Genomic DNA, 72,089 nt, shown 5'->3' on the forward strand with positions numbered 1-72,089 from the left:
CCCTAGACAACTCCGCACTAGCCACATCTTTCCTCTTGTCCCTGACACCACCATCCATCTATTCAGCTGAATCCCTTATAAAACTCACCGACTGTCTGCCACGACTCCTCACATGATCCTTTTTCTTGTCCATCTTCTCACGCGCAACAATCGACCCCCGCTCGTCAAAATAGTCAACAATCACCGGCAACAAACATTTTTTTTCCTCCCTTCCCAAGCTAGCGAAACCCTCTATCTTGCCACACCGCTGTGATGATGGCACTGTAAACTTTAGAATCTCTGCAGAACATATAAACACATATCAGAAACCCTCGAACCCAAAACACAAACATGCACGAACATCAACCCCACCTACTCTTAGCTTCATTATTACACCGATAATGGTTCAAACCACTACCTGCTTCGCAAAACAAACTTGTAATAAGAACCAGATGCTCCCACCACGCTTCCCGGTTCGGTAAATCCATCAACTCTGACACACCTACCCTCAAGCTCAAGGCACACGTTAGCATTGTCCTATCCTTCAACCAATTCCCCTTGACATACATATACTCCAAAACATCCTTCAGAGTAATTCCCCTTGACATACATATACTCCAAAACATCCCATAACCTTGCATCTCATTCAACAAATAAAAAACCCTCAAATAGTTATTACTAGTAAACTGGTAGGGACTCTTCTTACAAAAATTCAAACGCTTGACTATTAGCTTTGTGAAAGGAATCCTCAACTCAGCCACCATCTGCCCAGTACTCACCACTACTGTCTGCATGGGCAGCTCGTACTCAGGATGCCTACAAGCCGGATAATCCTTTCGCAGGTCAACAATCACCCTAAGCTTCAACTTTTTCATCATCTCTCTCGATGTTTGCTCCAGCGACTCCACAATACACAAGCCACGTGGACTTTCCCAGCAGGTGACGTCCCAATGACTCCCTGGGTACCACTCGCATGACTGCCTGATTCAGTTCTATCCTCCCTACTCCCACTACTCGGCCTCCTCTTGGGTCGACGACGATTGTTATATATCCAACAAATTTTTCGTACACACACTACCCCCAAACTTTACCAACAACAACACTTCCTCCAAACAAACACTTCTTTCCTCACTCAACACCTCTTCTTCTCCTACATAAGTAACATCAGAGCAGTCACTATTACTACTCAAATCACATCCAAAAATCTACCAATAACTACCTACCATCTTACCAATCTCTACAACAAAAAGGACCTATCTTTTTCATCACCAATTCAGTAACATATTCTTACCCTCCCCAACAGAAACAAAATAAGCAAACCAAAGTAAAGTTGAGAACATACCTGACACCATACATATCAAAATGCTCGCCAAAGGTACTCCTGCTAAATCTTTAGTACAATCCTCTACACCGATAGTCGAAATTTTTCTTTTTTCTTCTTTACCAAACAGCAAACAAGACTTCTATCCACCAACTCTTTCCTCTTATATACCACAACTAGGCACTCCCCATCCTTTTGATCCCCAAACCGCTATAACCTATTAACACTCCAGATAACGCGACCTTTCACCTACTCAACGGTTCGCACAATTTTCATCCAACGATCCTCCGTTATTATGGAAGATACAACATTTACCCCATGTTTCGTCTATCACGTACCCACATTGAGCTCCACAACTGTCTCTTCATGTGCAAAATAATCATAACCGCAGTAGTTATTATTTCATACCAACCCACTTCATTTTTCTTAACCGATGCATCACGTGCCTTCAGGTATTTATACCTTTTCTTTTTTCTTTTTCTCGTCAACACGTCCTTTTCAAGAACGTGCTAATGAGATAGGGCTCTATAAAGGGCATCCCATCAATCACGTGATGCGCACACACAACGACTCCCCCAGCATAACATGACCCCTAAATACACGAACACCAGCAACACTTGCACACTCAGCAACACTCGCACACTCAACGACATTCGCATACTCAGTAGATCGGTGACTCGTCACTCGACTTCATCTCATGACATCATCACTTGATACTATCATCATTACTAGCTTATCTTTAAGCCCCCTTCCCGCCGTAATATATGCACCATTACAGCCATACACCATCATTACATCCTATGCCAACTCAGATAGATCTACAACTACTATCCATTCGCCTCTCATAGGCACATGTCATCTATCTCGACCGCACATTTGTACTCATCAGTACACATGTCATACCCGATGCTCATCCTCAATGACTATAAAAGCCACCCTTTAGAGCTATGTATGGCTTGATTCTAGACTCACTGACACAGTGCTGGATACGTACGTAGGCATCTTCTTACCTATAAAGAGCAGCCATTAGCACTACTCCAAACCACCCCAACTTGATTATCTATATATAATAGCTAATAATTAATTCATAATCCTTGATGTAAATTTAGACATTTACACCTTGCTAATGAAGACATGATATGATAAAAAGAGCTAAATTTTTTGCACAATGTGATGAAGATGATACACAATTTTGAGCAGCTGAGTCAAATGATTCCCCACGATCTATAGAGGAATTTGATTACCCTAACTAGTGATAAGAGCCCAAAACTGTAGTTTTAACCCCCTTAATAATAATACTTTTAGACCAATTATGTGAGTAATAAATAAGAGTTAATGCTGATTACGTAATTTTATGTATTTCAGGCATTGAAGTCAATTATGTGCAGAAATGTGCCACTTTGGCGAGATAAAGGAGCAAGGGTTGGTTGCTAAGGAGTTTTGTGATTAAAGACTACGATTCAAAGAGAAAAAGTCTTTATAAAGCCCGATCAAAAGCTAAAAATTCAAAGTCAACGCGGGCAGAAACAGCACACAAAAGTCAGCAGAACTTCCGAAGACCATATCTTTGGACTCAGGCCTCGGAATTGGGTTTACCTTATGTCAAAACGACCGACTCGGAAAGAGCTTTCCAATGGTCTAAACCTTAACCCAATCAGAGGAGCAAAAGTGGACGAAAAGCCTACTGAAGTCAGATCTAGCTGAAAAGGGCCTTGTGGACTGAAGAGATAGGGTTTTGGGCTCGATTTTCCGGCCCAAAATATGGCTCATCAACCCATGCACGAAAATGTGGATCTGGTCTCCTCCATTTCCACACACAAGACTTAGCTCTTAAATATACTTAGTTTAGGTAGCAAGTAGCCATTATAGATAGGAATTCTAGATCTAGTTTTGAGTTTTGATTTCCATTAATTAGTTTGCATACCTTGTTTTAATTTAGATTATTGAATCATTGTTATTCCTTTGTTAGAGTAATAAAAATAGTTAGTTCTTCATACCTTTGTTAGTTTTTCATACCTTGTTTTAATTTAGTTAATTGAATCATTGTTTTATTATTCATTAGATTAATAAAATAGTTAGTTCTTCTTAATTTCGGTTTTGATTTATTAAAGTACTTAGTTCTAAATTAAATTACTTAGTTGTTAATCAATTCTTAGTTGTTAATTTAGATTTGAATTATTGAATTGAAGGTTTATATTAGTAAAGTTAGAATCTTTATATGATGTCTTGTTCAATTTCATTGGGAAATGATAGTTTTATGAATCAAGGTTAAACATCTATTAGAGGGGTTTGATGAAGTCTTGATGAAAACTTGATTGTGTAGTGTAGAATCGTTGTAAGAGTCTATTCCACTTTAGAATGTAGTTGATTCGCAATGAGAATGGGTAGAACTTCCTCACATGCTAGTCATTAGTTGGTAGAGATTGCCATGAATGATTAGGGATTAGAACAACCAATTCTTATCGTAAGAACGTAAGAATTTGATTACAACAATCTATGCTAGTTTATTAAGTTGGATTCAAGGTTGAATCAAATTCCCCTAATTCTTTATCTAGATTCAAACCTTAGTATTTCCGTCATTTCGTTATCGTATCTTGTTTAGTATTTGAATTTGCATCGTAGTATAAATTCTCACCATTACTCTCATTAACATTGGCTAGGACTGATAATATATAGAAAGTTTTGAATGCTAAAGAACTAGGAGTGGAACGAATCTTTTACTCCACTCTATTTCGATAGATTCGAGAGTATAATAATCTTTGATAAATTAGTCTTCGTAAAGTTTTAGTTTTACTTACGTTTGAATTTCATCATTTATTCGTAGGTAGAAATATCATTTTTACGTTTATCAAATGGCGCCGCTGCCATCTTAGTTCCCTTTAGTATTGTTTTCTTTAGAATTGTTAGTCTTCCAAAGTCCCAAAACCTACCCACCCTTATTTGATTCTAACTGTGGTTGTCCGTTTCAGCATTGAAATTTTCCTCGCAGAATTACACGGAGCGCGACTCGCGCCCTAGGCAGCCTAAATTGGAGCGCCACTCGTGCCCAAATGCCTGGAACTCCAGTTTTTAGCTGAGCGCGACCCACGCCTTGCCAAAACAAAACTCGAGCGCCCTCCGCGCTGAAGCGCCTGGACCTTGAGTTTTTCCCTTAGCGAGACCCACGCCCTACTAAGGCTAAGTTCAAGCACCCCCCCGTGCCCTACCAAGGTTGAGCGCACCCCGCGCCCTGACCCCCGTGGGCACGAAAAATTCTAATTTTTTGTGGGTTATTCCAGGATTGTTGCAGCTGTTCTAGAGAGTAGTTTTGTGATGACTTCTCCTATAGTGATACCGGAGTAGTTGTCACACCCCGAATTTCGACAGAATTCAGAAAAAACATTATTTGTTCCCGACTCTTCGATCTCTGAGGTGTGACGCACTCTCAACTCCCAAAACCCATAAACAGTTTAAATATGCGGATAATTTAAAAACCAATAAAAATTTCAAATTAACAAAAGTCCTTTTCATTACAAAAATTAACAAATAAAAATGCAAATAACCTTATCTCAACTGAAAATCTATATCACCTCAAAGGAAAACAAAACCTATCTTGAAATGCGACGCTAACGCTAACCTCAAGCAGCAACCAACCTTCTTCAACGTGAAACCTGTCAAGACTTATCAACTGTGTTCATTTAATGAACACACCCGATAAGCACACATACAAATCGGGTCAGCATTATAAAAATGCTAGTGTGAGTAGCTCTAAAACACAACGTATTCTTATACAAATATATACACAATCCATAAGGCCGTTAGTTCCTCCACCGAGGCGCCTTAACTTTCAACGACTAATACAACATCCTTAAGTACAATAATTAAGGCAGGTAGTTCCTCCACTGAGGCACCTTAACTTCCCACTAACCACACAACAAACTATACGCATCATAAATAAAGCATGTAGTTTTTCCATCGAGGCGCCTTAGGTTCTAACTAAACAAATAACCAACCAAACATATTATATCCGTATTGCATTTCATGCTCAATAACGAAGTGGGTCGTCTCTGCCCAAGTAATTAGTTTGACCCACCCTTCTGCAAAACCATATACAATCATCTATCTAAAGATATATCATTAACCAACCTATTACCATAATTATATTAATTAAGGCTTTCTTTGTGTGTCCCTAAAATCACGTCGTATCTATGTCTTACCTAGTTTCCCTGGCTACCACAATCGCTATCCAACGCCGAGCATGTACATCCACATGCCTCCCCTTACATAATGTACCACTCCGTGCGTAACTACCCTGAGCGGGATGCCGCACATCAGGTAACCCTCACACGAAAGCCATTATGTAAGTACTGCCACTATTCGGCATAAAATATCGCGCGTCTCGTTCTATTTTGCGAACGGAATAATCAAGCCACCATTCGGCTACGATTGCCCAACACATAGGTCAATCAACACCTTATATATACACCCTACACAAGGGCCAATCATATCACATAATGTAAGGGGCCATTCAAATTCAATCAAAGCGCCCGGAATCAATTGGCAATCAAATTACACACCGCGGGCGATCACATGAGTTGTGGTAGCTAGGTTTTAGGATTTTCGTTACGTAATTTATTCAGGTGTCATACATTTATGACTCATAATAATTCCACTATATCACATGCAGGTCAAATACCTTATTGCACTAAGCCACAATATTTAGAAATATCTCAATTATATCTCATAACCACTTTCATTCTTTCACGTGCCAATATATTATTGCACTAGGCCACAATCCCGTGGGAAATATCCACAAATACTCTACTAGCATCTCACAGATAAAATAATGGAGTGTTTATACATTTATTTCTCCAAAACTATTGCATTCAATATATATATCCCAACATATTATATAATGTCACAATATCAACATCAAATCTTAATTAGATAATGACAACCAAATTTATACAAGCTTCCACAGCATTTTAGCATTTGATTTGTCCATACAATTTACAACATACAACGTAGCACAATTAAACAGTCAAAAGCCCACCATCAAAGCCCAATACTCAAGTCCATAAATCTAAGTCCGTATATAATTTAATACTCGTAACAACATATATATCAAATTCTTATTATCAGAATTCTCCTCTAGTTACGTGCCAATATTATATTGCACTACACACTACTCATGTCAAATCTTAATTAGATAATGACCAACCAAGTTATACAATTTTTGACAATATTTTATTACTATATTTGTCCATATAATCAAATGTGTGAAAAACTGGAAAAAGTCAACATTTCATAGTCAACGGTCAAAGGTCAAAGTCAATAGTCAACGGTCAAAGTCAACACGTCATTGTCAAAGTCAAACTGTCATTTCCATGTTCGACAGGTTCAGGGTCATAGCCATGGTTCATAGCTAAGGGCAATGTGCATGGCTCATGGGCTCATAACCAAGGTAATGGTTCGGACCCAACTGGCCAAGCCCAAACCTTAAAACCCGGCCCCGAAAGTCTACACCAACTTATTATTCAACCTGACCCAATTGGGGTCATAAGGACCAACCCACATAAAATTAGAAACCGGCCCAAAGAAAACTAATTAAACTGGTCCAAAACACAAATGGGTTCGGCCCAACGAATTGAACTGAAACCGACCCAATCAAAACAAAATAGAATCGGGCCCAACAACAAATGAAACTGGCCCATAGACTAAGCCAAATTGGTCTGGCCCAAACAAAACAAGGTAGGGCCCAAGAACTGAAACCAACCAAGGCCCAAGCTCAAGCCGTCATCTTCTCCAACTGCCACCACTGGATCGACCACCGTCGCCCTCCACTCGACCACCCATTCCAAGCCCACGGTTTTGATCCCCACGACAACCCCTACCACTTTACTAAAAGCTAAAACCCCAACTCTTAAACCCCCATATTCTCCAAAACTAGATATGGAAATAATTTCGGGCCGCTATTAATGGTTCTTCAAGCTCCACTCGACAGCCCCCACCCAATCCAACTTCAAACCAAGCAATACAAAGTCATAGCACAAGAGTTCAACCACCAAAATCGACCAAACATAGTTCAAACTATATTACTGTAGTGTTTGGGCAAGCCACCATTAATGGACAGTGCAAGCTTTAACAGCACCCCTTAACACCCATCGAAACACTCAATCACCCAATCAAAAACAAAAAAACCCAACATACAACATCAAGATCCAAAATCATAGACTGGCGATTTTATTTGGGCCGCCATTAACGCCCTCTAAAAGCTTCGACAGCACCCATGACAACCTCCAACCACCACCAACAGTTTAACCAACACTTCATAACAAAAGGAGTTTAAAAACCCCAACCAACAAAACGTTAAAACTATGCCGCACGATTTCTGCGGGGCTGACGCCATTTGTGCCTGTTCAAAGCTTGAACAGAGCTTCCACAGCCCAAGCCGCAACAGTTCAATAAAAAATATATGGACACCCCCCACACAGTATCACAGTATTTCAACCGAAAAGAAATCGATAGTAACGAGACTTTAATAAAAAAAATTCTATAAAATATCTACTCACAATAATGAACAGCTCGACGAAATTCCTCCGAGTCCGAGTCATCGCGCTCCACGCTCTAGCAAACGAGTTTCTAGCTCTGCCTCCATTTTTATTATTTTTTTATTCTCTAAAACCCTATTTTCTAGAATAATGTGATTATATACTTGGGTCTGAAACCCAAGCCCAAAACAGACTCGGGCCCAAAAAAATCAGGCCCGCGTATCCCAAATCCAATCCAGCCGATTTTTAAATAAATAATTTAATTAATTAATAAATAGAAAAAATACGTATTTTAAATACAGACGTTACAACAGTCTTTCGAACACTTGTTGGGAAGCGAGACTTATGGACATTGGTTCTGCGAAAGGATCTTGCAGTTAGGATGGAGGCATCTACTGGTAAGTGAAGACGACTCATATTCACCTAAGCTTACTGAATATTTTTACAATAATGTTAAGTTCTATTGTAACCAGAATGGAGAACAAGAATTCTCCATCACGGTTGATGACACGCCACTAGAATTCAATAAGTATGTGGTAGCGTTAGTTTCGGGAATACCAATACCTGATCCTATTCACACGTGGGGATATATGACCAATAATGCATACCTCTATGACTATACATATTTCCATGAGTATTATGGAGAAGGGGTATTTCGTATAATGGACCAAGGGCATTACAACATATCCCTTGGTAGCCTATCCCTAAATGTAGGCACCACCATGTTATTCATCTTGATGAATATCTTAGGGGATTGGCAGTTTACCTCTGCAAATAGTACCACTGGTGACGTTTTCCTTGCTTTAGCTGAGGGACGTCGCCGATATGACATTCCCCGAGTATTAGTGGCTAGTCTTAAGAGAGCCCAAAGCATGAGGCATAAGTATTTTCTTATGTCTGTTTTGGTTTTTCCGCATCATGCTCAGTTGTCTACCTGAATTATGTACCTAGTTCACGGATTGGAAAAGGGTTGAAGTCATGAGACCCACCAATTGGGTGGTTCGCTCATTTCAAGTAATGACTTGGCCGGGATGGCAGGTGCAACCTCATTTGGTTGCTCCTTACACCCCATCAGACATAGTAACACTCGACAGGTTAGCACAAGTTGAGGACACACGGCGATGGGCTTGGCAAGTTATCATGGCATGGCAGGATGCGAAGGAGCCTCAGTTCTTTATAAATAAGGATGAGGAGGATGACGCTTAAATGAGAGTTAAGGTTAGTTTTTATTTCAGTTAGTGTCTGCTTATGTCCTAAGCAATTTGATTCTTCTTAACCCCATAATGGGTGGAACTCATATCGAGTTGCGTCAGTTTTTATTTTCTATATTAGTATATTTTAACCTTGTTTTGCATATGTTCCAGAATTTCACGCGTTTCCATGGTATTTCTCTACCCTTTTTATTTAAATACTTTAAAGACAAAGCATGTTTCTTGTTTTGGGGGGGGGGGGCATAGAAACACGTGTAATTAAGGCATCTGTTAATATATAGATATGTATAATATGCACTTGTTTTCTAGTTAAAAATTCAAAAATTTTAAAAAATATATTAATAAAAAGTTTATGTTGTACACTTAGGAATATTGGTATTGTTTTCCTTCTCTAGGCCCTTGATAATCTATAAATCTCACGTAGCTTTTGCATTAGAATAGTTTTAGAAACTTAGGTTAATGTGTAGGTAATAATCCTTGCATCTATCTATAAATATGTTACATGAGTAGCTATGATTGTTTGGCAGTAAGTTTCTGAAAGCTAGGCTAGAGTACTTATTCTACAATTCCTGTGAGAATATAGCCTAAAGCCTTATATGAGTGAAACATTTGATAAATGACACAAGGGATAAGTAAAATCCGGATAGAGAAATCACACGTCCACTTGCTTGATCACTATACCATATTCTAAGCGAGAATTTAGGGCCTCTTTGGATCGATATAGCCAAAAATTCAACCCTATGAAATTATTTTTCCGCTAGTCGCCCCTCTGAGCTCTTCTTTAGCCTTTCATAAACCACAGTTCCTTTACCCTATTACAAAAACAAAATAATATATATATATATATGCCTACCCATTCTTTGAATAAGTCTGAGAATAGAGATGAAGAATAGAAAAGAGAAAGACCTTTGAAATCAAAAATTTGTTAGTCGCTTCAGATAAGAAAAGAAAGTTTCCATCCAAATAAAAAATAATAATAAAAAAATTAAAAAAATTAAAGAGTTAGAACTCCAAAAATAGAATCAAATGAGTCAAAAGCCAAAGAAAAAGAAAAATATGGCTAAGGATGGAAACAAAGTGTAGAAGCAAAAGTAAATAATAAGGTTTTCTCTAGTTACATAATATGAAGACTCTATTATCTCAGACTTGTCCTGTTTGAATATCCATTTTCTTCCTTCTTAATCCGACTCCTAATCCCCGCAACACCTAATAAAGACTTCTAGCTCAATTAGGAAAAATGTTAGTGTGATAGTAAGTGGCAGATGTGTTTGATCGACTCTGACTTTCTTGTGTGTCATTGAGATTGTAAGGTAAAGTGTGCCCACTACACACTGGAGTAGCGAAACTTGAACGGAAAAATCATAGTGGTTTTTGTCTTCACATTTATGTGAGGACCTATTTAAGGACGCTATTCCGAGTTTTTAGAAACAGACCTGCTAGTGCATTTCATAGTATTACTCATTGTATATATGTTTATTCGTAGATGATTAATTATTATGTATATATTAGCTTAGATTTCGACTTGATTATTCTTTATTCATTGCTAGTGAGATATATAGATAATTGGGAGCATAAATAAGGAAACAATAGTTTTATTTCTTAGTCGTTGTAGTATAGATGATGTTTGTGAGTACCTTCACTGGAAAACTCTCACGAGACTATAACTCGTCCACTAGGGAATTCCTAGTGGTTTAAGGTCTTGTTGCATATGGTCAATGCAATCGCACTCGACGAAACGAGATTAGTTAGAACTCCATTTTTGGTCAGTTATGCTAATTTCTCATATTTGCTTGAGGACAAGCAAAATGCTGTTTGGGGGTGGTTTGATAAGAGCCCAAAACTGTAGTTTTAACCCCTTAGCAATAATACTTTTAGACCAATTATGCGAGTAATAAATAAGAGTTAATGCTGATTATATGTTTTTATGTATTTAAGGCATTGAAGTCAATTATGTGCAGAAATGTGCCACTTTGGCGAGATAAAGGAGCAAGGGTTGGTTGCTAAGGAGTTCTGTGATTAAAGGCCAAGATTCAAGGAGAAAAAGCCTTTGTAAACCCCAGTCAAAAGCTGAAAAGTCAAAGTCAACGTGGGCAGAAACAACACACAAAAGTCAACAGAACTTCCGAAGACTGTATCTTTGGACTCATGCCTTGGAATTGGGCCTACCTTATGTCAAAACGACCGGCTCAAAAAGAACTTTCCAATGGTCTAAACCTTGACCCAATCAGAGGAGTAAAAGTGGACAAAAGCCTGCTGAAGTCAGATCTAGCTGAAAAGGGCCCTGTGGACTGAAGAGATTAGGTTTTAGGCTCGATTTTCCGACCCAAAACATGGCTCCTCAGCCCATGCACGAAAATGTGGATCTAGTCTCCTCCATTTTCACACACAAGACTTAGCTCTTAAATATACTTAGCTTAGGTAGTAAGTAGCCATTAGAGATAGGAATTCTAGATCTAGTTTTGAGTTTTGATTTCCATTAATTAGTTTTCATACCTTGTTTTAATTTAGATTATTGAATCATTGTTATTCCTTTGTTAGAGTAATAAAAATAGTTAGTTCTTCATACCTTTGTTAGTTTTTCATACCTTGTTTTAATTTAGTTAATTGAATCATTGTTTTATTATTCATTAGATCAATAAAATAGTTAGTTCTTCATAATTTGGGTTTTGATTTATTAAATTACTTAGCTCTAAATTAAATTACTTAGTTGTTAATCAATTCTTAGTTGTTAATTTAGATTTGAATTATTGAATTGAAGGTTTATATTAGTAAAGTTAGAATCTTTATATGATGTCTTGTTCAATTTCATTGGGAAATGATAATTTTATGAATCAAGGCTAAACCTCCATTAGAGGGGTTTGATGAAAACTTGATTGTGTAGTCTAGAATCGTTGTAAGAGTCTATTCCACTTTAGAATATAGTTGATTCGCCATGAGAATGAATAGAACTTCCTCACATGCTAGTCATTAGTTGGTAGAGATTGTCATGAATGATTAGGGATTAGAACAACCAATTCTTATCGTAAGAACGTAAGAATTTGATTACAACAATCTATACTAGTTTATTAAGTTGGATTCAAGGTGGAATCAAATTCTCCTAATTCTTTATCTAGATTCAAACTTTAGTATTTCCGTCATTTCGTTATCGTATCTTGTTTAGTATTTGAATTTGCATCGTAGTATAAATTCCCACCATTACTCTCATTAACTTTGGCTAGGACTGATAATATATAGAAAACTTTGAATGCTAAAGAACTAGGAGTGGAACGAATCTTTCACTCCACTCTATTTCGATAGATTTGAGAGTATAATAATCTTTGATAAATTAGTCTTCGTAAAGTTTTAGTTTTACTTACATTTAAATTTCATCATTTATTCGTAAGTAAAATTATCATTTTTACATTTATCAACTAGCAACGGAACCTCTATGTTGAACAAAGAAGCAGCCACCCAGTAGTCAAACTTAAGTTAAGCAAATATGCATACTTTGTTGCTTTCATATTTCTTTTTGCCATCAGGTTATTTGGGAACCTAGTTGTCACATTATAGAAGTGTAACTTTTGTATTGGAAATAGTATGGCCCTAATAATTTAAATGATCAATAGAAGATAATATTAAAGTTAAAATATGAAGAGTAGTGAAACAATGTGCTTAGAAAAAAAATTTAAATGATTTTGCTATTTTCTGTTATCAACAATTTGAAAGAAATGTGTATTTATAGATGTGAGACTTCGGATATAAGGAAAACTTCCGTGTCTGAATAATAAGTAGAATGGTAAGTGTACCCGGCCAATGGGCAATGGCAAAATTGAAAACTAGACTATTAGTAAGGGAAGTGAATATAAAGACATATATAAAGTTTAACGTCAATAAAAGTAATCTGAATTAATAAATATATGTCAAGTAAACTAGCATATAAATTGGGACTTAAAAAGGTTAACATTAAAGAATATGCTCTTTAAAAACTAGCTTGTAAATTTGCAAGAAATGGGCCTGAGCCCCTTGGTTCTACTATGGTTATGTGTAAATATCCTCCCATCAGTCCATGCGACAAAACCTCCATGTTTTATACATCTCATCAAATAACCTCCCCATTTTTTAAGGAGAATGAATTTGTGGACAGGTTTGCCTACAAACATCAACTTTTCATTGGTTCAATCAACTTTTGGGTAGAAAAACACATTTGTCGGGCAGCTAAATAGTTTTTTCAGGCAGCAAAACCACCAATCAACACTTGATGTTTTGTGGACAGCAAACAGTTGCATGTCCACAAATTTGTTATGTTTTTTTAAGTTGGAGAAAAAATCACGGTCTGTTTTTTTTTCCCAATTTTTTTGCTTCCTTTTTTACCCTTTTGGATAAAGTACTAAATTCATCGTCACTTCAACAAAAAAGAATGATGATTTAGCTTCAATAACATGATTCAATATGGAAATTAAAGGAATAAGGTTAGACAATAAGGAAATAAGGTTTGATGATGAAAACATTTTTCAACAATGATGAAACAAAGTTTCATGATGAAGAAATAAAATATTACGATGAAGAATCACTTACTCGGTCCCTCAATTATTGCTTTTAATCATCTGTGGTCTTTGTTGTATTTATTTCTTCTTCTTCTTCTATTTTGAACAAAAAAGGTTTCCATCACCATGTAAATTTGTTTTTGCATAGAAATTCTACTATGCAAATTTAACTTTACATAATGATTTTTCTATATGAATTTATTTTAACATAGTGAATTTGAAAATAATGATTTTTCTATGAAAGTTTATTTTTACATAGTGATTTTTTATTTGTCCATTATTTTTTTTTTTTCATTTGTCTTTATCATTTTTAGGGTTCCTTTTAGTGTTTTTTCTTTTTCTTTTTCTATGTTTAAAATAGAGTTTTTTTGTGCAAATTTATTTTTACATAAAAATTATAGTATACAAATTTATTTTATCATAGAATTTCTAATATGTAAATTTATTTTTGCATACGAATTCTTCTATGTAAATTTATTTTAACATAGAAATTATACTATGCAAATTTATTTTTGCATAGCAATTCTAGTATGTAAATTTATTTTTGCATACAAATGTTATGTAAATTTATATTTGCATACAAATTTTACTGTGTAAATTTCCTTTTGCATAATATTCTAATATGAAAAGTTATTTTGCATTCATTTTTTTTTTCAAAAGGTGACTCTTGGCCAGTGTTTTTTTGTTTGCAAAATTATTGTTTTCCCAAAAAATTTAGAGATTTTCCAATGGGTTGTGGTTTATATATGTTTTTTTAAAGAACCATATTTATTGTTTTGATTATGGTAGTGTTTTATAACAAAGAAATTGATATTTCATATTTGAATAGTGAGATGTTTCTACACTAATTCAAAAATGAAGAATTTCTGAATCTAAAATAGAGAACAAAAGGTGGGGTGGAGATGACGAGGATATTCAGGTCATTATCAGTTTTATTTTCTTATTTCGAAAAATAGGGAGGGTTTGTGGGTTAGTCCGCAAGCGAGGGTGTTTTAAGTAACTGAATCAAGCCGAAGGAGATTTATCCCAAAACCTGTGTAAATTTATATAACTTTTAATTTTCTAGCAAATTGTCAAACCGAAGCTATGTATCCACCCCGCTCCTCAAATTGAATGATAAACTATTTATAATTTATGTTGTGAGAGGTATTGTTCTAAGTATGTAGATATATTTCTAATGAAATTAACTATTTTTGTTTGAATGATGTAAATAACATGTAAAGAGATAAGTGATTGCAAAACTATCAATATAGACAATTTTTTGTTGCACTCTCAATATTTTTGGTAAATAAAAGAATAACTTCTAATTCATTCTAGAAAAACATTAATTAGCTTTGTTTGGCATAAGAAGAATTTGTAGTAGATAACCTCACTTATGAAAACTAATACATTAGATGTATAAACAACACAAAATTAGTATGGAAGCTATTTGGTCTTACTTCTGTTAAAAAAACATAGTTTTGAAGGAAACTTAATACAGATCCAAAATTGTGCCCATGTTTTAACAATCAACAATCAATCGTCTCACAAAAGTAAACAACATCTCCATTCTCTTCTCATATATTCTCTCAATACATCATAAAACTGATTCATAAAGTATGAAATTCTTCTTCAAACCCATAAACACAAAAGCCCCAATATTACATTAACCCAAAATGATTTTGATTGATTCCAATAGATTAGAAAAGTGTTTGAAGAGGATAGTAGACTACTTGGGGTGGAGGGATCTTCATTTTGATTTTGATTTTATTTTGTCTTTGATTGGAAAAAAAAGATGAGGTAGAGGCGGCTGGGGAGGAGAGCTTACTTGGTAGTGGGATGGAGGCTGGAGAGAAGTTTGATACTCATCATGGGAGATTGGGAGATTGGGAGATTGGGAGAAGAGGAGACTAATTTTTAGTGAATGAAGACAAAGCTTTTTTCTTTTTTCTTTTTTCCTCTTTCATCAATATCTGTTTTATTATTTTTGTCTTTGAGTTTTCTAACTAAACAAGTAGGTCGTAATCCCATGTTCCCACATGGATACCAATATCCACCTTTTTGTGGTTTCGCCAACAACTATATTAACAGGTGCGCTATGCATATTTCAGATTGACCAAACAGAAAAACATGGATAGTGTGCCCTAACCCATGAGTAGGGTCCGCTATTCATGCTACGAAACAGAGTCTAAGAGAAGTTAGAAAATAATTTAGTTGAAGGAGGTGTTTCTATATTTTGGATAAAATAGATAATCAATTGGTGATTGACCAAGACACCAAGTAGGTGATTCTAATTTTTCAAAACGAGCAGGGGTGTGGTTGTAAAATATGATTATATGGAGATAGAATTTAACTTGTTCCGTAAGTTAGGGGTGGGGCAAAAGTCCGACAATCTTACCCTTTTACTAATGTGCTTTTGAAGTCTCTTGACAATGATCTTAGACGCGATACTAGACTTCAGTTAGTGATATTGTTTGTTGTTGTTACGTAGTCATCGAGTGATACATTTATTGAGCTCGTATAACATTTTAAGAGCCAAAGGTTAAGATTTTCAAAATTAGTTTTTTTCAATCATCTTCCATATATGTGACTTGTGAGAATGCCAATGATATGCTTCCCTGTAGGGCCGGCCCTGCGCCTATGCTGTCTAAGCCCTTGCATAGGGCCCCCAAATTAAACCGAAACTAAAGGCCCCATTAAGCTTACAAAGCCCACTATGATATTAAAGCCCCAAACAATAGCCCAAAAAAAGTAAACAAATAGGCCCCACGTTGCGGACTTTGCATTGGGCCTTTGGAAACTTAGGGCCGACCCTGCTTCCCTGAGCAAAGAATTAAAGAAAACCTAGAACAAAACCTCGAAGCAATAGTGTGGTGAGTGGTGACATCATGTTATTCTTGGAGGCACCAACATTAATTATTGAAAAGAATACTTCTAGATTAATGCACAAAAAGGTTGGGCAAGCACAATGATTATACACATACTCTATTGGGTTGCAAACTTTGTAAATTGTTAGAGGTTCCGAGGACCTCCCTGAACATAACATCACGCCTGAGGAATGCCTACATAAAACAGGAATGTCTCAGGCATAGTACAAATTTCGTGATATATATCCAGATTTCAGCAAAGAATATGAATATATCAAGGATACGCATTCGGTATTTTCTAGTGTAAAAAATTGGAAATATTCTCGATATATTATCAAACATCGTGGTATAAATTGATAATTTTGTAAATATCGTGAATATCTCATCTTCTTTTTTTTTATATAGAGGACCCATGAACAAATCATGGGCACCTTATTTATTCCTTACTTAAAAACTGGTTTAAGAAATTATTACAGACATCTAGCACAGATAAATACTCCCTCGAACTTGCCCATTTTGCCAGTTTGTGAGCTGACGTATTGCATGTTCGAGGAGTGAATCTAAATAACATGGAATTAAAACTACTAGATCTCATAGAAATATTGCACAGAGCTTGGTTCCATGTCCATGAAGACGGTGAAATCATGTCTACACATGCTAAGATGACTGATTTAGCATCTCCTTCTACAATGACCTCTCTCCAATGTTGCTGGACTGCATAATTTACTGCCAGTTTTGCTGCTAATGCTTCTGCTTCTCCAGGTGAATTGGCTTTTACTCTGCTAACTTGTTCATCCCAAGAATTCTCCTCGACTATCCCTGCCAATCACAGCTATATTTACATAATAACAACCCTGATGAAAACTAGCATCAAAATTCAGTTTTACCCAACCAGGAGAAGGATTAATCCAACTGGATTCTGGTGGGATTGAGTGGCTATCATTCTCGAGTTGTTCATCCGTAACCTCTACATCATTAGTAAAAGCTCTATTCCAATCCTGCAATATATTATATGCATGTTGAAGGGTTGATTGCTGGTTAAATTGAGAGCCTTGAAAATTTTTATTATTCCGAGCTTGCCATATCCCATCCATAATAGCACAGAAAAGGCAGGAGAGCACAGATCATTCATATCAATAGGTTTTTGGATATTTAGGCAAAAAGAGAGCCAGTTAGCCACATTAAAATTGGCCTCATCTGTTCTAAGGCAAAAGGGGAATTAAACCATACTCCTCTTGACCACGGACATAGAAAAAAAAATATGATAAAGATCCTCTAAAGTGTTGTCACAACATTGACAACACATGGGGTCAATATTTAGGTGGTGTTTGATAAGAACCTCACAAGTAGGAAGAATATTGTGAGAAGCCTTCCAAATGAAGTTTTGGACTTTGTAAGGGATTTTGAGTTGCCAGATTTGCAAATACAGTTTAGGATTAAAAGAACTGGTGGAGGCTTGGGGAGATATGGCTTTAAAAGATGCATCAACATGATATGCTGATTTGGCAGAGAAGTTACCATTTTTGGTGAATTGCCACACAAGCTTGTTAGGGATGTTGGCTCTGATAATGGTAGATGTAATAGCACTCCTAATAGGCATAGGCAGAGATCGTAAAAGAGGTTCGTTCCAGAACCCTCCAACTAAAAGGACATCCTGAACCATCACTATTGGAATGTCTTGTGCCTCCACCTAATGTCTCAGAGGCTTGTAAACCCTTAAGAAATACACCCATGGGTCATTCCAAAATTTTATCTTACTTCCATCACCAACTTGCCAGACCATCCCACAAGCCAGTGAAGCCACTACTGCCTTGGCCTTCATGATGCTTCTGAACATGAAAGAAGGATTTGAAGGGCTTTTATGGTTTTCTGACACAGGGTTAAGGAACTTCTCATATTTGGCTCTCATTAGTTGTGTCCATAAACATTCTTCTCCAATTAAAACTTTCCAATACAGCTTCGCTAGCATGGCTAAGTTAATCTCTTTAAAGAACCGTAGACCCAGACCACCATCTTCTTTCTTCTGACAGATTTTTTCCCATTTGCATGTGTGAATAGCTTTTGAATTAGGGGAGCCTTTCCACCAAAAGTCTCTACACAGCTTCTCTAACCTCTCAGTGATGGAAATAGGGATTGAGAATGATGACATACTATAGATTGGGATGCTTGGGCAACAGTCTTTATAAGAGTACTTCTACCTGCCTAGGACAGGAGACTAGCTTGCCAACCATTTATGGCTTTTGTAACTTTGTCAACAAGGAAAGAAAAATCTTGAACTTTAGACTTGGAGAACCCAAGTAAAAGTCTTTTAGGCCCACAGAATTGATACAAATAATGGATTTGATGAGTCTTTGTTGATGAATGTGGGTATTTGGGCTAAAAGAAACATTTGACTTGTCATAGTTAATAAGTTGCCCAGAAGCCTCACAGTATTCATCCAAAATATCACTGACAGCCTCTACATCCTTAGTACAAGTCTTGCAAAAAACTATGAAGTCATCTGCATACATCATGTGGGAAATACCAGGAGGACCTCTAGCGATCTTTAAGCTAGTTAAGAGATCAGATTGTTCAGCTTTGAAAAAAAAACCTTGACAAAGCTTCGGACACAACGATAAACAAATAGGGTGAGAGAGGGTCACCCTGTCTTATTCCTCTAGAGGGGATGATAGTTTTTAGAGGAATACCATTAACAAGAATGTTATATTGCACAGTGGAAAGACAAAAATTGACGAGCTTGATCCATTTAGGAGAGAAGCCTAAACTATGGAAAATCTTAGCAATAAAGGTCCATTCTGCCCTGTCATAGGCCTTAGCCATATCCAACTTGATAGAACACCAACCCTTCTTTTGTTTCTTCATGGATTTAATCTTGTGTAAGACTTCATGAACTACTCCTACATTATCACCAATGTCGCTTTTAGGTGCAAAAGCACCTTGATGTGGGGATATGAACAAAGATAGGAGAGGTTTGAGCCTATTTGCAAGGATCTTAGCAATAATTTTATAGATCACATTACACAAACTGATAGGTCTAAAGTTTGTTATTTTGATGGGATTGGATACTTTTGGGATAAGGGAAATGAAAGTTCTATTAAGGATGGTGCCAAAATGCTCATCTCTAAAGAAAGTCTGAATTACTTGAATGATATCCTCCTTAACAACATTCTAGAATTTTTTGTAAAAAATAGGCTGAAAACTATCAGGCCAGAGGACCTTTGAGGTAACTCATCTTTCTAAAAACTTTAAAGATCTCAGTTGCGGAAGGGATAGCAGAAATGGATTGATTTTGAGATTCTGAGATGCAAGGATTGTAAAGAGAGAGAATATTTTGATTGACCATAGGCTCAGAAGAGGTGAACAAAGTAGAATAGAACTCACTGATAGATTTTTCTATGACAAAAGCATCACTAGACCAAGTGCCATCCCCAATAACAGTCTATCAATAGAATTCTTACTTCGCCAATATGATGCATAAGTATGAAAAAACCGAATATTCTTATCACCACATTGAACCCTAGTGTTCCTAGAATTTTGTCTCCAGTAATGCTCCTCTCTTAACAAAAGTTCTTTTAGAGTGGCTCTTGTACTGATGATGGCTAACGTATTAGCCTTAGAAGGGTTTAGATCATTAAGAGAAGTCAGCTTAGTCTCACATATTCTTATTTGATGAAAATGTTACCAAATGTTTCTCTGTTCCAGTGGGAAAGAGATTTCTGAAGGTTTGATATTTTAGAATTGAGTATGAAAGAGGGAGAGCCTGTAACATGGAGATTCCAGGATTCTTTAATAACCTGAGCACAAGAGGATTCTCTAATCCACATCTCTTTAAATCTAAAAGGTTTTTTTGTTTCTTGGTATCTTTTAAAAACAGGTTAAGAAGTAAAATGAGGTGGTCTGAAGTTGCATTAGGCAGATGGTGAATTTTTGCTTGGGTAAAAAGATTGAACCAATCAGTGTTAGCAAGAGCACGATCCAATCTTTCCTTGATATTAGCTTGACCTTTCCGATAATTACACCAGGTAAATTTAGGACCAGTAAAACCTAGGTCAACAAGACTCAGGTCAGCTGTCAGGTCTTGAAACTCTTGGAGAGCTTTAAGATTAACCTTAGGGTACGTTTGGCAACTCTCGGAATTCTCACATTAACTAATTTTCGTGGGTATTACCATTCTCATGGGCTGTTTGGTAAAAATAACTGCATGAATTAGAATCCCCATGAGAATAGGACTACCACGTTAAATTGTATTTGAAGTCGCACCCAATTGCGTGAGAAACGGGAATAAGATTTTGGGGGAATTCTCGCAAAGTTAGTTGCCGAGAATAGTTGGGTTTGTTACACTCAAATCTATTTAACAACTCCACTCTCCAAGCTTCATCGCCTACCTCAAACATATTCTCTTTTCCAACAAGTTCAACAAGGTACAGTAAAGTCTTTTTTTTTTTCCTATGTCTTCTTCTTTGTTGATACACAAAGTCTTCTTCTTTAATTTTCATTGTTTTCTCTTCATTGATATGCAAAGTCTTCTTCTTGAAAATACTAAGTCTTGTGTTCAAAAATCGTTTTGTAGTAGCGGTGATACTCTTTGCGGTATTTTGTTTTGGTATTTTTTTTTCCTCTGTTTTCATGTTGGCATGCTTAGAATAAGTGTGGTGCTGATTATAATTGCAGTCATTATAAGAACGATCACTGTAATGGTAGTTTTCATATTTTTTTTTATTCATAATTGTTGTGATTTGGACTTGGTGGAAACTGCTCTTTTGTATTTGTGTTGGTTGTCCGAAGCCATTATCGTTGTTTCTTGTGAGGGCACCGAGCATGCACAAGGTTATTAGCAAGAATGTGGACATTTGTGTCATAATGTACTTGGCCATCTCCCCAACGCTTGAAACTTGGAGCCAGTTCTTGAGGGGAGAAAACATTTAGAGCCACCGAGATGATCAAGTGTCTTCCTAACTAACTGAAGCCCCTATATATAATGAAAGAAATCAAATAGGTTAGAAACAAAAGCACAAGATTTACACTCTTGAATTAGTGCTACCGATAGTGTTGTTTAAAATCTAAAAAAAGTATCTAAGCATATGGTATTGGAACCGCCAATCGTGTGACAGAGAGTCCTAGCTACTCGGTCGGTTTTGTTTGTCTTACTATACAATGGAGTTAAGTGGCACCTCCCATAACTTTTCAACAACCTTAAAACTTAGCAATGAGTTAAAACTTTACAAGATCAACATTTTGTTTTTGTATCCGCATTATCTTTTTCTTTGTGGTCCTTCTTTATCTGGGATTAGTATTTGGAATCGAAAGGGTAGTTTATAGCCACCCTTGTCTTCTCTACTCTGGGTTCTATATTCAATGAGTTGCGTTGCAACATAGGTACTTTTTAGTTAAACATCATTTAGACTGGATTCCAAAGATAAGAAACGTTCCTATAGATTAGCTTATTTACACTTAATTATTTCTTTCTCAAAGGATTAAGCTCATTTTTCAGAACAGTGCTGAAATGTGTGGGGTTGTTTTGAACTTTTGATATCTTGTCATATAGCCTATAATTGACTGAAGTTTAGGTTTAGCTTCAAATACTAAGGATCAGCTGGTTCCTGTAAGGCTGTAACAGAACAACTTGTTTCTCAATGATTCCTGGTATAATGTTTAGTTCTAATATGAGATCAGCTGGTTCTGAAAGAGAAGAACTTGTTTCTCAGTCCCCTTGTTGTAACATCCAAATATTAGATCATATGAAATATAAAGACACTTAAGACTTCTAAAGCTGGAACCTAAACAACCGGAATACTAGAAAAGTAATCTTGTAAACTTTGTCTTAGAACTATGGCTTTAAGCCTTTAACAGACATGCAAGATAGTGAAGACACCAAGAATTGAACAACTGCAGAAAAAATAAACATAGCTTACCTCAAATCACGATAAGCAAGGGTAATCAACCAATGAATGATCATAAGATATGAACATTGTTTCTACTGTTTATTACAATGTCTACATTTCATTTAGTCAATCATGTTATAAGAAAGTAAGATATACATTTGACTAGCTTATCACAACCTTGTTACTTACTTACTAAATAATAAGTAAATAATATTGCAGCCAAATTATTAGTGATGATATGCTCTCTTGTTTATATATTTTTTTTTCATAACTTGTTACTTACTTTTTGTATATATGCTCTGAAATGTAGGAAAATGACAAATGATTACCGAGCTATTACATGGATTTGTTGTATTGTTGTATGGATTTATTATCGATTGGATTGTCTATTGTATACATAGATTGAGAACCATCTAGGAATAGGGATTTAGAGAGACATCAAATTCTTAGGAGGCTTTACATGGAAAGTGATAACAATTGTCATGACATGCTTTCGGAATGAATAGGATTGCATTTCATAGGTTGTGTGCGATTAAAGGGAAAGGGTTTGCAATCTAGTAGGTGGGTTGATGTAGAGGAGCAAGTGGCTCTATTCCTTCTCATTGTTGGCCATGACACACGTATTAGGCACAGTGCATTTGGTGTCATAAGATCTTCTGAAACAGTGCATCGGCATTTTCACAATGTCTTGCAAGCTATCCTAAAACTTGGAAAAGAAGTTGTGAAGCCTGCACGTGCAAGTTTTTCTCCACAAATGGGTCATAGTGTACACCCAAGACCTTGGGCCGTGAGATATTTCAAGGTAAATACTAGTTATGTACATCATAAAGTTTAAGGGCACTCAAATTCTTAGAGACCATTCACATTTAAATTTTTATAGGATTGTGTTGGTGCACTAGACGGTTCTTTCATGCCAGCCATGGTACCCTTAGATGACCAACCACGCTACAAGCAACCGCAAAGGTGATATTAGACATAACGTTTTGGTTGCTTGCTCTTTTGATATGAAGATAACATACGCTTTAGCTGGGTGGGAAGGATCAGTTCATGACAATAGGATGTTGAGATCCTCTCTAACAAGAGTTAGAGACAAGTTAATTGTTCCAAATGGTATACCTCTCAACCGTATTTTTTTTTTTTTTGTAACTTATTATATATAATCGATTTCATGTTCACATATATTTTCCTAAATTCGATTAGAGTAGGCAAGTATTACCTTGGTGATGGGGTTTTCCACACGCCCCGGTTTTATGACGCCTTTATCGTGGGACTAGATATCATCCGGGTCAACGTCTAGGGCGAGAACCGAAACAGCCAAGGAGTTATACAACTATCGCCACTCATCTTTGCGCAATGTGATTGAGCGTGTATTTGGGTTGTTAAAAAAACGCGTTTAAAGCTTTTACTTGAGGACAACCCCGTTTTATCCTGTTGATACACGGATAAAGCTAATACTTGCTTGTTGTATTTTGCATAACATAATACTAGATGATGATCCAAATGATAATGGCAATGAATGGGTAGACGAGCCCGAGGAGCAACACAATGATTTAGTAAATGACCGGGAGGAAATTGCGATTACTTGAACCAAATAATGACTGGACAAATTTTAGGAATCAACTTACAACGACAATGTGGAATGAACCCCCTCAGAGAAATAATTAGTTTGTCTTTATATGATATGATTTTATGATAAATATTTTTTTATGAAATTTCATCTTTGTGGTATGTTAATAGTATTTTTTATTATTATTTTGAACAACTTTATTGGTTTCATTTTTTATCCATTTATTTGTTAGGGTCGGGTAATAATTAATAGGACTAATTTTACATTGTAAATTAGATGAATATATTTTCAACTATTTTATTAAATAGGTATGGAATCCCAATCTGAATCTGGACCAGAGTTTCAACAATTCGGTCATTTATTTTGGAATGACCAGATGGACCAAGTGATGTTGGACACGTTGCGTGAACAACTGTCGCTTAAACAAACAAAACAAGGGGATGGAAAGCTGTAGCATATACAGCGGTGGTTAACAATGTGTTGCACATATGCAGAATGAAAATCACGAAAACCAATGCTAGAAACCGTTTGAAGACATGGAAGAAAATTGTGAGTCAGTGCGGAATTACTAGGTTTGAGTGGTTTTGGCCGGATGATCAGTAAGAAAACCTGCCTTCGCCGATGAGTCCGTTTGGACCGATGCTTTGAAGGTATTAGTTTTATGTATTACGTGTCATATTTTTTTTTTTTCCTAATATCCAATAAGAAGTAAACATTTAACACTTGTTATTTCATATTTGACAGGAAGGAAACATTTGAAAAACTAAAGGGCAAGGGAATTGAGAATTATCTTGAGAACTTCTTGAAGTGGTAGGGAATGATCAAGCAAATGGCTTGAGAGAGACAACTACAACCATGGCTGATGAAGACATGCATGCTAATGATGATACAGAAGACAATGTGAACATGGAGGATGCCGATGATAATGTTGGGGATGAGGACACAATGCCGCCTACTCTTGATTCGTCCTCATCCAACCCAATCCTTTCTCAACCAAATGACAAACTAAAGGGTCGTCGGTCTGTGATTGCAGGGGGTGCAACGTGAGATGGTTGGAATGCGTAAGGAAATTGGTCGCATTGGCAGGTCTTATGGAGTCGACAAATGAAATGAATGATTCTCTCGGACTCCCTGTGGGAAGCTTTAAAAGCCTTTGCTGATGTGGATGAAGACATTAAAATTGAAGCTATGGAGTGGTTTGCTCAAGATGTTGAGAAGCCAAGAATGTTTCTCAATATGGACCGAACATCAACGTCCAACGATGGCTCGTTAGGAAGTTTAATTACAACCCGATGCCATATCCAACTCAATTTTAGTTGACATTTGGTATAAACTAAGGAACTACAGTTTAGTAGAATAAAATAGTGTGGAAAACACTTGTTTAACATTTAGGATTTATGATTTTTAGGTTCGTTAAACTTTTTATTCCTAGCTGGCGTTAGGAGATGGTTACATTGCTTAGGCTAATAAGTAGTCTTTTAATTATTAAGTCTTTAAAATAATTGATGTGCTAATGATGTTTGTTTATTAGTGTTTGTGTTTTGCTTTGTAAAACATTATTTAGTTATATGAAATATTTACATATATAAATATTTGGTGTTAATACTTATTTAGACAGGTATGCCAACTTTTTTACCACGTCGTCGTGTTATGTAGACAACTGAAATGGACTCTGTTTTGGTGGACACATTGAGAGAGCTGGAAGATGACATAAATAGAAGGGGCTTCAGAATTATTTCTTTTTGTATTGCCAATAAAGTGAGTTGCATATGCAGTGTTGACGTCTCAGGTCCCAGTATTACAGGTCGGGTTCGTCAATGGAAAAAGATCAATGAGGATATACAAAAATTGATGTCAATTGCAGGGTTTGCATGGGATGATGAAACAAATCAGGTACAAGCCGAGGAAACTATTTGGAGCTCTCTATCAATAATGCCGGTACTACCAAATTATATATACAAATATTCTATCTACATGCCATTTTAGTTAATACACATATGATTGACACATTTTGTAAATTTAACAGGAGAGAAGACATTTGCTACGATATCTTGGAAGATCACTTCCCCTGTACCAACGCTTTGCTGAATTTTTTAACGATCAAAATAATGAATGAGAATGAACTCCCTATTGAAAACCAATTATCTGAGGAGATTGGAGATCAAGTGCAACCTGATGATTGAAGAAATACCCTTCTATTTTTAAATATTTTTAGTTGATTTTTGAATTTCAGTCAATTTTTTTTTTTTTTTTTTTAATTTCAATAAGTTTTTATGTACTTCTGTCTAAAATACGTAAAAATTCTATGACAGGACATTTGTTTCTTATTTTTATGCTACAACTATTTTTAAATAAATTGATGTTCTATAATTTTGACAATGCCCATTTTATATGTTAGCTTAGATAAATTATAATTGACGATGTATAATATGTTGTACTGTATAAAATTTGATCTTCGATTTATATATTGTGTTTGGAAAGACTATTATTTTGGTTTTGTGAAATACTTGACCAAAAAAAAATTAACAAAAATGGTTTGGGAAATTGAAGTGAGAATTCTTAGCAGCCAAACAACATGTGGGAAATTGACAGTGAGAATTACCGAGAATTCTCACAGTTTGCCAAACAACTATAATTCTCACATAATCATGAGAATCGGATTCCATTAGAATTCTAATTCTCACGAGAATTCCATTTCTCGTTTCCAAACGCACCCTTATTACCACCCATTTTCTCATCCATGCTGAGAATGGCATTGAAATCACCCCATAACAACCAAGGGCCCATACAACTAGAAGCAACATTACGCAAGTGATCCCATACAATACTACGTTTATGTGATACTGGATGACCATAAACCAAAGTAATAAACCAATCACCTTCAGAAAGGTAGTTAGTAAATTTACCTATAACTGCATGCTTACTAGCTCCCAAGATTTCCAACTCGATTTTATCCTTGTACAGTAAAGCCAACCCACCACTGCAACCTTCAGCAGCTACCACAAAAGCATTCGGATACCGCAGGGATTTCTGTAAACTCTTGATTCTAATACTACTAGCTTTAGTTTCTACTAAAAAAATAACGTCTGGATTGTGTTCTCTAACCAGGTCCTTCAGATTTTGAACCACTGTCGAGGTACCCAGTCCCCGACAATTCCACATCAACATCACAAGTGTAAAGATTTCCTCATAAAAACTTACATACCGCAACCAACTCAACAAGATTTTCAAGCAAAAAACTCACACTATACAACTCCAATCCTTGGCAGTTCCATGCTGTAGTCATGGAGATAGAGGAAATATAGCTAAAAACTCAGCATGCTCCTGTCCTATTCCAAAAATAGAACTATCCAACAGAAGAAATTAATAACCCCACCAATCAATCTATTAAAGCAACCACACAGACCTCACCACAATATTACCACCGATAACAGAAAAATTTTAGAGAAACAGCAGCCACCAACTCTAATCTAGAATCCTGGAAATGCAAATTCTGTAATCCAAAACCCAAGTTGTCTCCAGCAGAACAAGGACCAAGATCAACTTTAAAGAGAGGATGATTTGTACCTGTACCGACTACAAAGAAGTGATATGGAATTTTATCTGGTAAAAGCTAATCTTTACCTAAAAAACTCCCACAGAAGCACCACTTTAATCGCCCACAGAGAACATGCACAAACTATTTCAAACTTCAATACTTGAATCCCCAACTGACAGAATTTCAGACACCTGAATTTGACTTGCAATCTGAATTGGAACCAAAAAATCACTGGAGAGGGGAGGCTTCTGTAACCTAAGGTTCACTGTAGCAGGTAAAGTAATACATTAAGGAGGATATGTTCTACTGAAGATGGTCGGAATTACCCTAAATCTCGCCGGAATCACTCTGGACTGGCCGTAACATTGGGATAAACTACCACCTTAGGCAGGCACCACCATCAAACTAAGCTCAAAAACTAACCAGACTCAACTGTAAAAGTTAACATGATGAGAAGAAGCACACTAACCAAATTAGTTACCTCAAATAAGATTATGCTCAGTTGTCTTCTTCCCAGAGCTCATTCCTTTATCACCTCACAAGCTGACTATTCCGAGCACAAACCAGTCGAGTCGACTTGAGTTCTGATCTTCTTCTCCACCTCTCAATTGAAGAATTACACTCAAAAATCCGTGCAAATCGGTCGGAACTATAAAGCTTGGTGCATGACTCAGTCTGAATCGGCCCTAACTCAGTCTGTTTCGGCCCTAACTCGGTCTGGACTCGATATCTCGTCCCAATTGACTGACCTGACCTAGTATCGATACTCGAGCATGCAATCGGCCCTAACTCGGTCAGACTCCAAATAAGTTAATGTTTTCAAAATATCGTGATATATCTTCTTTCCAAAGCTTGAATCCAACTTTTCGATAACACTCCCATCATTTTCTTTTTTGGTTCCAACTTCCAACACCTCAACTCCTCAAACTATCTTCTCTCCTACACTAGTCCAAATTAACTTATTTTCTCTTCGTAAAATAGTTAGCAATGAAATCTTAAGGGAAAAGACATTGATATTTTGTTTTTAGGATAATGAGAGAAAAAACTAATTAGAAAGAAAGTTGAGAGGTAAGGGTGATTGATGAAGATTGAAAATTTGACACAAATTAGAGTTGTGTTTGTCATTTTCTTTAGATCTAGATTTGAAATTCTAATATTGAAATATTTAATGCACGTTTTCCTTTTAAATTCGGATGAATTATCTCACCTAAAAACTCGATCAATTAAAACTTTCTTTTATTAGTTATTTATATAAAATATCAATAACAATTTCCTTTTATTGTTCTAATTTCCTTTTAAAGATCAATTTCCATTTAAATCTTATTAACTTTATACCAATCAAAAACATTCTTAAGTGATACTCTTTAGCTCACAAGTTTTTCATTTTCTTTTACAATGAATATCAAGATTTACCACGTTATCTTTGATATGCACATATCCTGATATTTTTCTATGGTCTCATGTGCATACAAATAGAAATGCTTCTCACAGTTCTCAGCTTAATCTTGAATTCAAGGTATGGAGAAACGCACAAGCCTACCCCCCAAATATACAACTGAAACTAGCATACCGGCATGAGGAAGGGAGTTTCACTAAATGCTGATTGTGGTTCTGGTTGCTGTGACAAAAATGTGCTTGGCTAAAATGCTGGACGAAGGTATATGCCAGTGTATTTAAAACCATACATCACCGCATTGAGCACAATTCATTCAGCAAAGCACTTTTAAAGTGATCCACCCCCTCATTGAGCACTAACAATACAACCAAATACCCCGCTACATAGACAAGCCGAGTGATCATTGCATTCGTAGAGGATTTTCTGCTTTAGAATTGTCACTATCATCCATTTTTTTTGATAAATATGTCACCAGAGACCCATTCTATAGAAAATATGATAGCTGTTCCAATAGGATATTGAAACAGAGCAGCTAAGTTGTTCCAAGCTGCTTTTAACAGAGTTATGTACTATCAAAATGTTCAGATGTTGAACTACTACGTCCCATTCAGGTAAATGAAAATTCTACCTTACACAAATCCTGACAAGTTTGTAATCTGACAGTTGCAGCATATATCCTTAACATTTTATAGGAGAAGCTATACTGATACTCTTGAAGCTACTGTTAACAGACTGGTATTGGGTAGCGTCAATGGCAGAAAGATAGGTAAACTCTTACATAACGGCTGATTCCAGTAAAGGACCTGAACCCTGGATGAGGAAGAAGATACAGGAAACAAAATCACAAGGAAATATGTGATAAGGTTGTGAGTTTGCTATCTATTATAACATTAGAAGGTTGTATGAGAGGAATGCACTGAAAAATGACAGTGAAATATCATTTAACGCACACACACTTCCATGCCATCAAATGGTAAAATTACGAAACCTCATCAAGCCTATCTGGCTTGCAAGTCAATTAATTAAGTAACCAGATAGTACTGAAACAAATGGCTATTCAGCAATTTTGCATCTATAACATTGATTTCTATAAACACATAATGGAAGATGGAAAAAAAAATCAAGATCCAGGAGGAGAAAGCTCCTATACACAAATACCTAAAAAATTTAACCTAAATGAAAATCATGTATAAGAAACACAGAGAAAGAGATATTCCTCACTGCTTTAACTGGAAATTTCCTACTAGTTGATTGATAAGTCATGGCTCTAATTCTTCCCCACCTTGATTTTGGAATTCAGACCAACTATGGAAAACTAACTACCTTAGATTAACACCTCTTCCTGCAACATTGGGAAATATCATTTTCTTTCAGCTTCACTTAAAGTTCCTAAACACTAATCTCCCTCATAACCATCGTCCGTCTCTCGGAGAAAAAAAGCTGCAACTCTCATCTGACCCTCAGTTGAAATTTTTAGCATGTCCAACTGTACGGTATTCAACAAAACCCTATCACTGTTAACAAAAAATAATCTTCAATCCTCCTGCAAAACACCAAAAATCACCTCAACTCCAAAATCACCCGTAGTTGCAGTATATATCCAGCTGCTACAGCGGTAGGCTGAATCCTTTAAGAAGGTTGAACCATTTCTCAACCTTGCCTCACTGCTTAAAGTTTTGGGTGGCATGTGAGCATGTCCAATCGTTGTGAAGGAATTCCCTAAAATCCGCATATAAGTCACACCACATCTACAATGTTACTTTTGGAGCAATGGGGTAAAATATCTTTTTTTTTTTTTTTTTTTTTTTTTTTTTTTAAAACATCACTTGTTACATGGTATCTCATTTTTCACCGAGTATCTGAAAACTTTATACCCTCATCCTCAGAAATTGCTTCTTTTAGATGGACTTACAGTCTGCAAGTAATATTCCATCTTCACCGACTAAATTAACAGAACACCAAAAACTTTCTATGAGTTGTCGGCAACAAAGGATGTAGGTTGAGTTTGGGGATGTAAAGCCAAATACATGCCGCAAATAATGTCCTTCAGTGTTTTAGGGATATCATTTTGATCAATTCCCGCTTCAATGTCGAAAACTTTCCAAAAACAGGGAGTGTTTTGGTGAAATATTGTAGAGTTGGACACTGAATGGAGAAAAGATCTTACAAGTGGGGTAGAAGTTCATCTAAAAGAAGCAATTTCCAAGGATAAGGCTATACTGGTGTCAAGATCTGGGTCTGCACACAAATCAAAAGGCATAGAAGTAAGCTCCCTACGATTCTACGGTAAGATAAAAAAAAAAATCTTTGAATGTCAAATCTATAGAGATAATTATCCCGATGCCTAAACATAACACTAAAGATACGCAGTTTTGAGGAAACTCATTCACAAAGGTTTGACACTTGGACATGCTCTTAGCACAAACCACTTCTGTAAGCTACCACCTATGCAGTCTAAGGATCACCTACGTCCGCCCTAAGCCCACGGCTTAGGCTCTACTTAACTTCTAGAATTCCACGCCCAAGGGTTCCTAGGCTCATTAAAGGTGCCTAGGCCGACCAAACATCTGGCCCCCAGGATCACCTCCAACACCTGCCCCAGTAATATGCTGATACCATTGTCCTCAGAACATAAATTACTTAAGCTCTGTCTTCTATCGTGGATTTCTTTACTTTTAGAATTACACAAACTACTTAGTTAGATTGACATTCACTATATGTAACTTCAAGGCCTATGTAACAAAAACTTGTTTCCATAGATAGCATGAAAAGATTACTCACCAGGAATATGGTAACCTAACTTACTGGATTGGTTGTTCACTGGGAATACAGTAGACATAGGAGTCTAAATGGACTCAGCATAGAGGACAAATATTTTGAGTTGACAGTGGTGCCAACTATGGTCATCTCTAAATGTCATAAAGTTCAACAAGTAGAGGATAGACAGAGACAGAGACAGAGACAGAGAGAGGGACACTGAGGTTTCTGATGCAAATTAAGTTGATATCATGCAACCTAGAAAGACTATGAAAGAACACCTCAAGAGAAGATACAGTTGAAATCTATGATGTCAGTAGTAACATTGGAAAACAAACATAAAATAGCCCTATAAATTAATGTAAAAAGGCAATCATACCTTTCTCTAACACAACACATCAAGTTACTAACATGTGAAACCATTAACTGCTAAAAGAAAAATGACAAGAAATCATCAGTCCAAAGCAGAAGGATCAAAATAGAAGGACAATGACTTGGAAATTGGACAGGTTAGATCAATGCAACATGACAGGAAGACCAAACTAGGAATTTTAAAAAATATCAACTCAAGCAGCAGAAAATGCCAGAAACAATCAGTTTTTAGCATATGTATCAGTATCCAGTATCAAGTATCCCACACAAAAAATTACCAAAAATTGAAGAATACACATCCTTCATTATGTCCATGTGTCTATCTGTGTGAACGACACGGATTTTTAAAAAATATGGGGAATCCACGTTACATAGCTTGTGAACCATAAACAAACTCAATGTGAATACCAAATAATAATGCAGATAATAAAAACGATCAAAGTTAACTAACAAGTAAAGTAGATTGAGTTCTCAGACAACAAAAAAACAAATTAAACAACGTAAAAACAACACATAATTAACCTAAAAAGTAACCTCCTTTCCATTAAGCGAGCTGGTGACTAACAATCACCAACTTAGGCACCTACGGAGCCAATGAGTCAAGCGCATCCAACATCACCTTCGTCTGGTCACGAACCAAGTCAATACGTTCTAGGTACAGCTTAGCCTCGGCAGCCAACAAACCCTTCCACCTCTTGTTCAAATCCTTAGCATTTGAACTTCCAATTGCATCCCATCCTCTCTTTCCAAAAACCTCTCCTAAACCCTGCATTGGCACTATCGAATAATTCCTCAACTGCACAGACTCATTCAAGTAAGGGTATTCCACGTTTCCATTCCCTTCCACATTCTGAGCTACAACCACTGGTGAACTACTTGGCAAGGTAAAAACTTTCGGGTTCGGAGTAAATTCCACACCATTGTTAACAGTCTTAGTATTCTTACTCTTCTTTGCAACATCAGTCATCACACTCTTTCCTTCAACCTCATCACCCCAAACCTTCTTAGCATACTGATAAACCTTAAGATCATGTGGCTTAGAAATTTCAGGATCTTCACCATTCTTAGACCTTTTCGCAGTATTTAAAAACTTCCGTTTCAAAGTACGAATCTTGCTAATTAATTGTGACTTATAAACATCCTTAATACTAAGTGAATCCTTAATATATTCAAATAATGCAGTTGAATTACTAGGTGCACTAGGATCCATACCTTTTTTCTTCAAACTAAGCATACCCTTTAAAATTACATATTCATCCTCATCACTCCATACCCTTTGAAACAATCTCTTCCCATCATCATTCACACCACTTTCTTTCTTCTTCTCACTTTCTCCTCCTCCTCCTACAACAACATCTTCTCCCCCTCCTTCAACAAGATCAGATACTTTCTTCTTCTTTTTATCTTTCCTCAAATCCTTCTCATCTTTCTCATCTACCTCCTCCTCCACCTCCTCCAAACGTCTCTTGGGCTTTGGATCAATATTCATGGGCTTCGATGAAATAGGTTTCACCTCAATTGGTAAAGTTGTGTTGTTATTCCCCTTTTCAGTTTCCTCTTCCCCATCATCTGACTCATCATCTTCACCATCTGACTCACCATCCTCATCACCAGACTCGTTTTCAGAAGCTTCTTCAGAAGAAGAAGAAGAAGAAGAAGCTTCTGGTTTCTTTATTATTGTTTCTTGTGGTTTTTGAGGTGTTTCTTCTTGGGAAGGTGCTTCGACCTCTTCTTCACCATCATCAGAAGAAGATGCTTCAGATGAGGATGCAGATGGTGGGTTTTCTAACGGAGATGGCTTTTTTGAAGGCATGTCTGTTTCGATCTAGGGTTTGTTGTTTGACGAAATTCCTAAAAGAGAGTATGTCGTTTTTAAGGCAAATGTGCTGCTGCGATGCACGAGGGGAAAGTAAGTAGCGTGTGCATATCAGTAGCGTCAAATTTGTTTTAGGGTTGCCAAAAGTCACGCACACTTTTTTAGCAACATAATAACGAAGAAACAGTTTTGCCTATTTTGTTTCAGAGCCGGCCCTAGTGTGCATATATGGACCAACAACTAGATAACTATTATATTTGACTCAATTTACGGGCCTTATAGTGACACTCTTTTTTTTTGTCGCGTGGTCTTGTGGGATGCATTACGGCCTTGTTATGCTGACTCGCTGATACATGAGATGTGGCAGGTGCGGGACTCGGGAGTTGCAGGTAAGAGTTTTATCGGATTGTAAACTATTGTTCTAGTCTTATTATAGTTGATAATTATTATTTAATACCCAGGATGATAAACACTAAAATTGGAATAGTCAAGTAGTACTAATACTCTGGTAGCATACATTTTGCATGGCCTCTTTATCACCCTGTTTATGGAGCAACTAAGTAGAAACAAGTAACACAAATACACAACCATCAGATTTAGAGTGATCACGTACAAAACAGCACAGATACACAACACACGGCCTATTATTGACAAGATCCAAAATAAATCATTGCACAGCCAATTCAGTTAGGACTCGAGATCTCTACAACCGGGTACAGAAATCATCTCTGTAACCGTGTTATCTTGCCGTTGATCCGAATCCGAGATGTGTGTGTGCTCTGTAACCGGGTACAGAGATTGATCTCTGTACCACACACACACACAAACTCATATATTGTGGAGACCAAAGGGAAACTCCCTGTGGAGAACCAAAGGACTGCCACAAAGTTTCTCCACAACTGGAGGAATTAAGGGTTAAACTGTTAATCTCTGAACTAGCACGGCATATCCTTTTTTTCCCCATTGATCTCTAAACTGTCGCCACTACTGTCTAGATCAGACTCCAAATGCAAATCAAGACCAACATACTGAAAATAGAGGACAGACCTCATTAGCTGTCAGTACAAGAATATAGTGTTAAGGATGCACATATGTCCTCCTTAACATGAAGATGTCGCTGTATCAGTACCCTTATTCCCTTAAACCACTGGAATTCCTTTTGCCAGGAATCCGCCCTTTGGACGCCTTAGAAAAATGTCCAATAGATAAAAGAGCTCTAACACTAAAACCTTGCATTTGAGTGGGGCAGACACATCATTCTAGTACTAGAACATCTTGGGGGAATTCTTTCTTTTGCGATAACCCCCCATTTTGAAAATCATTACTAATTGCCCCCCACTCCGTCTGTTTTGTGAGTACCTTCAGTTGCTATTTTTTATATTGGCCATTTTACCCCTACTTCAAATTTGTAAAAACCCCCATTTTTAACATACGTTTTTTACCATTAACCAATCTTCTTAAAAAATCAGAAAATTTGGAAAATAATCAGAAGTTGATGAATCCGCCTGTTACCAAAATAGATCTATCCCAAAGTTCAAACTCTTCATCACATATGTCGAATTATCTTATGGATTTTTACCATCTGGGTAGAAAAAAAATTGCCCATTGATATCCACCCACTGTAAAATTCTCACTTGCTATATGTTTTCCAATTTCCATCTCTTTAACTAACAAATATCCTTGAATCACAAACTTATGTGATCCATTTACTGTTTCTGTTATTGATCTTGAACTCGTCGATGAAATTAACCTATTTTTTTTTTTTTTCAAAATTTCGATTTCTGGCATTGTTTAATTGATAAAGTTTGTAACTTTCATGAAATTTGAATGAATTCGAGCTAATTTCTCGAAGCTCAATATGAATTCGAGTGAATTGGTGTGGAATTGAGGTGAATTGTTGGGAGAATTGAAGAAATTGGGGGTTAATTTGGGGAATTAGGGTTTTGAGATTTGATTTGGGGAGAGAGATATGAGGAATTGACTAAAATGATGAAGGTGCATTTTTGGCAACAGGTGGATTCATCAACTTTTGATTTTTTTTCCTAAGTTTTTGATTTTTTGAGAAGGTTGGTTAATAGTCAAAGACGTATGTTAAAAATGGGGGGTTTTTATAAATTTGAAGTAGGGGTAAAATGGCCAATATGAAAAATAGCAAGTGACGTTACTCACAAAACAGACGGAGTGGGGGGCAATCAGTAATTATTTTCAAAATGGGGGGTTATTGCAAAAAGGGAAGTACATCCGTGGGGGGTTAAGTCAAAAAACCCTTTTTCTTTTTTGATCGGGTAAAAGTGGTGATATATATTATATAGGGAGGGATTCTAGAGACATATTTTATCTTGACACGTAAACAAACTCAAAATTGTTAAGGCATTTATAAGTTTCGGATTAGGCTAATTTTTTGTAAATATGATCTCCTAACTATTCTAAACATTGTCACAAATAATCAAAAAAATCCAAACTTGCCAAATGTAGTTAACAATTTACAAAATTTGGCTAATTGTAGACCAACCATTTTTACCATTTTTGATACTATATTTGGCAAGCTTAGAAATTTTTTATTTTTTTTATTATTTGTGATAATGTTTAGAATAGTTAGGAGATCATATATATCTACAAAATATTAGTCTAATCCGAAACTTATAAATGTCATAACGATTTTGAGTTTGTTTACGTGTCAAGATAAAACATGTCCCTAAAACCCCTCCCTATTATATATTAGGACCAAAGATTACAATGTACATGATCACTTCTCCTTAAAAGGAGACATTTGAAGGAGATCCACAAATACGAGCCAGCGCAACATAGCTAGTCAACGCAAAAAGACCATACACTGGCTTGCAACTTACACCCCAGAAAACACACCCTCAGATTGGACCGATGAGAGAATCCCAATTGACCATCATATCAGCTAGGAAGAAATTTCTCCTAAGATCATTCCCAATGCAAGCAACAACTTGTGTCACACCCCGAATTTCAACAGAATTCGGAAAAACAATATTTCTTCCCGACTCTTCGATTTTCGAGGTGTGATGCACTCTCCACTCCCAAAAACCCATAATCAGTTTAAATACACGGATAATTAAAAACCAATAAAAATTTCAAATTAACAAAAGTCCTCTTCATTACAAAAATTCACAAAACTGATTAAGTTATAAATCTCCTTTCAACCCTCTTTAGTTATAAATACAACTGAAAATATAAAACAACATTTGTCTCAACTAAAAATCAATTACACCTTAAGGAAAAAAAAACATATCCCGAATGCAACTCTAATGCAAACCACAAGCGAAGAACCAACCTTCTTCAACATGAAACACGTCAAGAGTTATCAACTATGTTCATTTAATGAACACACCCCGATAAGCAAATATGCAAATCGGATTGACGTATAAACAATCTTTGGTGTGAGTAGCTCTAAAATATAACATATACTTATACATATACATACATAATTCATAAGGTAGTTAGTTCCTCCACCCACCGAGTAACTTCCAACAACTAATCGACATTCTTAACTACAATAAGTAAGGCGGTAGTTCCTCCAATCGAGGCGCCTTAACTTCCCACTAACCACACAACAAACCATACATTATAATAAAAGGCATTTAGTTCCTCCACGAGGCCTTTTAGGTTCTAACTAAACTAATAACCCGACCAAGCATATTCTATACTTACCGCATTTCATGCTCAATTCAGAGTGGGTCGTCTCTGCCCAAGTAATTAGTTTGACCCACACTTCTGCAAAATCATATACAATCATCTATCTAAAGATACATCATTAACCAACACATTACCATAATTATATTAATTAAGGCTTTTTTTGTGTGTCCCTAAAATTACGTCGTATCTATGTCTTACCTAGTTTCCCTGGCTACCACAATCGCTTCCCAACGCCGAACATGTACATCCACATGCCTCCCCTCACATAATGAACCACTCCGTGCGTAACTACCCAGAGCGGGATGCCGCACACCAGGTAACCCTCACACGAAAGCCATTATGCAAGTACTGCCACTATTCGGCATAAAAATATCGCGCATCTCGTTCTAATTTTGCGAACGGAATAATCAAGCCACTATTTGGCTACGCCAGAAGGGCCATTCAGATTCACTGAAACGCCAGAAGGGCCAATCACATTACTTACGCCCGAAGGGCCATTCAGATTCACTGAAACGCAAGAAGGGCCAATCATATCACATACGCCCATTACTAGGGCCAAATCACATGAGTTGTGGTAGCTAGGTTCTAGGATTTTCGTTACGTAATTTATTCAAGTGTCATACCTTTATATCTCAAAATAATCATTTCACTATATCTCGTGCATGTCAAATATATTATTGCACTAAACCAAATATATTTAGAATTATCTCAATACATCTTATAACAACTTTCATTCTTTCACGTGCCAATATATTATTGCACTAAGCCACAATCCCATGGGAAAATATCCACACATACAATACTACCTCATAGTAGCATCTCACATATATATAAATAGAGCGTTTATACATTTATTTCTCCAAAACTATTGCATTTAATATATATATATCCCAACATATTATATAATGTCACAATTGCTTCAAACGTATCGCATAACATTTTTATAGCGCTTTAGGAATATTATATCTCCTAAAGTTTCTATCTTGTCACGTGTCAAAATATACACAATATCAACATCAAATCTTTCTTAGATAATGATAACCAAATTTATACAAGCTTCCACAGCATTTTAGCATTTGATTTGTCCATACAATTTACAACATAAAACGTAGCACAATTAAACAGTCCACGGTCCACAATCAAAGCCCAAAAATCTAAAGTCCATGAATCTAAGTCTGTATGTAGTTTAATACTCATAAAAACATATATATCTAAGTCTTATTATCATAATTCCCCTCTTGTTACGTGTCAATATTTATATGTTTTACATACTACTCACGCCAAATCTTAATTAGATAATGACAAACAAGGTTATACAATTTCAACAATATTTTATTACTACATTTGTCCATATTCTTAAATATGTAAAAAACTGGAAAAAGTCAACATTCCACAGTCAACGGTCAATAATCAACGGTCAACGGTCAATGTCAAAGTCAAACTGTCGTTTCCATGTTCAACAGGTTTAGGGTCATAACCCTGGTTCATGGCTAAAGTCATAGTTCATGTCATGGCTAAGGTAAAGGTGCATGGCTCATGGGCTCATGGCTGAAGTCATGGTTAAGGCCATGGTTCGAACCCAACTAGCCAAGCCTATGACTCAACCAAAAGTTCAAATAAAGTTAGCCGGATCCAACAATATATTAACATCGGCCCATCACTAAACAAAATAGAATCGGGCCCAACAACTAAATTAGATTTTTGACCCAAACAAAACCAACCTACTTGGTCTCGACCCAAGCCCAGGCCCAAGCCCAACCAAGTCGTCTCTCCCAGCTGCTCCAGCAGCCTCTTCCTCCACCGCACCAGCTCACGCTGCCCACCACCATCTCCCATTTCAACCAACTGAAACTACTCACAACAAAAACCCCTACAACTTTAATAAAAACAAAATCCCCAAATCATTCAATCTTGATTCTTCATCAAACTATATCTAAAATTTATCGCCGCCATTAAAGCTTCTTCAATCTTCAATCTTACCTCTTTCCAGCACCATTCAACCAGCAATAACCAAACATCAATCGAATAAAAAACACAACTGAATAACAGTTCGAATTATTTTACTGGAGGATGTCTCGCGTCGTGCCGCCATTAACGACTTCTCCAAGCTTTGACAGAGCTTCAACAGCCCCGACATCAACAAGCTCAAATCGATATCCCGACCACCATATTCCATCCAACAACCAACAACATAACCCACCAAAACAAACAACATAATTAAAGGGCAGTACGATTCATGGGGTTGGCGCCTCCATTAACAAAGCTTCCGAGTTTGAACCATTCCAACAGTTTCAAAATCATATAATCCCAACACCACAACACAACAGTACCACAGTTCATAAAGTATCCGGGACAGGACGAGGATTGGGGCTCGCGCCTCCATTGACAGCCCAATAAGCCTCAACAGTTCAATAACAAAGCAAAACGATATACTAACCTTACCTAGTTTAACAATTCGATAATATAACAGAAAAATGAACAGAAACCTTAGACAGTAAAATTATGTCTGTATCGTAAAACTCTAGATTCGGTGAAATGGAAAAACTAACTACTCACCTTAATTAACAGCTCGACGAATTCCTCCTAGTCCGAATCGTCGCGCTCCAACGCTCTAGCCAACGAGTTTTTATCTCCGCCTCCATTTTTTTTATTTTTTTTATTTTTTTTATCTCCAAACCCTATTCTCTAGAAAAATATGAATATATACTTGGGTTCGAAATCTAAGCTCAATACAGACTCAGACCCAGAAATCAGGCCCACATATTCCAAATCCAATCCAGCGAATTTTATATAAATAATTAAATTAATTAATTAATAAATAATTACGTATTTTAAATATGGGCGTTACAGCTATACACATCTCGAAAGAATCTCGTCCCGAGATTCGGAAGTAAATCTATACGAACAAATAACGTTGGTTATTAACTTAGAACCTACACAAGAATGTACATAGATTAAACTTAAACAAGATAATGTTGATATTAATTATTTCTAAATAATTCCAGAATATATGTCCTCATGCCATTACAAAATCTATTATAGTTTAACTGTCTATATTAAAACAAATTATTACTGTCACTTAAATACAAGATAAATATATCATTTATCATGAGCATGCAGTTTCTTAACACGTAACAAACTCTATGAAAATTAATATTCTACTTGACTAATCAATAATATGGGGTAAGTTCATCCCTGCATAAAATATTATGGAGTCTTTCATTATCATGCACCAAAGAAAATCGATTGCCTAAAGTACACTTAAAATAAAAATCACTCATGTCATTGATACTACAATAAAACTTTATATTTACTTTAGTCATGCTATCAGAAACCTTTTTATTTTATTATTTTATTGTATCTACAAATATTATTTACTTACATTGTTAAACAAATTATTAATGAACTCTAACTCAACTTCATACAACTATGATTCATCAACACGAGAGGAAGATAAACAATCAAATCTATAATACTCTCATTTCAGCAAAACAAAAATGAATCATATATAGCTATAGAAAATCGGAAATATTAAATTTAGAACGACTATCAAATCCTAATTCAGGAATGCAACTGATCAAATATAACACGTATTCAAAAAAAAAAAAAAAAAAAAATCATATTCATCTATCAAAACCATATAGACTGAAACAAAACCCTTCAGAATAAATACTCGACGTTCATTGCTATTATTATTATTACTAATTATTTTAAACGGTAAAAAGATTAAAAAATTACTCTCCATATATAATGACAATTAAAATAAGACTTGCTACCGTATAACACAAATTTTAAAAAATTTAAGATAATACCAACCCACTTCTAATATATCACCCACAACAAGTTATATTCTCAATATAATATTTATGAACAATAAATCAAGGCATGTGTTTTAAGAATACTCGAATATGCAAAAATCAATGTGAAACGAATGTACCAATAATAATCCATCATGTCATAATTTATAGGTACGAAACACACTTATAAAACAAAAATAAAAATCCGTTTGTTGTTGAAATAAGATCCACATTATATTAAGACATCCTTCACAGAACTTCCAATATGGTTTATGACCACCAATTACCACAACTATTTTAATTAATCATTAATAACGTGACCTTAGAAAAACAATTATACACATGTCATGTTGGCAGAACAATATTATCATCACATACGCACGGTAATAGTTCATCTATATACAATAATATAAGAAAGCGTGTATACGCAAGTATACACATCTCAAAAGGAATACACATATATTTTATTTATTTTTCTTTATATTTCTAACTAATCACATGTAACAAATTAATCTCTTATACTTTAAAATATTATTCATCCATTAAAGTGTACAAGTGAGGCGAGATAGTTCCTCCAACACCGAGGCAATTAGTTCCTTACTTAGTACGTCACAAAGTCATCAGTTAAAGCAGCTCATTCAATATAGATAAAATATCTTCTTGTTTCTTAAATAATAACATAATACTCAAATACAAAGTTCACAGACATGTGGTCGTACTTATCTCATACTCTATGTGAAAATGAACACCAACAATTAAACAACATTATAAATTAAACAACCTTATAGTAGCACACCTCATTTTGATCAAATCCTTTAGTAATTAACATATTACACATATAACCACTCCTCATATTATAAGAAAAAATAAAAGCATTTCATATGGACTTCACAAGAGTAACTAATATAAATATACACATTACACATATAAACAAATCACAAAAAATATTGACTCTCTTTATTTCTGTATCTCTTTTCTTTTCTTTGTAAAAATAAAACGACTAGCGGAAATAGTTTTGAAAATAATACTTCCTAAACACTACCCATAAACCACGATCCGATAATCACTTAAATTCACCTAAGTCTAAGTTAACCAAATGCTCTGATACCAAACTGTCACACCTCGAATTTCGACAGAATTCGGAAAAACAATATTTATTCCCAACTCTTCGATTTTCGAGGTGTGATGCACTCTCCACTCCCAAAAACCCATAATCAGTTTAAATACACGGATAATTAAAAACCAATAAAAATTTCAAATTAACAAAAGTCCTCTTCATTACAAAAATTCACAAAACTGATTAAGTTATAAATCTCCTTTCAACCCTCTTTAGTTATAAATAAAACTGAAAATATAAAACAACATTTGTCTCAACTAAAAATCTATTACACCTTAAGGGAAAACAAAACATATCCTGAATGCGACGCTAATGCAAACCACAAGCAGCAACCAACCTTCTTCAACATGAAACCTGTCAAGACTTATCAACTATGTTCATTTAATGAACACACCCAATAAGCAAACATGCAAATCGGGTCAACATTATAAACAATACTGGTGTGAGTAGCTCTAAAATACAACATATACTTATACATATACATACACAATCCATAAGGTAGTTAGTTCCTCCACCGAGGCGCCTTAACTTCCAACAACTAATACGACATTCGTAACTACAATAAGTAATGCAGGTAGTTCATCCACTGAGGCGCCTTAACTTTCCACTAACCACACAACAAATCATACACATAATAAAAAGGCATTTTGTTCCTCCACGGGCGCAGGTTCTAACTAAACTAATAACCCGAGAAAGCATATTCTATACTTTCATCGCATTTCATGCTCAATTACAGAGTGGGTCGTCTCTGCCTAACTAATTAGTTTGACCCACACTTCTGCAAAACCATATACAATCATCTATCTAAAGATACATCATTAACCAACACATTACCATAATTATATTAATTAAGGCTTTCTTTGCGTGTCCCTACAATCAAGTCGTATCTATGTCTTACCTAGTTTCCCTGGCTACCACAATCGCTTCCCAACGCCGAACATGTACATCCACATGCCTCCCCTCATATAATGAACCACTCTGTGCGTAGCTACCCTGAGCAAGATGCCGCACACCAGGTAACCCTCACACGAAAGCCATTATGCAAGTAATGCCACTATTCGGCATAAAAATATCGCGCATCTCGTTCTAATTTTGCGAACGGAATAATCAAGCCACTATTTGGCTACGCCAGAAGGGCCATTCAGATTCACTGAAATGCCAGAAGGGCCAATCACATTACTTACGCCCGAAGGGCCATTCAGATTCACCGAAACGCCAGAAGGGCCAATCATATCACATACGCCCATTACTAGGGCCAAATCACATGAGTTGTGGTAGCTAGGTTCTAGGATTTTCGTTACGTAATTTATTTAAGTGTCATACATTTATATCTCAGAATAATCATTTCACTATATCTCGTGCATGTCAAATACATTATTGCACTAAACCAAATATATTTAGAATTATCTCAATACATCTCATAACAACTTTCATTCTTTCACGTGCCAATATATTATTGCACTAAGCCACAATCCCGTGGGAAAATATCCACACATACTATACTACCTCATAGTAACATCTCATATATATAATAATGGAGCGTTTATACATTTATTTCTCCAAAACTATTGCATTTAATATATATATCCCAACATATTATATAATGTCACAATTGCTTCAAACATATCGCATAACATTTTTATAGCGTTTTAGGGAATATTATATCTCCTAAAGTTTCTATCTCTCACGTGTCAAAATATACACAATATCAACGTCAAATCTTTCTTAGATAATGACAACCAAATTTATACAAGCTTCCACAGTATTTTAGTATTTGATTTGTCCATACAATTTACAACATAAAATGTAGCATAATTAAACAGTCCACAGTCCACAATCATAGCCCAAAAATCTAAAGTCCATGAATCTAAGTCCGTATGTAGTTTAATACTCATAAAAACATATATATCTAAGTCTTATTATCAGAATTTCCCTCTTGTTACGTGTCAATATTTATATGTTTTACACACTACTCACGCCAAATCTTAATTAGATAATGATAAACAAGGTTATACAATTTCAACAATATTTTATTACTACATTTGTCCATATTCTTAAATATGTGAAAAACTGGAAAAACTCAACAGTCCACATTCAATAGTTAATGGTCAACGGTCAATATCAAAGTCAAACTATCGTTTCCATGTTCAACAGGTTTAGGGTCATAACCCTGGTTCATGGCTAAAGTCATAGTTCATGTCATGGCTAAGGTAAAAGTGCATGGCTCATGGGCTCATGGCTAAAGTCATGGTTAAGGCCATGGTTCGGACCCAACTAGCCAAGCCTATGACTCAACCAAAAGTTCAAATAAAGTTAGCCGGATCTAACAATATATTAACATCGGACCATCACTAAACAAAATAGAATCGGGCCCAACAACTAAAATAGATTTTTGACCCAACAAAACCAACCTACTTGGTCCCGACCCAAGCCCAGGCCCAAGCCCAACCAAGTCGTCTCTCCCAGCTGCTCCAGCAGCCTCTTCCTCCACCGCACCAGCTCACGCCGGCCACCACCATCTCCCATTTCAACCAACCGAAACTACTCACAACAAAAACCCCTACAACTTTAATAAAAACAAAATCCCCAAATCATTCAATCCTGATTCTTCATCAAACTAGATCTAACATTTCTCGCCGCCATTAAAGGTTCTTCAAACTTCAATCTTACCTCTTTCCAACACCCATTCAACCATCAATAACCAAACATCAATCAACCAACAAAAACAACCGAATAATAGTTCGAATTATTTTACTGGAGGATGTCTGGGCGTGCCGCCATTAACAACTTCTCCAAGCTTTGACAGAGCTTCAACAACCCCGACATCAACAAGCTCAAATCAATATCCCGACCACCATATTCCATCCAACAACCAACAACATAACCCACCAAAACAAACAACATAATTAAAGGGCAGTACGATTCATGGGGCTGGCGCCTCCATTAACAAAGCTCCAGAGTTTGAACCATTCCAACAGTTTCAAAATCATATAATCCCAACACCACAACACAACAGTACCACGGTTCATAAAGTATCCGGGACAGGACGAGGATTGGGGCTCGCGCCTCCATTGACAACCCAATAAGCCTCAACAGTTCAATAACTAAGCAAAACGATATACTAACCTTACCTAGTTTAACAATTCGACAATATAACAGAAAAATAAACAGAAACCTTAGATAGTAAAATTATGTATGTATCGTAAAACTCTAGATTCGGTGAAATGGAAAAACTAACTACTCACCTTAATTAATAGCTCGACGAATTCCTCCTAGTCCGAATCGTCGCGCTCCAACGCTCTAGCCAACATGCTTTTTTTTTTTTTTTTTTTTTTTTTTTTTTTATCTCCAAAACCTATTCTCTAGAAAAATATGAATATATACTTGGGTTCGAAACCTAAGCCCAATACAGACTCAGACCCAGAAATTAGGCCCACATATTCCAAATCCAATCCAACGAATTTTATATAAATAATTAAATTAATTAATTAATAAATAATTACGTATTTTAAATACGGGCGTTACAACTTGCTACCTCCATATAGGTGCCACATAGGACTATTCCCCCTCATATGCTTGTTTTTCGTTCCAATATTTTACAGTCACCTTTATATATATATATATCGAAAAAACAAGCATCAAACGGGGTGTTTCCCGTCCGAAGAAAAAAAAACGAAAAAACTCGTAGGACGGAATGAAACATCCCATCCGAAAAAAAACGAAAACAAATCGAAAATAGACGCGAGATGGAATAAAAGGTTTTATCTAAAGATCACAAGTCAGCAACTATCTCAGTAGCAAGCGCTACCCTCATTGTCACCCTTGCATTGGGTCATTGTTTTTTGGCTCATAAGGGTAACAAGTTGTTATTTCCTCTCAAAGTTGCTTGCATTGGGAATGCTCTTATGCGCTCCCAACCGAAGGATGCCTTTGATATCCTTCATGATTCTATCAACCACTACACCACCATTACAGAAGATTACATTGTTTCTTGAGTTCCATAACCCCCATATGATGGCATATGGTAGCAGACACCATAGCTAATCTGCAAAACCATTTGACATTGGAAGCTTGGGTCACTTTTTGAGCAAATCGCATACTGATGTAACGTGGGAGATGGAAAGATGAGAGAGAGAGCCCCATACTTGAAGAGACATCAGACAAAAGATAAAAATGTTCTCAATACTCTCTTCACACAAGCGGCACAACACACATCTACTGGGGAAGATCATGCGTCTATTCCTCAAGTTATCGACCGCAAGAATCTTTCCCCAAATAGCACACCAAAAGAAGAATTTAATCTTATAGGGAACTTTAATTCTCCACACAATCTTATATGGGAAAGGAGGGATAGGAATCATCCCCTCCCTACTAAGTTTAACCAGTTAAGTGTAAAAGGATTTTACTGTGAACCTTTTCTCCTTTGACCACCCCCACTCCCATTTATCTTCACCATCGTAGAAATTTAGCATTTGCCAGAGAAGTATACATGACAGCAAGAGAAATAGCCTCACTCTCTCTGAGGTTCCGTCTCCTTAAGTGAGGATTCCAAGACACCTTGTTACCTTTAATGATCATATGATTCTCCACTACACCTTCTTTATTGGAGGCATATTTAAAAATATTGGGAAACTTTGCTGCAAAAGGAATATCCCCACACCACTTATCAAGCCAAAAACGAGTATTATTTCTATCCACACAGTGAAGTATTCCGTCAAAAAAGAGTGTTTTAGATGCAACCTAAGTATACCCCGCCATAAACTGCACCCATAAGTAGACGTCACATTCGGCGGTTGCCCTCCCCTAACCTGATAACCATATTTATTGATGATGACATTTCTCTATAAGGCTTCACTTTCAATACCATATCTCCATAACCACTTGGCTAGTAAAGCATGGTTCATTAGTTTGAGCTTTCGTAGCCCCAAGCCTCCTCTTTTTTGGATGTACAGACCTTATCCCAAGCTAACAAATGGAACTTTCTTCTCTTCACAGGATCCCCACAAGAAATCTTTCATAATTTTCTCTAAACGGGTTAGCCACATAAGAGGGAATAGTCAATAAAGACAAATGGTATAAAGGAAGATTTGACAACACGCTCATAACAAGTGTCAACCGAGCACCCTCAGAAAGAAGCTTTCTTTTCCTGCCACCTAATTTGGTTTGGGAGGACTCCACCACCGGCTCCACACTTCACTGTTTCTTGTATTTAGCTCCAATAGGAATGCCTAAATACTTACAAGGGAGAACATCTACCTTGCACCCCCAATGTCTTGGCTAAGTTGCTTATGTTGTGGACATGATCCACACTAATGATTGATGGCTTAGAGAAATTAATTTTCAGTCCAGAAACCGCACTTCAAACAAAAGGAGAATGGATTTTATCGTAAGGATATATTCTGGGGACGCCTCCATTAGGAAAAGAGTGTCATCCGCAACTGAAGAATATCGACCTTCAATGTGCCAATAGAAAATCCCTTTAGCATCTCCAAGTCCATTGCCTTTTAGTTAGCCGAGCGCCCAAGCCAAAGCTTCCATTACCAAGATAAAGAGAAACGGCGATATTAGATTGCCTTGCCTAATTAAGGCCTTGCTGTACTTTAAACTTGCTTTCTGGCATCATCAACTTCATACATTACTGGTAAGGTCATTATATCAGTCATATATATTGTTTTCAATCCCACAATGGGAAACCTGAACTCAATCTAGTAGGACAAGAACAAGTTTACTTCAAGCATTTCTCCATGATTGTGAATGGCTTGAAAATTTGACTTCATCAGGTTCACTGGAAGTATTTTTGGAGTTCAGGCGTCAATGGATGACCTAATAAGGAGTCACGTTCACGTGTTTGCTAGTCATTGTTTTGGACGGTGAGTGATATTTCTGCTCATTGCACTAAATGAGATGAGCTGCCGACAGGCTGAGAAAGCTTATCAACTACTAACCCAGAACATTTGTTCTCGTTTCACAACATATCTCTACTTGTGGCATTTCCTCATCCCCCACTACCCAGAAAGTAGGTTCGAGCTTGTCGTGCCTTATGGCTTCTTAACATCAAATATCAAAATGCTAGTACAAATGAAGTCTTTACCGACCAACAGAGAAAACAACATTGTGATATATATATATATATATAGCCCCGCTCCCAGACGGGCATCCGTAAAACGGGCTTAACTAAAAAAGTGAAATTTCACGAAATATAATCACGAAGGGTTTTAGAAAACCCCATACCTCGCTCATATTCCATCTCTCCTATTCTCTCTCCCAAATCTTCATTCGTAACTCTCTCTCTCTCACCCTCCTACCACTCTTTCTCTATCTCCCTTCAGCTCTCTCATGTTTTCATCTTTCTTTTTTTCAAAACTTCTAAATTGTTTTTCCTTACGAAGAAAACAATTGAAATCGGTGTCGTCGAAATTTCCAATTCTTTTGATTTCTCAAACATCAATTTTTGTTTTCTTATAATAGTTTCTAATTTCACAATTCATATGGCTCTTGATTTTGATTGCGTTGCACTTATAATGGAGAAGCATATCTTTATTCATGTTCCGGTTATGATTCTGAACCAGATTTGTACAGGAGCCAAACAACAAGACAATGACAACAATGTTAAAAATCAAGAACAGACTACCTAGTAACAGGGTATTAGATAGAACATTTGGGTTCTTTTCAACATGCTTGGTTCCGTAATGTGATGATTGGGCTTGAAGAAGGATTTTGATCTACGGATTAACATGAGATAGAGCGATAGACGTCAAAGTGTGAAGCACACATTTTCAAGAAGCATCAAATCCATTGCACAGTTGGTTGTCACCAAGATTTTCTATTTGCACCTGCTAAATATTAGTGCTATACCAATTTGGTTACATGTAAAATAAGGAGAATTTCACAGCAGCAGTTACGTACATAACATCAAGTTGAGCATTACAGCTGGTGGTTAATTATTATAAGTTATATAGAATTGGAATCAAAAGCTTGGTTTTGGAATTTGGGGAATGTTTAAGGGTGACTGGCATGAATTTGCTTGGAAGGCTCTTGATGCTATTGGAACTAATTGTGCAATTCTAACCTTTTTTTTTGTACCACTGCAACTTGAGAAATAGCTATTACTTTCTTATCTGGTCATCGGTTGCATTTCAAAGATTACTGCATTTTGAAGAATACAAGTTATGCTAAGTGATTTGAAACTTGCTTTTGGAATATTCATTGGAATATTGGCTTTGCTTGTATTTGGAAGGGTTTTATTGTGAGTTTTTTTTTCATTGAATATTAAAGATGTAGACAATTAACTTGACATTGAGCTCAAATAATAAACGTGAATATCTTGTGCTATTTCTCACATTCCAGTGGTACAGACAAAGTCAAAATTGCAAAAGTAAAGATGAGAAAAGTTAAAATGGCATTGATTTATAAAGCTTTGCAAATTGCAAAATCACAATATAGACATTAAAATCTGCTGTTAAACTTACAAAAAGATCAGGAAAAAAAAATACACTCTCCCAGTCACAAATTCATCTTCAAATACATAAGAAAAGCAATAAGCACCAACTATATCTCATGTTCTTCAAGCTCAAGCAGTAGATGATAGAACCAAGCATCTTGAAAAGAAACCAAGCGTTCTCTTCTTAGGATAGGCAGAGTAGAGTTACTTTGTAGTACTGGATAGTACAGTGGAGCCAATATGTTGAAGCAAAGGCTAATGGCTTTACCAACAATCACCCAAGATACAACACTGCATGTTTGACTCCACCAAAGCACTACCAATTTGTTTGAGAAGCAGGAAATTGAAACCAAGGTAAATTAAGTTCCACTGTTCGAGATTTGTTGAGAGCTCGAATGGACAAAAGAAATTCACAACTGAAATAGAATTGTTGCAATAAAAGCCACAATTCCACAAACCCCAAATTGAGTACACACTAATCCAAGTAAAAACAATACTCAAAACCAATAATATAATCAACCACAAAGACAGACATGGGAGACTAGAAAAACGAGAAATTTGTGTTCAGTAATTAACATAGAAAAATCGGAAATTGAGAGATGCTAATATATATTTCAGACCAATTCCACCAACAATAAACTTTACCGCATTCAAAACTTAGAATTGGAAATTTCGACGACACCGATTTCGATTGTCTTCTTCGAATGGAAAAACAATTTAGAAGTTTTGAAAAAGATAAATATGAAAACATGATAGCTGAAGGGAGTAGATAAAGATTGATAGGGGATGAGAGAGAGAGTCATGAATGAAGATTTGGGAGAGAGAATAGGAAAAAAGGAATATGAAGATAATATATATATCACATGACGCTACGAGGCAACACATGAGACACTCTTCATCACAATTTGACCAAGTTATGATCTTGTGTTTAATTGTCATCAGCACAATTAAACACCCAAATGGTTACAAAGTAAAATAGGTTGTTAATGGTTGGTTTTGGTTGCATGGTGAGCCATTATACGTCACTATTATGAACCACCTTTATAAACCAAGCTAGAAAAACTCACAAAGGGTCTTCTCCCCCACATTCTCTACACTTTCACATGTTTCCTCTCTATGTCAGTTCTCTCGATCTACAACTACTTATTGTAAATTAAAATGAATATGGTATTACATACTATAAACCAATATAATTCCTGACACAGTACAACACCTACAACATACAATGTAGTCTCTTCAACAATGTAATAACTCAAGCTATATATGAATATACGGCTCTACGAGTCCATGGACATACCCACGCATTCTTTTGGAGAACCTCGTAAAAAATTTTGTCTACTTCTATCTTTCTTAAGTTGCTACATTCTCTAGAAAATCATTATTATTGATGTACGTAATGCATATTTTTTGTACATTTACAAACACTATACTTAAATAACCATAAGGCACCTTTCTCATTCTTTGGCCAAATTTGGACTCATTGTTTTGGAGATATAGGACAATCAGAAAATCAGTCCATCAAATAATGTTGTCACAATTGTAGGGGAGCAATATCCCCACTAAGGAACATTACAGACGAAGCATAAGCGACCTCAACGCATCGACCTCCAAGACCGATCTGCGAGCGACTCCTTACAAGAAGGTGGTACGAACAAAGATACCTCAGTACGAACACTTTGCCAGAGACAGAACGCGCCCCACCAGATATAATCATTGCCAAAATCTTATTTGTATGTCCCACCACCGGGAAATAGGGACTACCGCGCCAACTCCCAATCAGAGCACGACTTACACCAAAACCACTCCAGCACTCATTCACGATCTCTACCCTACATTTGTACACAAAGGGTACACGTGTCTGAAGGATCTCCACTCCCAGAATCCTATAAATACCACCTACTGGAACTACGTCAGACCTGATTCTTCTCTCCCCAGAAAAAGGAAAATCGAGGGAAGATCGTGTGGCCGGCGGTTAAGCTTCACAAATACCTCGGTCATATCCAAAAATCCAAACCCTTCCCGTTCATCCTTATTGTAATTAGGAGAAGATCAAAACGCTCCTTTACATTGGCGCCGTCTGTGGTTTCGATTACTGGAGAGCCACTTTAGATCAGTTCATCCATCTCTAACTCTCCAGCCCACGAAGCATGGTTAGCATAGAAGATCAAGTTCAGAACCTTGCCCACCAGTTAGGAATAACGAATGAGAGCATTTCCTTGCTCAGGGAGGAAAATGCTACTTTACGTGCTCAGGTGGATAGTTATCAGCAACAACAAGTCGGCAACGGAGCCGAGCACAGCATCAATGACGTTAATCAGCAGATTAATGAGTTATCCCAAAGGATTGGCCAGACCGCTGCGAAGAAGGATTCGACACAGATTGTGCACAAGATGCTTAAGACGTATCGTGCATCTCCGTTCACCGCAGAGGTCCTCAGTAAATCTTCTCCACACGACTTTATCCAGCCACGCTTTCCCATGTACGACGGCAGCACATGCCCTGGTCAGCATGTGGCTCGCTATATTCAGAGTTTGGCACTTTACAGCTCACCCGAGTTTGATTATCTCCACTGCAGATTATTTCCAGCCAGCCTCAAAGATGGCGCTCTCGATTGGTTCTTTTCACTGGAGTCTGATTCTATAAACACCTTCGAACAGCTTACTGATTTGTTCGCCAGCCAGTACGTCCACAACAGGCGGAAGAAGGCAGATCTTGATTCTCTGTTTCAATTATCATTCAAGGAGGACGAGACTATTCGTGAATTCCTAGGACGGTTCAAGGCCGAACTGCTGTGCATGGAAAGTGGCTTGAAAGAATCTTTCGCCACACTGGCCTTTTCCAATGCTTGCCGAGTGCGAAACACCGACCTCGCTAGGTCGTTGATGAAGGAACGCCCAGAGACACTGTCCGAGCTCTACGCTCGCGTGGACAAGTACATCAAGCTGCAGGAAACTTTAAAACTCCATGGTTTACAAGAGAACCACGAGGTCGCCGGTCTCGATCGTTCCCCGGGCAAGAAGCGCCGCCCGCTTGCTTGCCCGGCTTCGTGCGGTCGATCGATAATAACAACAGAATTCACTGTCCTGACACGTTCCCCGAGTCACATACTGGATAAGATTAAGCGCGCCTCATTTTTCCGGCCAAACATCAGGCAGCCCGCAGATCGACCTGGCAAGCCTTTTTGTGCATTTCATAAAGCAAAGTGCCATGAAACTGATGCATGCTGGGGGCTCAAGCATTATCTCCAAGACCTGGTGGAAGCTGGTTATATCAAACATTACACTAGCATTCCTGATGGCGACCTGCGTCACAAGTTGATGGCTCGTCGTGTACGTAGTCGGTCTCCACCTCACCGTCACCGCCAAGGGATACAGGCTCGTCCTCACAGTAGAGGACGCTCCCGTGATCGTTCTCCTCACGAGAGAAGGCAACACTCGTCCGATCGTGACAATGCTCGCACTATTCATGTGATTACCTTTCCGGACGATTCCGTGACCTCTTCCCGAGAGAAAAGACGTCGGGTTGGCGCTCTTCAGGAAGTCTATCATTTTACTTCACAGGCAGCTCACGCCCCGCGTGGTTCAGGTCGCAGCGCAGGCGATATCACTTTCACAGAGGCCGACTTAAGCAAAGTCTGCCTTCCTCATAATGACGCATTGGTCGCTTCATGTCAAAATCATCGGCCGACCGATCAAAGCCGTCTGATCGACCCCTGGCGGTTCTTGTGACATTTTATTTTACCACACCATGCAAGAGATGAACCTCCCCAAGTCCGTTCTCGTCGACCCAATCGCCCCCCTTTACGGGTTCAATGGCTCCAGAGCCGACCCCATTGGTGACATTATCTTACCAGTATCGGTGGGCTCTCGAGAGGATAAGATTACCTGTAATACTCGGTTCTGCGTTCTCGACAGCAAGTCGCCATACAATGCCATCCTCGGACGACGCTGGATTCATCAGATGCAGGCCGTACCGTCCACTTTACATCAAGTTCTCCGTTTCCCAGGACCTCGAGGCATGATGGAGCTTAGAAGCAATCAACTTGAAGCGTACCATTGTAACCAGGTCCAATCAACAGATGCGACCGCTCGTGAATTGCTTCCCACCATACAGGATCCCTCCAGCTACACAATGGCACGTGACTTAGTCGCAGAAGTCCAACCCCGAACTGCCAAGCAGAACGCTGGGGGCTCTTACAAGCAGAAGTTCTCTCCAATGCCGATACCCGCACTCGCTCCCCGAGTCCTCAATGCACCGGCGAAGACCTCTAGCGTTGACCCAACGACAGTGGCTCCGTCAGTTAAAGTTTCAGAGATCGTCTCAGCCCATGTCGGGCCGCCACAGTTACCAGTAGCAGCCGCACCATCAATGTGTTTGCAGCCAGGTCCCACTCCCCAGTTCGTGGCTACCCCTGGCCGCGTTGCCGAACAGGTCGCTCCACCATTAGCGACCAGTCAGATCGTCCCACCAGCAGTTCCGCCCTTCTCTGGAAGTGAGTCGCCAAGTAGTGCTTCGCCACCAGTTGTAAAACCTCCAGTGACAGAAAAAGAAAGAGTGAACTTAGGCACCGCTGACGACCCCAAGTTCGTCTATGTAGGGGCCAACCTCGACCCCATGTTAAAGACCCAGCTTGTAAATTTTTTATCTATGAATAAAGATGTTTTTGCTTGGTCGTATATTGATGTGCCCGGAGTCGATCCTCAAATCGCATGCCATAAATTAAATGTGAACCCCAATGCTAAACCAGTCCGACAACGACCTCGTAGATCGCCCCTCAAGGCTTTCAAAAGCCATCAACGATTTAGGTCGAAAAACTCAAGCAAGTCGGTTTCATCAGAAATGTAGATTACCCCGAGTGGATTGCAAATATTGTCGCCGTCCCCAAAAAGAATGGCACAGTTCGCCTATGTGTCAACTTCACAAATGTCAATCAGGCCACGCCAAAAGACATTTTCCCTTGCCTCGCATTGACCAACTTGTCGACCAAACCCGTGGTCATGAGCTCCTCTCCTTTATGGATGCGTACAGCGGGTACAACCAAATCCCACTCGCCGAGGAAGATCAAGAGAAGACTTCGTTCATTCACGGAACAAGGGATCTATTGCTATAACGCCCTCCTCCGCTCGGGTCCGAAGAACGCCGGAGCGACATACCAACGCTTGGTCACTGATATGTTCCAAGACATGTTAGGCGACACCATGGAGGTCTACATTGACGACATGGTGGTCAAAAGCAAAAAAGCTGGTGATCACCTCACCCACCTCGAACAAGCGTTCTCCAGACTACGCCGTACGGGCATGAAGTTGAACCCAGAAAAATGCCTCTTTGGGGCGTCCTCCGGCAAGTTTTTAGGGTATCAGGTGTCGCAGCGCGGGATCGAGGCAAATCCTGACCAGATCCGAGCGTTCTTAGATATGCCCGATCCACGCACAAAGAAACAAATACAGAAATTGTCGGGAATGGTCGCGGCGCTCAACCGGTTCATATCAAGGGCCTCAGATAAGTGTAGACCGTTCCTGCAGCTCCTCAAAAAAGGCGAGCCATTTTCATGGAGCGATCAATGTCATCATGCATTCGCTACTCTCAAAGAGTATCTCACCACGCCTCCGCCTTTAGCCAAACCAATATATGGAGAGACACCGGGGCTTTATCCGCCGCTCCGATTTCGCCCATCAGCTCGAGTTCTCTTTAAAGAGGAGAACAATTCGAGAAGCCGATCTACTTCACGAAAAAGACACTCACGCCACCGAAAAGAATTATTCCTTCTGGAACGAGCCGTACTTGCTTTGTTGTATTCCGCGGAAGTTCAGGGCCGTACTTTCAAACACATCAAATCAAAGTTCTTACCGACCTTCCATTGAAGAAAGTCCTTCACAAAGAAAACAAGACTACCGAATGGCGGTTTGGGCGAAGAACTTCGAGAACACCACATGAGTTCGTCCCCGCGACTTCTCGAAAGGTCGGTCGTCGCCGATTTCCTAGCAGATTTCCCAAATGGACCCCAACCGGGAACAAGAAACCGAGCTCCCGCACACAAAAACGGAGTCAAATCGCCTCGTCTCTTTTGTGGATGGTTCGAGTAATCTCGGTGGAAGCGGCATCGAGTCGTCTTAGTTTCCCCGACGGAAATATGATTGAAAAGTCAACCGCATTGATTTTGCAACTTCCAACAATGAAGCGGAGTATGGCGCTAATTAGGGGACTAAGGATGATGCCGCAGCTTCGGTGTCGAAGAGCTCCAAGTCTTTAGTGACTTCGCGCGAATGGGTTCGCCCGGTTGTTGCAAAAGAGTACACTACCCACGAAGGTAACCTTTCCAAGTATCTTCGTGTCGTTCATCGGTTATTGCCTTCTTTTAAGCGGTACACATACATCATTTCTTTAGCGAGAGAACCGCCACCCGCCAGTTTAGCTTATTTGGCTACCCGGACCGAAATTTGCGTTCCCGACAAGTTCTCATAGAAGTCGTCGACCGACCTGCATACCAAGTCGACCACACCTTGATGATAAGCGACCTATTTCCTCTCTCCGCCAGTCAGTTGAGCCAAACATGGATGCAGCCCATCATCGATTATATCCAGCACGGCACGCTCCCTGAGGAGCGTACCAAGGCCAGGCAGGTCTCTTATCAAGCTCGGCGTTATTGTTTAGTCCAAAACAAGCTATTCAGGAAATCCGCTGGTGGCCCACACTTACGATGCATTACCCCAGAACAGGGTCAATTGATTTTTGCAGAAATCCACGAAGGAGAATGTGGAAATCACGCCGGCGGCCGCTCATTAGCTCACAAGGCCATCTCTCAAGGATATTTCTGGCCCCGGATGCAGATCGATGCTAAAGCATACGTCCTCAAATGTCTCAAATGCCAAACGTTCGGCCACAATATCATCCAACCTGCTTTCGAAACCGATCGGCATAGCGAGCCCGTATTATTTCACATGTGGGGCATGGACATCATGGGACCATTCATCCCACAGAAGAGTACGGGCTTCCGATTTGTCCTAGCTGCGACCGACTATTTCACTAAGTGGGTCGAGGCCATTCCTCTAGCACACGTTAAAGAGTCACATGTTAGAAACTTCATCTAGACTCACATCATCACTAGATTTGGTTTGCCACATACACTAGTAATGGACAATGGGCCTCAGTTCAAAGGCAGAACAGTCAAGGAGTTTCTAGCCAAGTGGAAGATCGTTCATGCGTTCTCTACTCCGCAGTACGCTCAGAGTAATGGCCAAGCAGAAGCCAGTAACAAAGCAATCTTGGAAAATTTGAAGAAAAAGATTGAAAAGAATAAGAGCCAATGGCCAAACCAGTTGGAAAACATTCTATGGGCTCACCGCACCACAGCTCGCTCCAGTACCGGCGAGTTGCCATTCTCCTTATGTTATGGCACAGAAGCCGTAATTCCCACCGAGCTGACCGTCACTACAACTCGATCAGCACTTGTCGAGTCAGGGCATAACGACTCCGTGTTATCACGAGACGTCGACCTGTTGGAAGAAAAGCGAGACTTAGCTGCCGTCAGAGTCGCATCTTATCAGCAAACTCTGAAGAACTCCTACAATAAGCGAGTTCATCCTAGGTCTTTTCAGCCTGGCGACCTAGTGCTGAAAAAGACGCAAGACGCCTCCAAGTTAGCACCCACATGGGAAGGTCCCTACATTGTGGAGCGCGTCGTAGGCAATGGAGCATACTGGATCAAAACCCAAGAGGGGAAGATGTTACCTCGACCTTGGAATACCTATTTACTAAAGAAATTTTATCAGTAGCGCCATTCATGTTGTAAATCTTTTGTTCACATTAATGTAAGAAAAGTTTTTGTGCTGACTGATACTATCTACTCCATTTAATTGTATTGGTACAGCTCACAGGCTACTTAGCCTCTCCAATTCTTGTAACGTCGAGAACCTATATTTCTAGGATCGACTAAAAACGCGAACCTATATTCTCGGATCGACGGGCATATTCGGGGAGCTCACGGGGCTACTTAGCCTCTCCAATTCTTGTAACGTCGAGGACCTATATTTCTAGGATCGACTAAAGCGAGAACGCTCTCAGCGAGCAGACAGCTCTCAGGAGCTCACAGGCTACTTAGCCTCTCCAATTCTTGTAACGTCGAGGACCTATATTTCTAGGATCGACTAAAAGCGAAACGCTCCGAAAGCGCAGGACCTCGGGGAGCTCACAGGCTACTTAGCCTCTCAATTCTTATAACGCCGAGGACCTATATTTCTAGGATCGACTAAAGCGAGAACGCCTCTCGTCGAAACGCGACATCGCCTCACGCGGGCTACTTAGCCTCTCCAATTCTTATAACGTCGAGGACCTATATGTCTAGGATCGACTAAAGCGAAAAGCTCACCTATAAATAGTGGATGAATTTGACTCACCGAGGCTCACTACTTAGCCTCTCAATTCTTGTAACGTCGAGGACCTATATTTCTAGGATCGACCTTCAAGCGAAAAAAATCCTGTCTTAAGGACAGCCTAAAGCTCAAAAGAATAAAGCCTCCAATTCTTATAACGTCGAGGACTATATTTCTAGGATCGACTAAAGCGAACGCCTTCGGTAGCTCATAGGGGAGCTCTACTTAGCCTCTCCAATTCTTGTAACGTCGAGGACCTATATTTCTAGGATCGACTAAAACGAAACGCTCCACGAAGCAAACACTTCGGCTATCGCAGCTACATGCATCATACACATAACACATAACATGCATGCGAAACACAACCAATAACAATATTCGATCAAGCATTGCAATAGATATGCCCACCGATCTGGCCGATTACCCCCGGAAAATCCGGATCGGGCGCCTCATACAAAAATAAACAAAGTATAGAACTGCGCGCTTTTCGGAAAACCAAATCCTCCAAATAAAAAGCGAACTGCTTTCGGGCAAGCTGAAAAACACGACTCTATTGTTTGCTCTCAGATATAAGAGAGAGAAATGTAGACTACACTCACAACTTAAGACTAACAGAGTCAGATGACGATCACCTTATCAATTCTCAGTAATGACATGCTTGTCTTCCGGGGCTGCGCTAGTCGAAGCAGTATGCCGAGCTGACCTCAGCATCACACGCATTTCAGGCTTTTCTTCCTCGCCAGCAATCGTTTTCCTCAGCGTGTCATACTTTTCGTCCAGCGCGGCATAGGCGATACATGCTTCAGTATACGCCTTCTTCGCTTTTCGCGCCACCTTCTGACATTTCTTCGCATAAGCAGTCACAACCGCCAATTCCCTTTCCAAATTTCGGTCATATCCGTCACCAAGATAAATAAGTTCTCAGCGATTCACGTTACGGTACTTGGTGGACATCACTTCTAGTTTCTTCTTGTCCACCCCCCACGCAGCTCGCATCAACCCCAGCTCCACGTGCGGGTTACCACTAGTCTCGAACGCCGCACGCGGCATCTTTCAAATTTATCATACCCCCGCAAGAAACCGCATGAACACGGTTAGACCACCGGACTCCAATCGAAAGTCGGTTAAATGCTTAAGCTATCGGGGAACTCACCAAACAAAAGCGGCCATATCCATCGTCCCGGTAGTGTCCCCATGTCCTCGTCCCTCAACCTCTTTTATCACCATCTAGCACAATCCCCCCAAACGCTTAGTCGCTTATGGGGCCGAGTGGAAGCTTCTGATCCGGCGTTTCACCATCCGCTTCTTCCCGTCTTCCCGGTGTAGTAGAATTCGCCCCACATCCTTACATGGCGGGGCGAACTCACCAGAATCGGGCGACCTTGCTTCCCAACTCGTTATTTCGAGCGACCCGACCGGTTTAAGCCCACTCATTTGTGGCGACTCAATACAATGCCGCCCGGCCCGGGCGACTATCTCTCCTCGGTCGTTTATGACCGCCCGTTTCTCCATCCGCAACCTTTCTCTTCCCCGATCGCCATGAACATGAGGCTCAAACTCCATTTCCTCCATTGATAGTGGAGACGTTTCTCTCACAAACATCGACATCTAGCCATCCTAACCTAGCAAAGCAAACACGGCTTCAGCCCGGTTAAAAGCTTACTCTAGGTATTTCTCAAACGGAATAACATGTACAAAGAAGAAACCACGTGCACGGTGAAGAAGCAAGAAGAGCGAGCGGCGGCGGCGGTGGTAGAGCGAAGAAGACAAAGAGCGTATGGAACTTCAACGATGGCCAAATACCTTGATGGTATCGCGAGGAACCGTTTATATTCCTTAGGAAACGTCTTTTCCTAGGCCTCATAATTGCCTTGAGGCGCCAAACGCCATCCGCCATCATCATTATGTCCCCTGAACCCCTCGCCTCCCTACACGTGTCACGCACGTGAAGAAACACTTCGGTTTGTAGCACTGAATACATCGCAATTCGAACAACGTCTCGACGGTATAACCCAACAGTCGAACGCTCATCCAAGCTTACCAGTCATCAGCAGCGAAGTGGTCACCGCAATGCATCTATCACGTTCTGTTATGCGCAGTCTAATCACAAACAGCTATGATCAAACAAACGAGTCAAGCACACGAAGCAAAACAAATAGCCAACACCGCATGAAAACAAGGGACGACCTGGTTCACCAGTTTTCTCATACAGATCGTTGTTTAGCCGAGTTGCTGAGACTACTCAGGAAATCCAACCCGGCTACACAAATAGTAACATCACATGGTTACCCCGAATTAGCATGGGGTACCAGCTCGCTCAAGAGCATAGTATAACAACACAAGAAAAGCGAACTGCCCAGGTTACCCCAGGAAACCAGTTCTATTGTATCACAGCATATAAGCTGGCAAGAAACAAAAAATAAATTCACAGCTCGCCCTCCATGGGCACCACAGTCAGTTCGCCAGGCTCAAACGCTTCATCAACCTCAGCAGCCCTCCCTTCCACTTCGATCGATATCCCGTCCAGTTCTAAACTCATCAACAAGATCGTGTCAAGCGGCTCGACCGGACACCACGGTTTTACGGCATGATCAAGGAGGACCCAATCGCCCCGGCGACGCTCCCTCGCACTGTTCCAGCGTAGTGCGGGGGCGTGCGGCGTCGTGTTCCTCCTTCAAAGCTTTGTAATCCATTTCCAGATCTCCGTAGTCAGCATCCAGATCGTCGTACGCCTTAGTAGCGTCCTGAGCAACTTTCTTACAGTGGAGGGCATAATCGTTCAGCCTCCCAATTTCCACGATTCGCGACGCGACGCGTTACCTTCCTCCTTCTAGCTTCTAGCCCGGATCTTCAAACCGGTGTCTTTCGGCATCTTCGACCAAGTCGAGCTTCATGTGCCTTCCGCGGACCCTCCGAGCTCATCACGCTCCATCTTAGCGGCGCGTCCGCGCGTTTTTCACTCTTTCCGTTAACTTCAAAGACTCCTCTATCCGTTTTAAATAACTGCGCAATCTCTTTCAACTTTTGGAAGCCGCTGACAAGCTACAACAATGCACACATGCAAACAGATCAAAGCAACGAACATAGGTTAACATGCTATACTAACGGACGATAATTCTTACGCACGGACATTGCGCGATTTCCATCCGGCGTATGGTATCCGCCCGATCCCTTCTCATCCAATTCCTTGCGGTTCCCATCCAGGCGATGATCTGTTCCAAAAACAGCCGCTACCTTTACTTTCGACACGAAGCTGCGCCGGTCGCGCTTTTACTGATTCGCTGCCCTCGTGCTTTCGTCGGTACACAAAAATTGGGCCTCCAAATATCGCCACCCGGGCCGCTTTTCCACTCGCCTTTACGGGAGCCTTCGCTTTCACTAGCGGATCGGGTTCCCGCCCTCGCCGAGGCGGACTAGATCCCGCGACCGAAGGTGGCCAAGTCCATGACTCGCCAGACGCCCGGATTCCGGCCAACACCGCTAGCACCACCTCCTCCACTCGAGCCCTCCCCTGGGCATGTCGCGACCACTTTAGCCATTCGAGCTCCCTGCGGCTCGACCACTTCAGCTCTCCTCTTCTCCGACCTACCCCAGGAGCAAATAAAAGTCTGATCTCCAACTCCACAGGAGAATCAATGGTCACTCCTCCGGGATGAAAGCTCGAGCTACCAGCCCCCGCAGCCTCCACAACAGGGTCAGCGCCTCGAGGCGCCACGCCCGGTCTCGGTCCTCCCGTGTTATCGATCACTTGTACGCTTCTTCATCCATCACCCCCGCCCGTTCGACTTAGAGCTCGCTCCTTTTGCACCTTTCTCTTCTCCCGGATCGCAGCACCTCCTTTTTCCTCAAAGAAATGAGCAAACTCTGGAAGCTTAGCTCGCTTTTGTTCCCGACTCAACCGTGCGAACCTTTCTATCTCCCTACGATCAGTTCGAGTCCGCACAGGAACATCTGCAAACAAAACAAAGAGATGAACCAGTTAGAAGAGCAGTGGCTCACCCACTAAAACAACAAGAGGAAGACAAGCCTACCCACCGGCTAGACTACACATCCTAGTTCGCAACCTACATCCACTAGCACAGTAGTTGCCCACTAGCAACAACGGCCTCCTCGTCCAGGCCTCATTGCTTACACCATCAAGCCGCAATGAACGCTCGGCATGGTTTGCAAGCTAAAGTTCGAGATTACCGGACATCATTCATTCGTAATGCTCTATTATGTCGGACACACCCTATGTGGAATTCCCCACTCGCATTCAATGATTGAACACCTTAAATAGTCGCCGGTGTTTCCAACGAACTGACATGGAGACTTCCCACAATGACTCAAGAAGTCACAAACCAATTTCGAGAACGGTAGCTGCATGAACGGCTCGGTGACCTTCACATATGATTACTCCACCATTCGAGGCTTGTACCCCTCACTACTTAACATTTTCACTCAACCTAGGTTCAGTATATTTCCAGTCGGGCACATTAATCCCATACGCTTTCGCGGCTCGGAAACGAAATTTGGCGGCCGTCCCGATCTACAGCTCTTGGGGGTAGGTCACTGCCGGCGTCATCTCTCCTCGACCGGGGCGTACTAGCCACCTCATCCTCCTGACCCGGATCGGCTATTAACCTCCTCTACCCTAACTTCTTCTTCCCTACAACCGACCATCACCACCACCAACGAATCCTCATTCTCTTCTTCATACTCTCCACATTTCGGTGAAACCTCTCGTTTCCTCTTCCAATGAAGTGTCATCGAATCCGACATTGTAATATCACCTTATTCTCGAATCACCAAACCCTAAACCCTATAACCTAACACCGACCTACCAACTTAACAAACCCTACTGAAGCGAAAGAAAGCAAAGCGAAAATGAAAAGCAAAAAAGAATGAAGCACTCACCGCAAAGCCCTCGCTTGCGTTTTCATGCGGAAGAAGAAGCCCGAAATGCCTTTTTGGTTGCCTCAATTTTGATTTTGCACAACCGCCGTTCAGTTCCTAAGAAGTTATGATTACGCCTATGATATAGCCCACACACACGTGTCCAAGGAACCGCTCTTTTCCCGACTTTCGAATACCGCGGGGACACGACTCCTTTCAATCGCTATGATTACGTCGCGTGCGGCAACCGCATAATTTTTCTTTCCGCCAAAACCACCTTGCTACAAGTTTCCAACTCAAATGCATCCCAAACGAGACGATCTCCATAGCTCGCTCATGCTTCACCCAAGTGTTGAGTCTTCTCTCAGCAGATCGCCTGCATGAACCCAGCCATTCTACTGAGAGGGGGCTGTGTAGGGGAACAATATCCCCACTAAGGAACATTACAGACGAAGCATAAGCGACCTCAACGCATCGACCTCCAAGACCGATCTGCGAGCGACTCCTTACAAGAAGGTGGTACGAACAAAGATACCTCAGTACGAACACTTTGCCAGAGACAGAACGCGCCCCACCAGATATAATCATTGCCAAAATCTTATTTGTATGTCCCACCACCGGGAAATAGGGACTACCGCGCCAACTCCCAATCAGAGCACGACTTACACCAAAACCACTCCAGCACTCATTCACGATCTCTACCCTACATTTGTACACAAAGGGTACACGTGTCTGAAGGATCTCCACTCCCAGAATCCTATAAATACCACCTACTGGAACTACGTCAGACCTGATTCTTCTCTCCCCAGAAAAAGGAAAATCGAGGGAAGATACGTAGGCAGTTCGCTCACAGCGACCTCGGTCATATCCAAAAATCCAAACCCTTCCCGTTCATCCTTATTGTAATTAGGAGAAGATCAAAACGCTCCTTTACAACAATCTATTAAGGGACCCATCTAATAACCATTCAACATGGATTAGGTTAACAATGATTATATAGATTTTTTTACTTTATACACCACTTAATTTTTATATGTAGGATAGGAACCTTTGATGACCAGTTAACAACTCATTAACAAAAGGGAAGTAGTGAACTTGATCTGTTCTGTAAAAGAGTTGCATGGCTCAAACATGGCAAATGCAAATAGTATTAGCAAAGAAAGAAGGTGGTCTCCTATGGGAATGATAGCTCTTGTTACAGGAGGAACGAAACGAATTGGGTTGATCTCTCAACTTCGGAAGCTCTTTGAGCTCTGCGAATTTAACAATTATATGATTACATTGATAATTGTTCTGTACTGTGTATATATTTAGGCATGCAATCGTGGAGGAATTATGTGAACTTGGGGCTTCTGTGCATGCCTATTCTCGGAACAAAGTTGAACTTGATAGATGTAAACTTGAGAGCTTGGGAGGATAAAGGTTACAAAGTTAGCTCTTCAACATGTGATTTGACAGTTCGATTTCAAAGGGAGAAGCTCATCGAGACCGTCTCCACTGTTTTTAATGGGAAGCTTAACATAATTGTAAGTTCAAACCCGCAGGGAAGAGTACTATATATAAGTTTACAACCTTTTAGTACATGAACATATTTGAGTGTTTTTTATCAAACCAATTGAAATTGGTAGAAAGAAACAGATTATAATCCCCTCGGGGTGTCAGGGTATGTCATGATACAAAATTTCAGATATGATTCATTTGTTCTGCTCACACGTTTCAGATTTTTTTTTTTTTGGTAGGTAAGCAGGGTTGTTATAGAGGTCCCTTACCCCTTTGCATTAAAGAAAGAAAAGCCAATTACATTCTTGCATATACTTTGCCTATAGCATCCTCATAGACAATTTTCTTAACATCCTCAGAGAACGAGCTAGGTACAATCTCAATAAAACTTATAGTAGGAATATTAGCAGCTAAGGCATCTGCTAATTTGTTAGCCTCTCTATAGGCATGTGTAATAGTAAAATGGTCTAAGTGTCCTATGTAGTCTTGTATCTCCTCCATTAAGTGGTTTGCTTGCCATGGGTGTCCTCTGTTCTTCATGAAAGACACCACATTACTCGAGTCCGACTGTGGCCGCTGCAATTCTTCTAATGTTATGCTTCTTCGCCAATTTGAGTCCTTGCTTGAGCCCGTAGAGTTCGATAAGTGCAATGGTATTGTATTCTGTCTTCCCTTTTTTGCAGCAATGACTTCCCCTTATATGGTCCCCTGATGGCAGCAGCCCATCCTCCTTGAGTGCCTTGCAAGGTACCATCGTGTTCAAATTGTCTATGCCTTCTTCACCTCTCTCCCACTTACATTTCTTTATCTGTTTTCATGTTCACTCTATATCAATGTTCCATAATGCCATGAGTCGACTTCTCTTAGGTCCTTCATCCATTTTGAATTGACATGCGCAAGTTTTGTTTTTGTATCACTCGGAATTAGAAAAGAGGTTTGTTCAGCCATGGTGTGAACGTTCTTGAAGATTCTGTTGTTCCTTTCTTGCCACACTCCGTATACAAATCCATTGAATAAGAGCCTCAATGCATCCTGTTCACATCCTTTGCCAAGTCCTTTTTCCATCACCCATTCAACCTCTTTTTTTGACCAAGTTTGTTCCCTTTGTCTATTATAGCCTGCACTTTGAAGTAGTTTCTTCCATACAAATTGTGAGTAAGTACAATGGAAAAATAAGTGTTTTTCTCGTCTCTTTTCCCCTCCAGAGAGAACACACAACTCGAGAGTGGAGCACCTTCCATTCTCTTAATTTACTCAAGGTCTTCAAACCCTCATTGAGTGCTAACCAAGTGATAAATGAATGTCGAGGTATATTGTTTGAGAACCACACAATACCATGCCAATTAATGGTTTGTTTTGAGTCCCTCAGGCTAATAAGTGTCTTTGAGCTTAAACTCACCTCCCAGGAAATCTGACCAGACAATTTTATCCTCGCCTCTGCCTATGCTAACAACCTCTTCCATTTGCATAATAATATCCGGTAAAATTACCCTAATATGATGTGGAATATTCCACCTACCATTCTCAAGCATGTTAGATACATTTGCATTCATTCTACATGTAGAATCAAGAATTAATGCTTGTGGAAAGAATTTCTTAAGGATACCTGCAGGATGCCAAGGGTCTAGCCAGAACTTGGTATTGTCTCCATTTCCTATCTGGTGAAGTGCAATTGGAGAAGCAAGCTTACAGTCATGAAGAATGTTCCTCCAAACCCACGAGCAGTCATTTGGGACCTTTAAGTGCCAGAAGTTCCTGTTCTTTATCAATTTCTTGTTCACCCAGTTCACCCATAGAGTTTCCTTTCCACTCACAATATGCCATATGTGCTTGAGATTGGTTGCATGATTGAGTATACTCAAGTTTCTGATGCCCAGTCCACCCTCCTCATATGGATAACACAAATGTTCCCACCCAAGCAATGCATGAGACGTAGCTCCATCAGGTCCATTCCAAAGGAAGTTTCTGAGCAATCTATCAATATCATCAACTATTTTTTGCAAAAGAACAAAGGATGATAGCCAATAGATGCTTAGGTTATTGAGAACCGCCTTTATGAGTTGAAGCCTGCCAGCATAAGATAAAGATTTGCCCTTCCAACTCTTCACACGTTTCAGATTACCTTTCAAGCAGTTGAATTTTATCTCTTCTTTCGTTTTTTCTTTTTCTTTCTTCTTTTTCCCCATTTAGATGTTGCTTACCATTCGAGCAAGTAGCTAGGTTATAACACCCCATTTTTTTATATATTTATTAGTACAATAAAATAATAATAATAATAATAATAATAATAATAATAATAATAAAATAAAAAGAGAAAAAGATTAGAAAGAGATACGGTAAAGAGGATAAACCTCATTCTCTATTTTTGGGGTTTTCAAAAAAAAAAAGAGGAAAACACGTAAAAGAGTTTACACTGAGAGTTTTAACACATAGGACAAACAGAGTTTTACTGAGAGAGGAAAAGGGAGACTTCTTGCTTGAGATACTGATAGAGCATATACCGGGTGAGTAAAGATTTTTATCTTTTCACTGAACTCATAGATTTTCTTCGTTACTAATAGTATTTTTAAATTTTTATGAACTTCTGTCACTGCTCATTATTTTTCAACTCGTTTTTATTCTACATGCTACCGAAATTGGAATACGTAGTGTTTATCCTTTCGAATATTAAATTATTTTGATTATTGTTATCTACTGTCGATTATCCTGTCGAATATCATCCTGTCTAATTGTTAAAAATGGTTAATTGAATATATATTGATTTGTTGAGCTGTGGAAGTGTTTGGATTACCTATGGGTTGTTGAATGATTTACGTTGGTTAAAAGATTCATTTTACGTATGACTGAGTTATTGCTTATGAATATTTATGTATTATGATGTACATAATTTCTTACAATAAATATATACGTGGTTTGTGTGAGTTTATACTCACGAGGGATGAATGTACTCTCTGGTTGTGATATTTTTCTCGTTCTCATAAGTAGACGAGTGGTTTTTAAGTAAAATATTGATTTTTAAGTATGATGGAGTTATTGCATATGAATATTTATGTATTATGATGTACATAATTTCTTAAAAGAAATATATATGTGGGTTGTGTGAATTGATACTCGCGAGGGATGAATGTACTCTCTGGTTGTGATTTTCTCGTTCCAATAAGTAGACGAGTGGATGCATATAATTTCTTACGAAAGAATGTGGTTAGCATGATATGATGGATATGGTGGTGTGACATGAATGTTAATATTAGCGATATATTATGCCAGATTATGTATACCCATGATGGTTGCAATGAGAGTGAAATAAATGTAGATTTTTAAGGATTACGTTTGGGAAATCTAACTTTGTTTTGCAGGCAGGTATGAATTATTAACTTTTTATGCAGAGATGTTGTCCTACCCTAACACGTAAGCGGTTATAGGTAAGATTTTAATTAAATTAATTTACGAGATAATGGGATTGAAATCTTACTTGGGAGGAAACTACACGTCGTTTTGGAAAACGGAACTATCTTGTCTTTCAAGTTGAAATGGTTGGTAATGGTATATTTATTTATTTGGAAGATTGAATGTAGTACTGTATATTTTATTTTTGTCTTGCTCATACCAGCAAATTCAATTTGTTGACCCATGTTTGCTTTGTTTTACAACGTGGGTGTGTTCTTGGAAACATAGATGGTAGAATGTAGTGGATGACAACGTTTGATTTGGATTCGCTTTTGGAGCCTTACTGATTTAAGTTTTCTGAAGTGGAAAGTTTTGATTTGAAACAGATGTAATAGAGTTGGTTAGTATTTTTTATTTGTGAATTAAGAGTTGTTCTTTCGGTTTTGATTTGATCTCATTTTTCTATATCGTATTTAGTAATGGGTTATTAGGGTTTCATTTTATCTTGGGTTTTCAGAATATGGAATAAGGTGTGGATAATTCCTTATTTTTAATATTCTGAAAATTTGGGGTGTGACATAGGTATTACTGTATTACGCAGTGAAATTAATGTGACATGTGCTAAGTCGATCTCCCATCTTTTTGGCATCGTACAAGAGTTACTGTCTCTACGCCACCTAGCCTACATCACCACCCTTGAAGGTAGATTGTCCAAGTGCAAACTATCTTAGCGGTGATTGATTGGTATTGTTTTCCTCAATAAGTGGTATCAGAGCCGGGGTTAGATTAATCACAGAAGATAGTTATCCAAATCTTGCCCAGAAAGTGTTTGATAAAATTCCTGAGAGAAGGTTTGAATTAAAATAGCTTGTTGAGATGGACCATTCTATAAACACTCGCATGACTAGTCTGAATAGAGGTAACTACACTATTTGGAAAGCCAAGATGGAATACTTGCTTTATTGCAAGGACTTGGCACAACCCATTTAGAATGGAGTAAAACCAAACGCAATAGTGGCGGCTGAGTGGAGCAAGCTTGACATAAAAACTATTTGGTACATTTGACAGTGGATTGACGACAGTGTCTTCCACCATGTATCCCAAAAGACTACCACTAATGGCTTGTGGAAGAAACTCAAAGTCGGCTGGAAACAAGGTACTAATTAAAAAGTTTGCTAACACGAGGTACAAAGAAGGTTCCTCAATGTCTGAGCATCTTAATGAAGTACAGAATACCATCAATCAGTTGCATTTGATGAAGATTGATATGGGTGACGAAGTTGAGGCTTTATTACTATTAAACTCTCTACCCGACAGTTGGGAGACTTTAGTAGTTTCTCTTGGCGGAGCCGCTAAGGATGGAATCATTTCCATGGAGATGGCTACCGGGGCATTGTTGAATGAGAAGACAAGAAGGGGTTCACGAAGCAGCTCCTCTCACTTAAAGATCATTGTCACAAAGAAGCGGGGGAGAGGTAAGAGCAGAAAACCATCTCATTCTAGAGGTGATGAAAAAAGCAAATCTATGGGTGAAGCTAGAACTCCTAAGGCAGAGAAACAATGTTACTATTGTGCCACCAAGGGTCACTTCAGGTATGAGTGTAGAACACTGAAGAGGGATGAGAAGAATAACTGTGTACATGAAGATATGGTAAAGAGGAACTGAAGCATAGGCCAAGATACTACCACACTAGTAGACGATGGTCTAGTAGGAATTGTGTCAGATTGTGGTGAGTACTGTGTTAGTACCTCATGCCAAGATACAGAGTGGGTGATAGAGATAGAAACATCTTATCATGTCACGTCGCACAGAAGTTTCTTCACTACCTACAGCTGTGGTAAATTTGGTGAGGTAAAGATGGGTAACAGTGGCGTCTCTAAGATTATAGGCATTGGGGATGTTCATGTAGAAACCAATGTCGGCTACACATTGACACTAAAGGATATAAGATATGTCCCTGACATTCGGCTAAGCCTAATTTCTGCTGGGAAGTTAGATGATGATGGCTTTCAAAACTCGTTTGGTAACGAGGTATAGAAACTGAGCAAATGCATGTTCCATTGTAGTAGTCAAAGGGAAGAAAACTTGATCACTTTATAAGACACATGCTAGTTTGTGTAAAGCAAGTTAAATGCAGCACAAAAAGAAGCTTCCTCCGAACTATGGCATAAGAGACTGTGTCGTATAGGAGAAAAAGATATGGAAATTCTTGCCAAGCAAAGGGCCTTGCCAAACATTAAAAGTACGCATTTAAATAGATGTACTCATTATTTGGTTGGAAAGCAACACAGGGTGTCTTTCCAAAGATTCACCTCTCACAGAAAGGACAATGTCCTTGAGCTAGTACACACAAATTTATGTGGCCTTATGAAAGTGAAGTCCCATGGGAGAGCTTTGTTGTCACACCCCGAATTTCGACAGAATTCGGAAAAACATTATTTGTCCCCGACTCTTCGATCTCCGAGGTGTGACGCACTCTCCACTCCCAAAAACCCATCAACAGTTTAAATATGCGGATAATTAAAACCAAATAAAAGTTCCATTATACAAATGTCCTCTTCATTACAAAAATTTACAAATGAAAATATCGTAAAACATCGTCTAGACTGAAAATCTATATCACCTCGAGGAAAACAAAACACAACCCGAGATCTGATGTTATGTTAACGAAAACCACAAGCAAAAGAACTAATCTTCTTCATCACTAAACCTGTCAAGACTTATCAACTATGTTCATTTAATGAACACACCCGATAAGCAAACATGCAAATCGGGTCAGCATTATAAACAATGCTGGTGTGAGTAGTCCTAAAATACAACATATAATATACATATATATACACAATCCATACGGCAGTTAGTTCCTCCACCGAGGTGCCTTAACTTTTAACGACTAATACAACATCCTTAAGTTCAATAACTAAGGCAGGTAGTTCCTCCACTGAGGCGCCTTAACTTCCCACTAACCACACAACAACCCTATAATGCGATAATAAATAAAGGCGGGTAGTTCCTCCATCGAGCCTTTAGGTTCTAACTAAACAAATAACCAACATATTACCATAATTAGATTATTTAAGGCTTTCTTTGTGTGTCCCTAAAATCACGTCAGATCTATGTCTTACCTAGTTTCCCTCGGCTACCACAATCGCTACCCAACGTCGAACATGTACATCCACATGCCTCCCTTACATAATGAACCACTCCGTATGTAACCACCCCGAAATGGATGCCGCGACACCGTAAATCCTCACACGGAAGCAATTATGTAAGTAATGCCACTATATTCGGCATAAAATATCGCCATCGTTCTATTTTGCGAACGGAATAATCAAGCCACTATTCGCTACGCCGCCCGGGAGGGTCATTCAAATTTTAATCAAACACCCGGAAGGGGCCATTCGTTCGATTAACCAAATGCCGAAAGGGCCAATCATATGAGTTGTGGTAGTTAGGTTCTAGGATTTTCGTTACGTAATTTATTCAAGTGTCATACATTAATGACTCATAATAAATCCACTATATCACATGCAAGGTGTCAATTACCTTATTGCACTAAGCCATAATATTTAGAAATATCTCAATTATATCTCATAACCACTTTCATACTTTCACGTGCCAATATATTATTACACTACACCACACTCCCACGGCAAATATTCACACAATACTATGCTACCTCATAGTAGCATCTCACATATATAATAATGGAGTATTTATACATTTATGTCTCTAAAACTATTCCATTTAATATATATATCCCAACATATATATATTTTACACACTACTCAAGTCAAATCTTAATTAGATAATGACAACTAGATTTATATCAGCTTCCACAGCATTTCCACATTTAATTTGTCCATACCATTTACAACATAAAATATAGCACAATTATACAGTCTACAATCCACAATCAAAGCCCAATATATATATGTTTTACACACTACTCACGTCAAATCATAATTATATAATGAATATAAACAAACGTGTGAAAAACTAGAAAAGTCAACGTTTCCTAGTCAAAGTCAACGGTCAAAGTCAAAGTCAACCGTCAATGGTCAAAGGTCAACATATCATGGTCAAGGTCAAACTCAACATGTCATGGTCAAAGTCAAACTGTCGTTTCCATGTTCGACAGGTTCATGGTTATAGCCATGGTTCATGGCTAAGGTCAATGTGCATGGCTCATGGGCTCATA

General features: G+C 38.6%; 3 protein-coding genes and 1 pseudogene across 4 annotated transcripts in view; 1 reads left to right on the forward strand and 3 right to left on the reverse strand.

Annotated features, from left to right (window-relative positions):
• Positions 1-16,757: 16,757 nt before the first annotated feature.
• LOC147486678 (uncharacterized) lies at positions 16,758-28,936 on the reverse strand. Its single transcript, XM_086575066.1, has 2 exons — positions 26,766-28,936; positions 16,758-17,229 (listed from the first exon to the last, which is right to left on the reverse strand). The coding sequence occupies exons 1-2, from the start codon at positions 27,025-27,027 to the stop codon at positions 16,847-16,849; spliced, it is 645 nt and encodes a 214-aa protein (XP_086431192.1). The 5' UTR covers positions 27,028-28,936; the 3' UTR covers positions 16,758-16,846.
• LOC147486679 (uncharacterized) lies at positions 17,223-26,745 on the reverse strand. Its single transcript, XM_086571003.1, has 2 exons — positions 26,536-26,745; positions 17,223-20,548 (listed from the first exon to the last, which is right to left on the reverse strand). Exons 1-2 carry the CDS (start codon positions 26,644-26,646, stop codon positions 20,063-20,065), a joined length of 597 nt encoding a protein of 198 aa, XP_086427129.1. The 5' UTR covers positions 26,647-26,745; the 3' UTR covers positions 17,223-20,062.
• A 3,270-nt stretch (positions 28,937-32,206) lies between the features above and the next one.
• On the reverse strand, positions 32,207-34,039 carry LOC147486680 (putative transcription factor At1g61730). The gene has a single exon (XM_086575065.1). The coding sequence runs from the start codon at positions 33,733-33,735 to the stop codon at positions 32,506-32,508; it is 1,230 nt and encodes a 409-aa protein (XP_086431191.1). The 5' UTR covers positions 33,736-34,039; the 3' UTR covers positions 32,207-32,505.
• Positions 34,040-63,943: 29,904 nt separating this feature from the next.
• LOC147486681 (tropinone reductase homolog At2g29290-like) overlaps positions 63,944-72,089 on the forward strand; it is a 19,706-nt pseudogene continuing 11,560 nt past the window's right edge. The window contains exons 1-2 of the transcript XR_015202293.1: positions 63,944-64,220; positions 64,315-64,526. The product of XR_015202293.1 is annotated as a tropinone reductase homolog At2g29290-like (transcript). The remainder of the gene's footprint in view (positions 64,221-64,314; positions 64,527-72,089) is intronic.

This window comes from Coptis chinensis, chromosome 7 (genome assembly GCF_015680905.1).
Source record: "Coptis chinensis isolate HL-2020 chromosome 7, ASM1568090v1, whole genome shotgun sequence".
In the NCBI taxonomy this organism is placed as follows: domain Eukaryota; kingdom Viridiplantae; phylum Streptophyta; class Magnoliopsida; order Ranunculales; family Ranunculaceae; genus Coptis; species Coptis chinensis.

Bases quoted from the DNA above. Each gene is read 5' to 3' on its own strand.
- LOC147486680 (XM_086575065.1), bottom strand. From the start codon at position 33,735: ATGCCTTCAAAAAAGCCATCTCCGTTAGAAAACCCACCATCTGCATCC.
- LOC147486678 (XM_086575066.1), bottom strand. From the start codon at position 27,027: ATGTTGATGTGGAATTGTCGGGGACTGGGTACCTCGACAGTGGTTCAA. The intron at 17,230-26,765 runs GTAAATTTACTA...TGTGATTGGCAG, and splicing joins TAGTAAGCATGCAGTTATAG to GGATAGTCGAGGAGAATTCT.
- LOC147486679 (XM_086571003.1), bottom strand. From the start codon at position 26,646: ATGGGCCCTTGGTTGTTATGGGGTGATTTCAATGCCATTCTCAGCATG. The intron at 20,549-26,535 runs TAGAATTCTAAT...AGTTAATGTGAG, and splicing joins AATGGAATTCTCGTGAGAAT to AATTCCGAGAGTTGCCAAAC.